This window comes from Epinephelus fuscoguttatus, linkage group LG12, assembly GCF_011397635.1.
Source record: "Epinephelus fuscoguttatus linkage group LG12, E.fuscoguttatus.final_Chr_v1".
In the NCBI taxonomy this organism is placed as follows: domain Eukaryota; kingdom Metazoa; phylum Chordata; class Actinopteri; order Perciformes; family Serranidae; genus Epinephelus; species Epinephelus fuscoguttatus.
The window spans coordinates 37,807,180-37,879,268 of NC_064763.1; the positions used below are offsets into that span (position 1 = coordinate 37,807,180).

The 72,089-nt window shown below is 40.0% G+C and overlaps 2 protein-coding genes across 5 annotated transcripts in view; one reads left to right on the plus strand and one right to left on the minus strand.

Moving 5' to 3' along the window:
• Window positions 1–32,219: 32,219 nt before the first annotated feature.
• On the minus strand, window positions 32,220–58,769 carry LOC125898523 (core histone macro-H2A.1). Of its 4 annotated transcripts, none has more exons than XM_049592353.1 (9): window positions 58,235–58,769; window positions 56,290–56,490; window positions 55,698–55,804; window positions 55,235–55,426; window positions 54,204–54,308; window positions 50,996–51,095; window positions 46,133–46,222; window positions 37,002–37,176; window positions 32,220–33,836 (listed from the first exon to the last, which is right to left on the minus strand). In XM_049592353.1, exons 2-9 carry the CDS (start codon window positions 56,459–56,461, stop codon window positions 33,671–33,673), a joined length of 1,107 nt encoding a protein of 368 aa, XP_049448310.1. In that variant the 5' UTR covers window positions 56,462–56,490; window positions 58,235–58,769; the 3' UTR covers window positions 32,220–33,670. The 4 variants fall into 4 exon arrangements, with proteins under 4 accessions (XP_049448310.1, XP_049448312.1, XP_049448309.1 ...); XM_049592355.1 differs by lacking the exon at window positions 50,996–51,095 and adding an exon at window positions 48,470–48,560 and having other exon boundaries at window positions 58,235–58,766; XM_049592352.1 differs by having other exon boundaries at window positions 54,204–54,311; window positions 58,235–58,766.
• A 4,762-nt stretch (window positions 58,770–63,531) lies between these two features.
• The window catches only part of faxdc2 (fatty acid hydroxylase domain containing 2), a 14,732-nt gene continuing 6,174 nt past the window's right edge, over window positions 63,532–72,089 (plus strand). The window contains exons 1-5 of the mRNA XM_049592357.1: window positions 63,532–63,644; window positions 65,392–65,429; window positions 68,249–68,346; window positions 70,177–70,280; window positions 71,308–71,429. Coding sequence (XP_049448314.1) covers window positions 63,620–63,644; window positions 65,392–65,429; window positions 68,249–68,346; window positions 70,177–70,280; window positions 71,308–71,429 — 387 coding nt within the window. The 5' untranslated portion in view covers window positions 63,532–63,619. The remainder of the gene's footprint in view (window positions 63,645–65,391; window positions 65,430–68,248; window positions 68,347–70,176; window positions 70,281–71,307; window positions 71,430–72,089) is intronic.

A 72,089-nucleotide genomic window follows, 5' to 3' on the forward strand; every position in this document is an offset into this window, starting at 1 on the left:
ATGCTGAGAAATCCCAGGAAAAGAGTGATAATGTGGACATAATGTTGAAATGGTCTCACACAAATCTGCAAATGTCTTCACAGATATGTCACATGTCATGTCAGGGTTAACAGAGGGTTCATGTTCAAAGAAATCTGCATAAACAGTTTTAAATGACATCCTAAATGACAAGAAGTGTATGTGAATCATCAGTTGAAGACACACCTGATAATGTATAATTGAGCAGTGGTTCCCAGCTGGTCCAGCCACAGGGTCCAGAGTCATTACTACAAGGTCCATACAGTTTAATACTGTCAGTGTCACACTTGTGTTTTGGCCATGTCATGGAGCTAGTTTGTTGTCTCTGTTAAGTAGCCGTCCGTGAGTCAGTCACTCTACAGCAGGAAACAGCACTTTGAAACTAAAGCTCTGTGCCAGAAATTTACTGTGCTTCAAAATAAAGTGTGTTTTTACAGTCTTGATACGTTTGCAAATCACATGCAGTCCATGTAGAATGGACCCATGACCCACTTTTGGACTGCGACCCACCAGTTGGGAACCACTGTAATAGAGACTCACACTGGTACTGATGAGCCCAAAATAAACAAATACAGAAACAAACCATCATTGCTCACAGTAAAACATGAACAGTCAAAGCCAGTGTTAGGAAAAACTACAACTGTAGTTTACCTAACTAGCTACTTTACAATGAAAAGTCAAACTACACCCTAACTACTCTCAAAAACTTTTAGGTTGTCAAAGTACTACTTTCAAAAAGCAGGTTAACTACATCCAAACTACATCACAGGAAAAGATCACAGTCTCAGTTTTGAATCTCATATCATTGCACAGAGATGCAAGTGAACTGACACAGAGTAAAGTGTAGGTGCTGGTGACTGTTTACTTACTTAGCAACCCAAGGATGTGTTTAAAGGAGAGCATCGGGAGCCACTGTTGAGGCTAAGGCCTCATTTACACCGCAGGCCATGCATTCACGTAGCGCTTGCGCAGCGGTCCACAAGCGTAGCGGCAGCACACGTGTATTCACACCAGAACCCAACAGACGTGTCGCGCAACGGCCGCTGCTGTCCTGTCAAAATACAACCCACACCCAAACAGTTGGTGACAGTAGTGCACTGTGTTTGCAAATCTCTGAACTCTAAAGAGGAAGAAGTGAGTTTGGACCCAAAGCCCAGGGTGGACAGGTTCGCATGCCAATGATTATTCTAGTGCTTGGAGAATTAATATTTAGCACTACAAATGGTAAATACATGAAACATGTGCCTGTCAGGTCTCGCTTGGTCAAGGGGGAGAAGTCTATGGTGGCAGAGAGAGTTCACAGGTTTTGTTGAATACTGCAACCATTTGCTCGCGACTTGAACATAAAATCGGCGTCTCTTCTATTTTTGAATTCGCGCATGAAAGCAGCGCGACTTGAGCAGCTCATGGAACGGATGCGGTGTGAATGCTGTAACCTGTTAACACGCTCGCTGAGGTAAACAGCAGCTGTTCGCGAGCACTACACGAATGCATCGCTTGCGGTGTAAATGAGGCATAAATCTGAAAAATGCAAAACTTTCAGGAAAATTAATAGTATTTGATCTCAGACACCTTGGTAGCAAATTAGAGATGATTTTAGTCAAAAAGTAGACCTGTGGCCAATAAGCCACAATATGGCATTGTGCCATATTGTATGGCAAGAAAAGCAAGATTAGAATAATATGATTATGTAGTTTGAAATAAACTACATAAACTACATGACCCAAAGAAGTTAACTACTGAACAGTCCACAGAGAGTTGAATATAGTTTAACCGCCACCCAACTACTGCAATACCCAACACTGGACAAAGATAATTATCCAGTTTTAAAGTTACAGTTAACACCAGCTGTCTATTCATCAGATGTGTATATAGAAACAAACAAAAAAACTATTTGACCTTGTTTTTTTCTCCCCCCATCTGGAAATGAGTTCATGTTAATCCTCTGCTCAGTGTTTCAGCCTTCGTCCACTCTGTCTATGATTTGGTTTTGATTTGATCTATGATTTGATCTCCAGACAGGCCTGTTTAGTCCCAACACAAGAACCTGCTCTGTCTGTCCACAGCACTTGTTTACATTACGCCTGGTAACAAATAAACAAATCATGAACACAAATGTGAGTGTCTGGATCTCATCGCGGGTGCAGTGGTGAACCACCAGGCCTTGTTACTGATCCTGATCAGTCTGAGATTATGGGTCCTGCTGTGCACCGATTTACTGTGTTTATTTTCTGCCTCTGGCTTCAGGAGTACAGACTAGGTGGTAATGCAGAAATGAGGCTGTTCTCTCCCAGAATACGTCAACGTAGGTCTTTTGAACAAGCAGCTTATTATGAACCATATTTACATTCATTGGCTGCAACCTCTGGTAACTGGAGTAATCATGGACCAAAGGAGGAAGTCAGGTGGTGCAGTGTAAGGAGCAATGAAGTCCATGTAGGGAAGAGTTTAGGGTGGATGATGGGTCAAACAAACAAGATTATCACCCAGGAGATGGCTGTTTGTGTCCAGTGTGAAACCAAAAGTCAATGTTGAGTTATTTTAACTGACATACATAAGTTATGTAATGTACTGAGCTTATGTCACATGATTTACTTAGCTTACATAATGCACGTAACATTAAGTTAGATACTTGTTTTAACCTAACCAAGTAGTTTTGTTGCTTAAACCTAACCACGACTGTTTTCACAATGTGTTTAAACTCTCCCGTTAATGTTGATATATGTCATTTTGGTGACCAGCTTTTGTGGTCGGGGTTGGAGACTTGTTGGCAAAAACTTAAAATTGACCAAGTGGTCACAAGAAAAATCTTAGTGGTCATGAGATTTTTAATTCAATAGGAAATATGTACAAATGACATATTCTAGCTACAGAAATTGTGACTTTTTAAATGTTAAATGATCTTCATGAGGCCTCCAAAAACGATCCAAATTAAATATTCTGCAAGGAACGTTACCTCTTGTAATCCATAGAAACTCGTGACATGGGATCTCTAGCGGATACTGGACAAAGTCTGCAGAGTGAGGCTCTTGGTTTGGTTTACTAGGTCAATAATATGTTGCTCCCTGTTTCCCTATCAACACTCAACATTGGTTTCTTGTAACCTTGATCGTTCTCCCACCTCCACCAAGATGAGTTTTTTTGTGCAATGATTAGGGTGGAAGTTTTCATTTGGAGGACTTGTTAACGTTGCTTAGAGATTCTGTGTAAAGGGTCTTAAACAAAGGTATGTTAACATCCTGTGTCTCCCATCCAAACATGTCTGCATCACTGACTGTAAAAATAATGGCCATAGCCACCAAGACCTCACCCATTGGTTTGTGGGGTCCTGTTTGGAAGACTCGAGTACTGCATCATGGCTGTCACCATCTTGCTTTTTTGGAGCCAGAAGTGAGCATATTTGGATGCTGGAGCTGTGGAGGAGCGAGGGATGGATCTGACTGAGAAGCCAAGGTCACGATCAGCAGACAGCCTGTCACTCAAAGTGGCCTGCCCTTAAATATGTGTAACTTTAAGGGGGCGATCACACAGAAATGAGACGCTAGAAACGCGGCCACTTCAAAGACGCATTGAAACGCTGGAAGCGCTTATTCAATGCGCGCTAGACAAAAAAACAACAGCAAGGAGCGCCTGTGGAGTGGGGGTGCGTGCGCAACACACACACTCACACCTCCTGTCATCTCCCTATGTCTCCACTTGAATCTAGTGTTTCCCTCAAAGACAGTAGAGACAGTACTAGCTTACATGAAACTATCACGAGCTATCAAATCAAATCCAACTTTGTTTATATATTATTTTGTGAACTACAAAATAAGGTCACCATCCCTCTCACATATCCCACTGTCTGCAAGTTAACTAGCTGCTACGTGTCGTCAATTACATTGTACTCACCAGACAAATTTGTTGCGCTGCTCACACAGCTCCATGCATGTTGCCTCCTGTGTTTGTTTGAGTACTGAGGTGCGTGTGTTGTATAATTCTTAAAAATCAAATATTGTCAGGATAAAGTTCTCGTCTTTGGATTGCATTGTGTTGTCTGTCGCTCGTAACTGTCGTAAACTGCAGTAACTGACCAAACTGCCGTAACTGCCACAACAAAACAGGAAGGAGGATTTGATTTGCTGCCTGGGCCAATGACGACAGTGACGAAAGGTGCTACTGGCGTCTGACGCTCAAAAAGTTGAAAATATTTTAACTTTGCAGCATCTATGCGCATCTAAAAACGCGAAATGAAGCGTCTACAAAAACGCGCGTCTAAAAAGACGCCGGAAAAACGCGCATCTATAAAAATGCTTGAACGTCGGTCAGACACGCCGTATCATAGGAAAACAATTGTTTTAGTGGCGTCGCGTTTCTAGCGTCTCATTTCTGTGTGATCCCCCCTAAGGCTTAATGAAATATAAGTGAGTGAGTTATATAAAAATTCACCCCCTGTACAGTTGTCATGAAAGAGGGAAATTAGCTATAGAGGCTAAGCTGTTTTTTGTACCAGGCTGTATTATTCTGCTGTAAGTTGGGCATTTTGACATTGTGGGGATTGACTGGCTTCTGAAGTCAGCCTCAAAGAACTGCAGTTTTTGGCATTTTTGTGTTGGCTTTATTTTTTAGCCCCAGAGGTTGCCGCTTGGACTTTATGTATGTACTGTATGCTGAATGCATCTCCATCCACATAAAACATTTTCAAGGCATCTTTTTTCAAAATGTGATTTAAATAGCTAGCAGGTTTTCTTGGTGCATTTTTAAGATTCTTTGAATGTCTCTGTCAGCACATTTCGATAAGTGGAATAGCACAAAATCAGTTGAAGAAATGTGTATTGCATTGCCTCTGTTCTTATGCACGTGTCCCAGTGTGCCTGCAAGGTACAAACAAAACCGGGAACTCCTCCATAGCCACACAAGTGTTCCAATACTGCACAGGATATCCTTAAAACATTTAAAATTACTGTAAAAAATTGTGTTTCTTTCTCCTTGGCTGGACAACATGTAGTATTTTGTATTATGTAGCCTGGGTTTGTTCTAGCCCTTCACTAAAGCCCAGTGTATTACACAAACTCTTGATTGTACTAAGTGAAATTGAGTTTTTTTTCTGCATTTGCAAACTTCATTTTGTAAGTTTACAGTTCATTGTATTCAGTGCTTTTGGAAACCTTGATACCTTCACCAGTATTCAGACTTCCATGTAGTATCTGAGACATTTTTAATTGGAATGTGAAAACTTACTAAGACACCTTTTATTTTTTTTATCCAAGAAAACAATGCCCTGCATATTTATTTTTTTATTTTATATATATTTTTTTCTAGTTATATCTTTTCAATCTTCTTGGTCCTTTGTCCTAGAAAAGAACTCGGTCTTCATGTCATACAGTAGCCATCCTTTCTATGTGACAGTGCGGCTCAGAGGTTTTGGTTACAGACTAATGATCTCCCTCAGACACAGATTTGTCTTTAGACAGAGAATCAGCGACACAGCCTGAGAGAGAGAGAAAGAAAAAAAAAAAAACCCAAAACAAATGACAGACATGTTACATGGCTGAGACGGAGAGACATTTCACCATGTCTGACCGTCATACCATCCGCTCCATTCCTGCTCTCCTCTTTTCCAATCATCCCTCAGTGTCACGTTGATAGAATGAGCCAGAACATGGACGTAAAGATGATCTGAGGTCTGTCAGGCTTGAGGGGAAAAAAACTGCTCCTTGAGGTCGAGACATCGTTGACATTGTCTCTGGTCACCTGTGGCCTCCTCGCCATGTGTTTCTGCTCATCAACATTTTAGTCTTCCATCAATTCGATTTCCCCCCCTCCCTCTTGCCGACACATTCCTCTGCACTGATTGCGTTTCATGAATGCGTGGAAAGTGGTTGCTGCTTTGAAGTGGCAATAAGTTGCTGACATGATACCATCTGCCCGACATGGCACCACCCATTCCTCCACCACTAGGACATGCTTTTCCCAATGACACATTCCTCAGCCCTGGTTATGTTTCAGATGTATTTTCATGCAGACACTGGAAGCAACTTTGAAGCTGAGAATAATAATCAAAAAAAAAAAAAAAAAAAGCCATGGTCAGTAACAGGGCTCTCAAATGGTTCCATCTAGAAACCAGCTGTGAATGATGTTTGACTTCCTGATTTCTAAGACTTTAGACAGAGGATGTAGTTTAGCTAAAAGTTGTATTATACTGTGCAACCCTCCACTACACAGTATGTCCACCTGTCAAAGAGCTTGTAACATGAAGATATTGTACACTGAGGTGAAGAGGCTTGGAACACTGCAAAAGCCCCAAAATCTGAAACCCTCTACTGGTTTCCTAGTAAAATGTTTTTTAGCCATATTAGCAGGATGGCTTTAGGGATGGCAGTGTCAGTCTCCCACTCGGTCCGCCCACCACTTTGGCCCAGACTAACCTATATTCTGACTGCTGGATTGATTGCCAGTAAATTTGGTGCAGAAATTCATTTGCCGTGTGTTTTCTTTGGTGTATAATCACCAGATAATGAGAAATGTTGTGGTTTCGTTACCTTAGAATAGGCAGCGGGTCCACGGAGACTGCCATGTTGCACCACCATGTTTCTACAGTAGCCCCGAATGGACAAACCATACACTGGGTCCAAATTCTATTCCTTGATGAGCAGTGTTGGAAAAACACTGATTTTATAATCTAAAACTGCTTTATTCCATGTTTATAGTGGTTTAAATCACCAGAGCCATTTGTTATGAAGAGGAATAGATGCCTGCGAATAGTTCAGCTCCTGGTTAAAACCTTCTGAACGTCTGGATCTTAAGTTATCAGAGAAAAAAGGTGAGGACACATAAGCAGTTGCTGGGCTAGCAGCCAGCTTCTAGAGAGCTGGACAGTGTTGGAGAAATGCGGATTTGTAACATGAAACTGTGTCACACAGTGTTTTAACTGGTTTTAATCACCTGGTGTGTTTGTTTTGGAAAGGAGGAGACCTCTGTGGGTAACTCTGCCCCTGATAGAAAACTAAACAATGCTGAAAGAATACTAACCTGGTGAATTTTCAGATGGTTGAAATCTGAAGTTTTCACCGCCAGATGCCACTAAACCCCTCTAAATCTGACACACTGTTTTTTTGTTTTTTTTTAAGTTAATTGTTTTGGTAACTTTGGGATAGAATGCCATGATATTTGCTACCAACATTAATTTTCCTCTAAAGATGAATTTGCAGTAACTTTTCATCCAGTGACATCGTCATGCTAACACGCTAAACCAAGATGGTGCATTATATCTGCTGAAAATAAACATGTTAGTATTGTTATCGTGAACATATGCGGCTCAAAGCACCAACTACACCTCTGCTCCAATCACTATTTTCTGCCGCTGTATTGATACAACCGCTAATACCAATTATACATGAGGCTAGTATTAGAGCAGCAATGTGAGCTCCCATCTGTTGGTAAATGTCTGTTATTTGCGTGTTTATTCTAATAGATGAGTGTTTGTGTTGTCGGGCTGCTAACAGGGGCGACGGCAGGCAGCTCTCTGGTTTCAGATTGATTCAGCTGCATGTTTCTGAGGATTAGAGCCAGTAGCCAGCCAGTCTAGACTGGTCTCCAGTTACAGTGGACGCACACAATGACTGGGACGCAGACAGAGGGGACACCATGGACAATATGCTTAATGGGTGGAGGGGGTGGAGGGGGTGGTGTGCATGTGTGTGCGTGTGTGTGTATGTTTTTTCATTGTGTTTCAGTATACGCTATATGTTGTATTTATTCCAGTTATTACTGAAATGATCAATCAATTGACAGTGAGTTCATCAATAGAGATTTTGATTATGACATTTATCAAGAAAAAAATCAAGCTGTACATTGAATATTGTTTTGGTTTTGAAGTGTTGGTAGAAATAAACAATTTGAAGATGTTTTTCATTATTTTGTGACATTTTTAAAGACTGAACAATTGATTGCTTAATTGAAAAAGATAGCTTTCAATAGTAGGAATTATAATTTGCACTTACAAAAATGCATTAGAAATCAGTTTAGTGACTTTTTAATTGATGTTAATTGTTATTGTCACTTGCTGTTGTCACTGTTTCCTGTACAGAAGTCCTGCATCGTAGGTTAGGTCTTCTACTCAGGTCTTGAAAAAGAGATCTCAGAGCAACTACCTGATTAAATAAATTTACTTGAAGTCTAACTCAACTGTGTGTTGATTTGTGACATCATCCTTCAGCAAATACCCTGTTTGTGTCCTTTCAATCATCAAATGAACCCATTTCCTGTTAGACCACCAAGTTTTCTTCCCAAAAGTAATCATCTTAATGGAAATTAGGGGGTGGGGAGGTGGCTCTCCTGATCCCTGCCACTCCGAAGAATTAAAAAAACTTCCATTGACTCTGATGAAATCTTTTCTGATAGACATTATTTTATTTTTCTTATTTGGTAAAGAATAGAGAGCAAGAGCAGGAAAAAGACATGTAAATTAAGACAGGAGAGAGAAGGATTCAAAGACAAGACATTAATAGAAAGACAGAAGCACACACACACCCGAAAGTTTTGCGTGCGCTCCTCCGTCAGTATCTATTAACCCGGCAGCGAAAGGCCCAGATCCCCTCTGTAAGCTCCTAATTGTGCCTCATTGTTTGCTGGACTTTGAACTCAGAGGAGGAATAGATGACACCCAGGCCTGCTGTCTGAGCTCTGCACACACTCTGTAGACTGTGTGTGTGTATGTGTGTGTGTTTGTGAGGCCTCAGGTCCTGTCTTCCTGAAGGTATAAAGGGAGAAGGCTTAAAGCGTCAGGACCCTGACACCCCAAACACATGAACAAAGACGTACATGTGTGGCCTGAGAAAGCACAAGAAAAGACGACACGACACAGACATACAGACTCAGCCTTGCGTTAAGATACACACACATACACACACACAGGTACATGCTTACATATGCATCCAGAAACACAATTTCCACCACCAGACCAAAGTCTTCCATCCCAGCTACAGACCACCGGGCTGGCTCCACCTGTCCATCTTCCTGCGTGGATTTTCTCAGACATAATCTGTCTTCAGGGGCATTTTCTTACCTCACTCTGCCACATGTCTGTCTGACTGGGGTGAAATATCTGTCACATGACACATGTCTGCCTCAAGAACAGGGGGTAATTGGGGTTATTTTTTAGGGTGCCAATGATTGTTTTTGCAACACAAATTTTAATAGAGTTTAACAGATAAAGGCATTTACCAGGCATGGAAGAATCGATGACAGACACGTTCAAGTTACATCACAGAAATTCTTTTACTTTCATTAATGTGTATGTTGCATTTAACTGCTATAGATGTTTAAGGTTATGCTGTGCATATCTAATATACAATTGGGTGGTTTAAACTACAGAAATGCACCATATTCTATGAGCTTTAATTTGTTGGGTTTTAAAAATATGAATCTGTGACAGCCCCCCCAAAAAAGTGGTAAAATAAAATGTACTATTACTTACTTCTTAAAGGGACAGTTCACCTTTAAATTGATTACAAAAACAAACAAACAAAAAATCCTCTTACCTGCAGCACTATTCTGTCAATCTATATTGTCTTGGTGTGAGTTGCTGAGTGTTGGAGATGTCTGCCTTTCCTTGAATATGATGGCTATAGATGGCACTCAGCTTGTGGTGCTCAAAGTGCATCACAAAAAAACTCATGATTCAGCTTCTCAAGATAATTCACACACCTTGTAGTGAGCAATTTCATATAGGAACTATTTTCTTTCTTCTGACACCCGCTAACTGCATCACTGCCCAGAAGGATAGTGTGCATCTACTGCTAGCTCACCTAGCGCCACTGAGCTACCTATCATTACAGCTTAACTGAGGAGGATGCCATTAATCAGGGGTGTAAGGATGGGCCCCAGTGCACGCCATTATGATGGGCCCTGTTTGAGTCGTCACATGATCAAATACAGACTTGACATTGGACAACATCAACACACATTTTACCAACCATCACTGCAAATTTATGTACAAAAAATATATATTTTTTAAAAAGAAATTATTAATTAATTAGAATTTTTAAATAGTTTATTCATAGTTTATATAGTGTATGTAACACAAACATAATTTAGTTATAGACTGATGCTGACTATTTCACAAAAGAAAAAAAAAGAAACATTTACCAAGATGGGTTTGCCGTGGGCGTTCGTAGTGCGACTGCACTGTCTATATATACGCCCCTGCCATTAATGTTTACATCGCATGCTGTCACGAGCACAAGCCTTTCATCCATGTGTTGGTGAAATATGGTGAAAATATATTCAAATCACTGAAAAATATTATATCCAGTGCTGTTTATGGGCTAAAAACATCCAAGAGTTCCTGCTGCTAAGTGACAGATGATCTCGTTAGCCAGCATGTCTACACATAATTGCATTTCCCATCAGTACGTGTGCCAGTGTCTTGTGCTGCCAGTAGACTCAGGATATTAACACTGTGCCAGATTTAACAGCTTTGGATCCACATGAAGCCCATTATAGTACTGGTTGACTCTCTCATTGGGTCCATGTGGAGATAAATCCGACGCTGCTTGCATGTGATTAATATTTTTTCCATCGTGCTCATGCCGTTTTGTGGCTTTAATGATGGTACGAGGTCATAAATAGTTGGCACAGGCTGAGATGATCACACATCACCTGCTGTTTGATAACAAACTGTTTTTTCTTGTTTCATAACAACCGTTGTTTACCCACAGAGATGTTTGACCCATGATATAATGATGAGACTTGATTATTTGCCTCTGGTGGAATATTCTCATTTTTAAGTGCACACTCTCTGATTTTAACCTTCCAGCATTAGGCATTAGTAATTAGCTGTGTGGTGGATTCCAAACCTCATCTGCAAATGTCTTTACCTGCCACACAAACCACAAAATTACTGGTTACACAGGGAGGGAAACAGTGGGACACATCATTTGTTCTTGTATCTTTCAACACCACAGTATGGTTTCCCCATAAATTATAGACTGCTGCTCCTCCTGGTTTTAAACCACACTACAAGACAGCATTAATATTAAAGGTTCCATATTGTAAGAAGAAAAAAAAACTTTCCATGTCTTTTTTAAAGCTATAGTGCGTAACTTCTGTGGGCCCACCAGCGGATAATGCGTTATTACAACAAATAAGCCGGCACTTCCATGTACACAGAGTAACACTCGCTTCACACTGTGTACACAACGCTACACAATGCTACACAACGTGGCGAACACCAGGCTGCTAACATTACATTACGTTCATAGCACCATTTCCAAGAAAATAATAAAGTACTAGGTCCAGTACATGTAACAGCAACACATACAACTCATAATATAATTATAAACCAAGTCACTTACTTATCCAACAGCAGCAAGGCAACATCCATGTCTCAGCCCAATTTCCTCCTTCACGGCTCTCCACCGAGGAAAAGCGACGCCAATACAAATCCTTGTTTGCCTTCTCTGTCGGTCACTTTCCTTCTTTGCTAATAGACCTTCAGCCGAACGTCCAGGCTTTTTCTTTGTGGTAGGATCCACTTCTGAACCGTGTCTCGGCTGCTTCTTTGTGTTCTCCGCCATGTTGCTTTCTCTTTCTACCTGCGCTCTACCTCTATGCTATGAGACTCTCTGCTCTTCCTCCCCCTGCCCTTCATTTCCTGTGCCCCAGCGCGGGAATGTCGCCGGTCGACACGCAAACTAAAAATGATATATATTGAAAAATACCACGAGATGTTAGAGGAGCCGATCGGCTTAATGAGCATTGTGTCATCTCCTCCAGTAGTGGCTTGGGTGAAATGGACATTTACGGACATGTAGAAGTTACGCACTATAGCTTTAATATAGATATATAAAGCAGTTACAGGTGCTATATAAATACTGTGAAAGTATTAAAAGGCTCAATCCACAGAGAAAATCCTCAGAAACTGTGCCTTTAAACAAGCCGTCAGGACTTAAATGAAGCTGTGATGTCACAACTATATAGAGTGCACCAGGAATTAGTCCTGAAACCTGGAGATGAGTTGATATTTTACCACTCACGGCTTGTCTTAAAGTTAACAGGTTTTTTAATGGGTTTTGGTTAGATGCCTGAAATAATGTCTGAGGTTAACACAAGCTTAAGAGACTTCCCTCTGACATAGAATACGTCAGTAAATACCCCACTCGTGAACTTTGAAGCTTCTATGTTTCTTAAAAAAAGGCATTTGCTAAGAAGTAGCTTCATGAGATTACAGAACATCATCATGCCAAGCTGCACTGAAGACAGCTTTACAGTCTTCTTATGGTGATAACAATAAGTCATGTGACTGTTGCGTAGTTTGTGTATAGCCTAACGTTAGCTTTTGACTTCTGGTGATTGCATTTAGGCTTTAATAATGAAGAAAGTGGTGCTCATTTGTGAAGATTATCTTGCCAAATGAAACGTGTAAGTACCCTCAACGTTCCTTTGCCATGGAGTTTATTTTCGGCAGTAATCCAAAATTCAATGGAAAAATCCCATAGGCTTTTTGATGAGGGAACTGGTGCGATGCTAACTTCTGTGTCGGCCTACAGAAAAATGTCATCCCAGAGCACTCTGTAGAGGTAGAAACTGCAGATGTGCAAGACCCAGTAAAACTGACCAGTCACAGCTGACTGGGCTTTTATGGGAGGGGGGCTTAAAGAGATGGGCACTAAAATGGAGCCTTCTCAAGCAGAGGGTGAATACAGGTATATTCGGGCAGACAGTATGAGAAAAATAATGTGTTTTTTAACATTAAAACATGTAAAAATGTTCTAGTAGAAACCCAAAATACAAGTATGAACCTGAAATAGAGCAAAATATGGGACCTTTAAGCTACAATTTATCTGTATTTTTTGTACTTTCCGCACCGATTTTGGGAAACTGTTTATAACTGATATATTTGATTAATTTTATATTATATATATATATATATAACCTCAGCATGTTATCTAGCTCATCGTAACCACAGCCATTTCACTAATGGATCCCTAAGATCCTGACATGGTTGCTAGGGAGACCGGTGATGCAACTGCAAAGCTTCTGCGACGTTTATCTCCATTTATCTCCATCTCCCCCCATCTGTTGCCATCGGACTCCTGGCCTCTGATGTTTCAGGAAATCAGCTGGCTGAGGTTGGTGGCGTCGGTGGGGCTGCATGGCTCAAACCGGCCTGAGCGGATTTAGGGTCACACCCAGCGTTTGAAACTTACACCAGCCTAACACCAACCAAATGCTGATAGATGTAATCTGCAAATGGTCTCCAGCTTTTTGATATTATATTATATATTATATTAATATTCTACTTGGAAGAGGTAGACCTTTTTAATATTGTCTGTCTTTTGTCATAAACACGATTTCAAGGCGTGGGAACAGGACTGAATAAATAGAAAAAAATCCCCTTCTTATGAGAATGAAATTTAATATGAAAATAAACACTGTTTATGTAACACATTTTATTCACGTTGTCATGTCAGCACATTCAGATCAAGTAATACTTTAGGCCCATGTGAGTTAGGTTATTAATTACAACATATTGAAGACTTAATATACTAAAGATTTTTTGGATAAGGAACTCTTTTTTGGAAAAGGCCCTATGGTGCTGTGTTACATTACAATGTTTCTGAGTTTTCAGATTAATTGTACATATTTTATGCATATTTAAAAAAAAAAATAGAAAACATTGATTTATTATAATAAGTATTATTTTTTGTTTTTGTTTCTGACTATCAGTCACTATGTTTGGAGTACTTGATAGCATCACATCTATACTGAAGATGTGATTAAAAGTGGAGATGCACATTACGTCTTGAGCCAGGTATGAAAACAATTTTGCACAGCAAATTATCAGACTGAGTTGGACTCGGTCTGTTCCAGTCTGTGTCAGCTGGTGTTGACAGTCACAGATAAAATCATATGAAGACTTAAGTCTTCAGATCCAGTCACTGCCAGTCATTTTCATAAAGATTTTTTTAAACAATATTTGATTTTATGTCTCTTGTGTGTCACACTCCATGAGTGTATATAGACAGACGACACATCTCCACTCCCATGAAGCCAAAATATCCTAGATACGGGCTGGTTACAAAATTTGGAACCAGAGTGAAGGGAGTTCCCGCCCGTACAACCCTAATTGTAACCCAAGCAAGCAGCGCCATATACCTCATCAAAAAAATGTATCAGAAAACAAACACTTGAACATATGGCAGCAGAATAATAACTACCTGAAATAATGAAGAAAAGAAAAGTATTTAACTCAAGTAAATTTTACTTTGAATTTTAGTTTGATCCATGTCCCATCCGCTAACATAGAGGGGGCGTGTTCATGACCTATACTGCAGCAAGCCATCAGGGGGCGATCAAGACATTTTGGCTTCACTTCTGGGGAGCTGTTATCCCGTCCATATTTATGAACAGTCCTTGGTCATGCTAGCTACTAACTAATTAATGTCACCTTTAACATTCATTGACATTAGCTTGTTGGGATCATAGACCGTAAAAATATTGGACATAGCTACCATGACATCACTCACTGGTTTGTGAACTGCCATTTTGAGCATTTTTTGGGGGGAGTCAGAACTGACCATATTTGGATGAGACTGGAGCTGTCGAGGAGTGAGGGGTGGATCTGACTTATAGTCTGGGTTGACGCCTCTCAGAGAGCCTGTCACTCTAGTTGCCCCGCCCTTAAAGGGATAGTTCGACATTTTGGCAAATTCGCCTATTGCCTATTGTAATCCCTATAGTCATATGGGTAGGTACATTACCTTTAATTATCAGTACCTGTTATTCTGAGATCGGTGGGACAGAGCTGCCTGCTGCTCAGCGCACAAAATGGAAGTGAACGGTACTGCCCCCTCTCTCCCTCAAAACTAATCAAATACACCATCAAATGACTCCAAAACGCTCTTGTGGACAACTTTTAGCTTACACATTCACCACACTATGAAATAATAATGTAATATTACAAGACAGAGTTGTTTTGAAGCCAAATGCACAGCCGGAAAGTTATTCCAGACACACAGTACTTGCTGGGTGGAGTGATTTCAAACAGCGTATGTTTAGTGCAGTTACTCCCAAACAACTCTGTCTCGTAATGTCGAACTATCCCTTTAAATATGCATAGGTTTAAACCTTGATGAAATTTAAATGGGCAAATTATTTTAAAAAAAAAAACTGTAAACTTGTTCTGACTGTTGAAATTAGTCACAGAGACCAAAACCGTTTACCGTGTACCAGGCTGTAAACATGTTTATTTCTGCTATAAAGTGAGCGTCAATGGGGACTGACTGTTTCGGAGTCAGCCTCAAGTGGCCATTTGATGAACTGCAGTTTTTAGCACTTCCATAAACTTTTGGCTGAGGTTGCTGCTTGGTTGGGATACATCTCTGATTGTTTATATGTACATACAGTACATTGTGTAAATAAATGTGTGCCAGGGTCTGGGTGGACTGCAGTGTTGATCAAACCACTAGAGCGCAGCTATGGTGTGGTGCACAGTAGCCTATTATGTTACAGTAAAACTCAGTGGGTGTGTTATGGTCTGTTCAGCATGAATGTCACTGCATGTAAACTGTGCAAGCTGCTGGCTGCCATCCATATTTGTTTTGGTCTTTGGTCTTTCAGGACTTGCGGAATCATTTGCCACCACTATACTCCCCCCTGTTTTGTGGGTTCCAACTGCTCCTCAGGTGTGTCCCAGACTCTCATAGATTATTTATAGATGTGTCAACGATGTTTTATGTATTTCTCCAAACCCCATTTAGAAGGAATTATATAATTCACCAAAGAAATTTTGAAACAGTTTGTCATTGTTGTCAGTGTTTCATGCTGTGGTCACACCCTGTTACACACCCTGCTGAATACCTGGAATGAGCAACACACAGTCGGACACAGAAAACACACACTCACTTCCCTGTGTTCAAGGTGTGCAGGCTTCCACATGTATATGCATGAATACACACACACACACACATATTGAGACACAGGTAAAGCAACATTCACACTAACACAGAGGCGAACCTGAGTCACGGCGTCAAAGCTCGCCCTGAGGTGCATCCTCATCCTACCTCCACCCTTCTCCTTCTTCTTCATTCCCCCCGTCCTCTCTTCTTGGGTGGGGGCCACCTTGGCGTCACCTGTCTCCTCACCTGTCTAAAGGTGTCAAAGCACCAAGGTGAGAGCCCTCTCAGTCCTCTGAAGAAGGTTGGGATCCCAATTAGCCGGAGGCCAACCTCCCCCCGCCCCACACAGGCGTCACACTGTTGAAGAACCATAATGACAACGAACCAAGAGGCTGCGGCGGCAAATCCTTATTTAAAACACGATAATGGAAACTTTATGTATTTTGTTGAAAGGCTGTGTGTCTTTCTCATGGCTCTCACTCTTTTCTTCAATGTCTTTTACTTTCCGTTTTGCACTTATCTCTCCTACGCTTCTCCTTCGGCCTCTTTCTTCTCTCCTCTCACTCTCTCAGGCCCTCCCTCCACGCCAAACCTCCGTGCTTTGATACCCTTCATTTAGCATGTCAGCAGCGATGACACATGTACCCATTCATCCGCCCCTGTCTACATTGTTAGATCTGTATTCCAAATCAAGCAGGAACAAGCATGGCCTTTTGCTTTCCCCATTGAAAATTTTCTGCCTAATAAAGCCTCCAGACATCCAACCGGCTGAATGTTTGGCCTTTTCAAAAGGATTCCTTCTTGGAGATCCCTCGTACAAAGCAGTCAGAGAGTCTAATTTGCGTGGTGTGTTTTCAGCAAGATCCCATCCTGTCAGGGGTGAAGGGTCTTTTATCTCTAGGGGTGTCTTGAGTGGCTCTCATGTCTGGTTCAGAGCATGCAGAGGCTCAAAGCTGAGCAACAGAGTAACGTCAGCGTGAGTGGCAGCGGGGTCGACAGCAACAGCTCGGACAAATCCTCCTCTATCTGGCCCAGAATCCTTTGGGGCTACTCGGTGAGCTGCCGTGAATCACCTTGAGCTTAATGATTTGCAGATATACAGAGAGAAGGGGGCTGGAACCTCCAGGGCCGGAGTTTATCTCCTGGACCTGACCCTTTGATCTGGCCCACAGATTAACCCCGCAGACAAAGAGATAGGACCTGTGTGTGTGTGTGTGTGTGTGTCTATAAGAAGTGACAAAGATCTTGTGCGCATATATCTCATGTGTGAATAAGTGTGTGTCTGGAGATGTTTGAGCCTTGAATAACCTCAGTCTAACCCGAGGACCCTGGCAAGACCAATAAAAGCAATTTACAACTGTCCAGTGATGCATTACCTGACCTGTTGTCCTGTTCCCATGGGGAGAAATTCCCCGCCCATCATTGTTATTGTCCTTCATTTGAACACCCAATCTGTAATACAGCAGTATTGTTTCAAAATGACACCTCCATGTCTTATTTTAGTGAATTACTAGCGGATAGTATACAGAGTTCGCCCCTAGTGTTCAGTGCAAGGAAATGCGTCTCTTTACAGATGGATAGAAACGCCACCTCAGAGATGGCAGAAAAGTTCATTTCGAGAGTCTTTTTGCCATTCAGTCTCATATAATATGCGTATGGATCAGTATAGAGACAAATATGCATGATGCCAAGAAAGAAGCAAGGTCGGCCTGTCAAGTGTGTATCCAGTTTTTCGACATATTTTGTAAAAAGACAGATGATATATATACATAGCATGCTGCCAATGTGAGGTAGCTGAACATGCCATCAAATCTTTCACTTAGAAAAGATGTATAAATAGAGCTGGATTACATCCATCAATCTGTTAGCTCCTGTGTTTCAATGCTAACTTCCTGTGGCACAACGTATATGTCTGAATGGAATCTGCAGCAAGTTTTTTTCAATGTACTCGAGACAAATTTCAGGGTAAAAAAAGGAAGGAGGAGTTTTGCAAACACATCTGAGATCACAGAGATCCTGGTAGTGATGACTGGACTTAGGGTTGATTCACATGCGTACATGGTGCAATATGGAAACGGCACATATGGCAATGGCAATACTGCATCTCAATACTTGAATGATTTTTCTCAAATTTTATATTGATCCCAGGACTGACTTATACAGCTTAAATTAATATCATAATACCAGTAGTGGCAAATATCAGTACTATTTTAAGGTATTTATACTTCACTTGAGTATTGTATGTGACTTTATACTTCTGCTCCACTTCCGAGGCAAACACTGTACTTTTTACTCTATATTTATGTGATAACTTTAGTTACCAGTTACATTACAGATTCAGGTTATCAGTACAAAATATTCTAAAAAATGAATATGGTATATTGTTATAGATTAAGCTACACAGCAGTATATAAACTCATTAAAGGTCCAGGTAAGGTTGCAAAACATCTCCCATGTTCTAGGCATGTAGGAGAGCTATGATGGCTGACGCTATTACAGTCAGTGTTTGGTTTGTCCATACTGGGCTACTGTAGAAACAACATGGCGGACATCCGTTGAAGAGGACCCACTCCGTGTATAAGCAGCTCATTCTAAGGTTACAAAGACACAACGATTCTCATATTTGGGTGACTGTAAACTGATGGAAACAGATATGAATATTACTACCATTTCTGCCTATAGATGCCCCTAAACACCACACACTGTACCTTTAAAATTAGCCTCACTTTCATCAGCTGCAATTTTTACGCCATATGTACATTAATCTATCAGTAATTATTAGCCTGAGTGTCAGACTGAAGCTCGCAGAACCTTCAGTCTGACATCGCCTCCATTGAAGGCGATTTACAAGGGGGAGGGAATTTGATTTTTCCCTAACCAATCAGTAGAGATCAACGACTCACCCAGAATCTGACGTCATTAGTATTCGTGCCTCGGGGGTACCGAAAACAAGCAAGCATTGCCCGTTTAAAATGTCTCCGTTGTCGTGCAGGCCCAGCTGCATCGCTGTTAAATCCAGTTTAGCAGCTTCCTTAAACTGGTCCTCCATTAACGCGAGTAGTGGCAAAATACCTCGACAACATCGTTAATGTGGTCTGTAGGATCTGTAGTGGTCACCATTGTTGCTATCCTCCCCAGTTACCCACCGGCGTACAGCTTGACATCAGCGTGGCGCTGATTGGCTAATCGCTAGACCCGCCCCCACCCCCGGCGTTCATTGGTCCGTCCATCGTTTGGACGAGATAAATCGCAAATTCATTGCAGTATGAATACTGCAAGCCTACTCAGTTGAGTGGGCGGGGTCTATGGTCTGGAACCAGGCTAAGTAATTATAATATAAAGACCTTTTTCACTGTGTTTTTGCCTCCGTTTGACAGAGTAGAGAGAGAAGGTACAACCTGCTGGGAAGGCCCCAAGGCTGGAATCGAACTCAGTATGTTGCAGTTATGCGGCGTGTGCTGTAACCCCTCTTTCACCGACACACTCCAACTACTTTTGTTTGTAAAGAGTAACTCAACAGCAAGGTGACAGCAGTGTTTTACTGCCATCTCTGGTTGAAAGTTTGAAGCAAGCTTCACCTATGATTAAAATGTGCGCTTTGTTGCACCTGCAGCCACATCCAGCGGTGACGTCACAGTGTCCAGGGGTGCACCTGTATGTACATCACTGCATCCAGCTGAGAAGTTAAACCACTGGAGGTCACTAAAGATTTACATGGGGTGTTATATAACTCTTTAAATAAAGACCATTCCTGGAGCACCATCATTGGACCAAAATTTCCAATTGCGTTGGGCAGACTGCCACAATGAATATAGTTACTGAGCACATTCATGCTGCCCAGAGGAGGAACTCTTTCCACTTGAAACAATCACGAAACTTTCCACAAGCGCCAGCACACAAGATATCACATGATCTGATGGGCAGATTGCTGTATAATTTGATCCATGCTTTTAAATTAAACCTTTATTATTTGAATAACCCCACAGCCTTTCCTGTAGCACCACCCTCAGGATAAACTTACCATCTTTGGTCCCAGCACTAATAAGGCTCCACAAATAGCAAAAAACGTCAGGGTGTTTGTTCCAGCCGCCGTGTTAGAATATCAGGGTGTGATTGGACTTTGGTCAGACTGTTGGTCTTGTTAAAAATACAGTTGGTTATTCAAGTCTTTGGTTGCAAAATCCTAGAGTGTTAAAAGCCAGACACAATTTCAAAAGTGGCTTGATGTTGAGAAAAAAGCATTTGTTCATTACCACATGAAGAACTTGAATAAATGAGGTTTTGGGTATGTGGATACAGTTCTGGATTACATCGAAATGAGTCGTGTAACCTGCTCAAACAAGCGCCAAAACTGAAAGGTTAAGATCGTTTTCCTCAAGAGAAAGCTCAAGCCACATTTGTTTTAACCGTGTATTAACATTTAAGCTGGTGTTAAAGTTTATGGTCTTCAGATCATTATCAAATGTTTATTTTGGAGGATCCAGCATCAACTGCTGTGGGCAGATTGATTAGTAACATCTTTTCACGTCTAGTGAAGGAAAACCTTAATAATGGTTATAAAACTACCCATAAAGATCACTGTAAGGTAAGAGCACAGGAAAAACAGAAAGATACCCGAACTAGATACACAAGGTCAGCATTCTTTGCACTTTACTAAAAACCCAAAGGCTCAGTGTCCTCAGCGGACAATACTGGTTTTGCTTTATTCCACTGTAATGAAATTCTGTTCCGGTTTGACTGCTCACCAAACTGTGGATGAAGACATTACAGCGACCACCCACCGCCGCTCATGTATCTATCACACAGGAGCAGCACACAGGCTGTGTTTGTCTGCTGGTGACAGATGAAAGACAGAATGAAAGTTCCAGCTCTGCGTTTCCATCCACAGACTGATATTAGATCGACATCAGATGACTCATTTGAATTCATAATTGAACGTGTCTGGCTTGGACTATATTGTAAATTCCCCTCCTGGAAGCCAAATAATGCAAGAGTTTTTGATACACCCTTCTTACCACAGAGAAGTGCTGCATTTCAAAACAGCTTGCCATTCGTTCCAGTCAAAAAGATTCACTCTGCCTACCAAAACAGCCTGATATATGCAGTTTCTGATGAGAAAATCACATGGGAAATTACTCTAGGACCATTCTCTCTTTTGGTGAGAAACACTAGTGGTAGCTGGATATTAAAGCTGTAATAAATAACTCATTTGAAGTTTTGGCATCAGAAATGGAAGGTAAAATAAATTATAATCAAGTACAGCAAAGATTGATGTGTTACTGTTTTTGTCAATCAGCAAAGACAGATTTTTTTTGATACTGTTGAGCATTTGCAGTAATATGTAATATGTATATTATAAACTAATTTGTCACGTCATCAAGAATATCTTTATCGCAAAAATACTCTGAAATATTGTGATATTATTTTAGGGCCACATCGCCCACCCCTACACACCAGCGTGGCGCGGCACACCATTTGAGAACCACTGGTCTATGCGATGTGTCCCAAGCTAATATCGAAGTATATTATATATATATACCGGTATTATTTGTGGCATGTTCAATGTATTAGGAAAACACAATAATACTTGACTTCAAATGAAAAGCCCCTCCCTTTGAAGTCTTCCTTGTGTCAGCTGCACGAAAATGGAGCGTTCTGCAGAGCAGCACTCTCAGCCTCGTCATTCTTTCTGCATTCGTCGACTAACGAATGACTAATCAACTATTAAAATAATCGGCGACTATTTTAGTAGTCGACTAATCTGTTTGAGTCATTTTTCATAGAGAAGTACTATAAAAGTGCCTCAAAATACTCTTATTGCAGATTCTTATGTTCAAATATTGGCAGCTTTACACACTCTCCCATGACAGTGAACTAAAAGCCTTTGGCATGAGTATGAAACAAGACATTAGATTACATAATTTTGGGGTTTGGGAGAGACAGACCAACATTTTCCAACATTTTAACACATTTTTCGATAAAATGATTAGTCGACTAATCGAAAAAATAATCGACAGATTAGTCGACAATGAAAATAATCAGTTGCAGCCCTAATTTAAAACATAGTTAAAACATAGACTCAGCCTGTATGTACTAAATATGATTTTTAAGGATAAGGATTTTTAAGGATAAAATAACAACAAAAAGAAATACAAGTTTCAACCGATTTGAATTGAAGTAAAATGAAGTTATAGTGCCACTACTGTGAAGGAATAGATATTTGCAGTTTATATTTTTGGCTTAATGGGCATAGACGCAACCTGACAAACAGGTCAACATTTCTAAGTAGCAGACTCTGCAGAACATCTCCAACCATGGTAACTGTGCTGCTGTTGTTGTCCACCAAACAGATGGCTATTTGAGCAGTATATTATAGCATATTATTATGTTATGGAATATTAGTTTGAAGTCTATCTTTGTCCCATGCACCACAGTTACAGTGGCAATGAAATTCTTGTTTTCAAGCTCGTTTCAATGATGCTACTACAAAGTGCATAAAAGCAAAAACATGCAGTAAAAATGAGAATCCAAGACATAAACCTGAAACACAACATAGAAGTGAAGAAATAGGAATAAAATATCCTGAATAAAAATGAATTGTAATATGAAATACCATACTGTGTTCTGTGCATACTGTAGTAAAGGGGTACTTGAGTGGTTTGGTGGTATTGCACGTTCACAAATTTGGGATGCTTCCAAGACAAATATTTGAGTAAATCAAAGGAGCAGAGGCTAAGACACCTTGACTTTAATCTCCAAAACATTGGATCGTACTGTAAATTTCCCATAATGCAACTCAGTAGCATCCTTTGTCGGACTTCCCCTGCCGGCTCACAAGTAAACAGAATATCATTACGTACAATAGATTATGATAAGCTGATCTTAATGTGTAGAATCAGTGGAGTTTCCCTTTAACTTAGAGCATTATGCTGCTGTGTAGATGGAGTGTTTGGAAGCGTTACAGGTTGTTTTCCTAGCATCATGTCTAATATGTACCTATATCAGTTTATGGCATCTTAATCAGATTTCCTGTTTGCTTTCTTTTTCAATGTATCCTCAGTGTTACCAATGTGTTTGTCTCAGATTTTGGGCTATGGGAACTACAATTGTGAACAGTTTTTCCCCTATGTCGTGGAATGACAAAGCACAGGAGTCCTTTACTTAAAGCCATTGTAAACTGGGGGATTCCCTTTTGTCAAACAAGATGAAGCTCTCGTGATTTTTTTTAAAACTGTCTTGCTTTACCATCATGTTGTGATCCTCTTAAAAGTAAGATATTAACTAAACCCATTACTGAATCTTAAGTCCACAGAACTCTTTCTCTGCCTGTTTCGGTCTGGGTCGCAGGGCTTCATAACATGTACTTAACAACAGGGATGTGTTCTTGTTTCATCATCCCTTAAAACCCTGACACAGCTCTGCCACTCAGAGACACAGGGACACTGACTCACAGATCAGTAGTCTAAACACATATTACAGGCTTGTCATCGCCCCTCGGCCATAAGACTGGTGGCTCTACTAAAGCCCCTCACACTGCGACAGGGCATCAAGGATCAGGACTGAATATTCTGGATCTCAGACTCTTGAGCCTCTGGGTGACACATCTTCATCCCTATCCTGTCTTTTTCCCTTTTCACGGTAGCAGCAGCTACACCTTTCTTCCTCTTCTCCGACGCCTTGCAGTGACTGACAGCTGTACTGAGGCTTCATTATGGCCGCACGAAAGCCATTTTTTAAATCATATTCACCATTTTCCTCGGTGGGGCAGGGGTGGTGGCGGGTGGATAAAGGAGGGGTTGTGGAAGAGGAGAGCAGGAAGGGAGGGAAAAGCTCCCCAGATGAAAATCCTAAATCAGTATGCCCTGCCGCTGCAGCTGAGGCCTAGGCGGGGATTGCATTTAATTTATTCTCCTAAGCCTGGGAATCAGGCCATCAAAAGGAACCAAACTATCAGGTTTCCTGCACTAAATGGCCCAACAGTGTGATGTGGCCAGCCTGGGATCCGACTTAACCCTTTCGAGGTGGCGGGTGAGCGTCAGAGGCAGTTGCCTTCCTTGTCCGGACCAATTTATCTCCTGACACTGAGGCTGCAGGCGCAGAGACACTCAGGCTCAGGAAGGACTTTGTAGACTGAAGGTGACACGGTTGGGACGGGTGGCACTCCCTCCCAGTGTTTGGTAGATTTGGATATCCCTTCTTTAGCCTTGTTTAATGGTTGTGGATCATGGGATTAAGGGACACAGGCTCATGGTAGGCCATAGGAGTACAGCCTAGCTTCCTTTCTAGTAACCTGTTGAAATGCCAGCTCAGTCTGTCTAGTAAAGGTTCACATTGGATAATAATACAGCACATTCTGTAGTGCCAACAGTCAGTACCAGCGCAGGAAGTAATGTTCTCTTAATAGTACACTATGCAGGATTTTCCTAAAAAACAATGTATGGACTCATACTGAAGTAATCCCTCTCAATTATCACTTATGACTCACTAGAAGTGTGTGGTGGTGTAATTTCCTGCAGAGACTCTGTCCTCTGTATTTTCTTATGTTCAGCGCTCAGGTGAGGTCGGGGTTCATGAAATGGTAGCAACCAGGTGCCAGACCATAACAGCAGGCATCCAAGAGACACAGTGCTGAAAAATCTGGGGTTGGCTTTTACTTTAATTGTCCTCAGCGAGCACGTTTACAAAGAGTAACTGATAATTCTGCATAGTATACCTTTAATGTAGCGAGGTGAATAATTGCGGACACTGAGGTCAGGGTGGTGGAAGGGCATAAAAATCATCCACTGAAATTACGTCCACACTGGACAATTAACCTCTTCATAGGGTGGTTAATGTAGGAAGTAGCGTGTCCTTTATGTAGCAAGTTTGAAAGTAGCTGTGCAATTAACACACACTGATTATTAACCCTTACCATCCAAGCTCTTCCCTAACCTTAAGCAAATATGCCCTAGCCTATCCTAACCATGGCTTCCTTGTTGTAAAGTCTTTCACTAACTGTAACCACACTGCAGTTGTCATAGATATTGTATAAAGTTTTTGTTTTTTTAAACTTCACCATAATGTTTCCCTACATTACTTAAACCATGTGTTTAAATTGCCTAACTTTATCCATTGTTTGCCACAATCACGATCTTTCCTCAGCCTTGACCGAACTTTTGTTGCCTTGTGCCGATATTGCAGAATTGAAAAATTTAAAACAGCTTGGTTGCAGATTTAAGTACATCTCCTAGACAATCATACCTGTGGAAGCAATAATCAAAGTTAAACTCAATAATAGTAACGGTAACAACACATTTAATGCTCACAGCATTGTTTTCCTAAATACTCAAAGACGCATTACATAAAAAGCTAGATTAGGAATATAGCAAAGAACAGAATCATACAACATTAGCTGAATGTAAAACCAGGCATTAAAAGCAGCTTTACAAAAGAATATTTTTACATGATGAGAGATTGTAGCCGTTATCGATGTGGATGGAGACGCTGTTATTTATTTAAAGTTTAACAGTCAGTGAGCCTTGTCCACTTCAGAGGAGCATATTCAGAAAACAAATACAGACATCTCTGGCGTGAATTGACCAGATTTTTTCTAACTGTGAGAGAGAGAAGAGTTTGTTCATCACTTGTTGTGAAACAAGAAAGCAGATTTTAAAGGCCTCTAACGTCGCTATTGGAAGTTAAGCATTCTGCAAAATGCAGAAGAATAAGGGATTATGGGCCAAAATACAGATGCATTTACATTTCCTGTTCAGTGAGCGATGAGGTTTTTGATTAAGGAGTGGTTGCAGTGTGTTCACTTCAAATCAGGTTGCAAGGAGAAGAGAAACAATTTTCACTGTAACCGAAGCTACTTCTGGAGATCCAAAGTAAAGTGCTGCAGCTTTAGTTTTGGTTGAGATTTATCCATGATGCTGTGTTGGCAGGCAGCTGTCTGTGGACGAGAGCAAAGTGAATTATGTGAGAGTGCGAGGAGGGTTTGCAGTTCTTCATGGTTTAAACGTCTGACACAATCTGAACTGTCTTCATTTGGTTAAACTTGGCTATGAATGACTCATTCTAGTTGAGTCAGGTCTAATTTGAGCCCAGATTCCACGGTTTCTCAAAATAACCCATGTGGGTCACATGAGGTCACGTCCAATATTTTTTTGCTCATGTGTAAATCCATCTCTTGAGTTCTTGGAAATTATCGAGTTTCTCGTTGCAACTTTGTCCTCGACCACATGAAACCCGGCTCTGACCAAAAACAACCAAAGGCTACTGCTTAGCCGTCGGCGAGAAGCACAAAACGCCAACCACGCTCACAAATATACTTCACAGAGGCTTTATTTCCTGCTTGACTTGAAAACCAGTTTAGCCGCAGAGGGGTTTAGGAGGTTTTTATTAACTTATTCTAACATAAGGAGTCGTTTGGGGCACTGGTTTCCCAAAGTGAGGTCCAGGGACCTTCAAGGGTCACCTGGGAGGTGAAGGATTACCTTTGTTCCACACAACACACTAAATCGAAGCAGGTTTTGAGATTGAGGCATGTTGACACAAAATAATGCTTGACTTTTAACTGTGTGTTGATTCACACCACTATTTCACACACAATGCAGCTCATAAAGGAAAATGAGCCACTCACAGCTGGGAAACATGAAATTAATTACACTGTGGATGGTGGTGAAACAGCACCAGGAGGATGTTGCAAAATATTTGTCTTTGTGAAGTTATAGCCAAAGTCATAATATGACTGTCTGTGCATGTGTTGCATCATTTCATGTCAATACAGAACAGTGAGATATGCTGATTTCTTCTATACTAACTGCAAAAACAGAGCACTAAGAAAAGCAATACACACTGATATTGATGAGGTCAGTTTTTCACAATAAGCCTTCTTGATTGTCTTGTTTTTAACTGTAATGTATTTGGATGGTTACTGGAGGATAGAGGCCCCAGTGGGTAAACTTTAACTGGACTTTAGCTGGAAAATCTGTTGTGTAGTGTGTTACGTTTTTTTTTGTTCTGTTTCTGTTTTTGTCATAGGTGTTTTTTTTGTCGTAGCATTGGTTTTCATGCCACCTTCATGGCAATACACCAGGGCCGTAATCACTTATTTACCCTTGAGGGGACCATTTTCAGTCCACCCTTTCTGAGACCCAACTCTCCAGGGGTTTCTGGGGGGAATTTTCCCAAGAGAAATGTTTGGAAACAGCTAAACTGAAAATTTAAACCATTTGAAACAAAACTCTTAGATCAAGATGGCGGTGGTCAAACTGTGGGGTTGTGTTAATATTTTTCATGTATAAAGAAAGAATGATTGGACCATATGGAGTTGTTGCATAGAAGATGTTCCCTTGTTGAAGGGGACATTGTGTTTGGCTTCCAGTTCTTCTGTTTATTTATTTATCTATGTTTCTTTTTGAAGTTACTTTAGGTATTGGTTATTAATTGTAACTGACAGACTATGTATTTCTAATGATTATTTGTGTTTGGAGAGAGAGATAGGAAAAATAAGATTTCTTTTCCTTCTTCTTCTCCCTGCTCCCTATTACAATTTGTTTTGATTGTGACTTTGATTGCTGCGTATGTACATGAGTGGAACAAATAAAAATGAAAAGTCTCAATATTTTGACGACTAAGTGTCATTTTAGGGAGCCACAAAGGAGAAGTGCACACATTGACTTTTTTATGACATACTATACTATACTATGACTTTTATACGTGACCTTTTCATGACATTTTTTATGACACACTAACACTAAAACTATAACACAGCATATTTGAACACTGGGCAGTATGTCTTCCCACCACCCCCGCAATATATAGTATAATTACTGCCTACACAGGTGTGTATTGCCTTGAGGTCAATGCATGGTCACTTAATGGTCACTCAATGACATTAAAACCAGTTCTCTAAAATACTGAAAGTGATAAAGAGTCAAAACAACATGTCAGCCTTTTCTTCGATCCACAGTCTACTACAACTGACCGTCTCTCATGTTCAATATCAAGCTACGTGTCAACACGTACACTGGAAAGAGTAAATGTCCGAAATCAGTAGCAGTTGCAAGCAGACTGTTGTTGTTATCAGGCTCCGGTCAGGACTCACAGCCATAAAGAACATAATATTACTTTCTTCTTATGAACACAGTGGAAAGCAGGGCAGATCTCTGATGACCAGCTCCTTACCCCTCATCTCCTCTCCTCCTTGATCTTCCCCCGCTGTTTGCTTTACTTTATTTTCTGTTTTTTCTCCCCCCTCCCCCTGTAATTTTTTCGTGCAAAGAATAAAATTTCATCTGCGCGGGCTCTGGGAAAGGCGGCCCTCGGATTGGCCCTTGCCCGTACAGATGCTTTGAATTTACAGGGCTTTTCTGCCTGCGAGGAGAAGCGGGGAGGGATGGAGGGATGGATGGTGGGGTGGAGGGGAAGAGATGGGAGGGGTTGAAGGGGGGTGAAACCTGCCTGTATTTCCTGGGGATTAGGCGTCAGATGGGCGCCCTCAGAGGAGGTCTCAGGTCCCGGCCTCCCTGGATGGCTGGGAAACTGACCCCCATCTGACTCCGTGGGTTTCTTTGTGCCCTGCCAGCGTGTAGCCTCAGGACGGGACAGAGGCCTGGACTCTGTCCCACAGCCAGGCCGACTCACCGCCGCCTGCATGGCAGACTGAACCTGTCACATTATTACCTTATACATTCATACATTGAACCCTACATTTGCACTTTTAAGGATAACTCTAATGTCGTTCAACTCAAGTCTGTTTTCAGTCATTTCTATCAATAGTAATAAAACTGTAATCACCAAGTTAATTACTGAGAACTCAGCCTGGGAACCAGACAAATCTCCAAGCTTGTGTTTTATTTGCTCTGGCAGATATGTCCGGTCCTCCTGTTCAAACAAATTTCCAATTGACCTAGCCTACTTGTGACCAATTACAACCATCTATCTAACATGGGGCGGGGTTGGTACCATGACTGACAACTTGTGGATTCTTCGCATTCAACGCAAAATATCCGATAACGTCATTTTTAGCTTGTACTACCCCTGTGCCAGGGACACGACAAGGAAAGAACTTCGTAAAGAGAAGTGCTGTTGAGGCCAAGAACCAAGATGGCTGTAGCTTCAACCTTCTGTTGAAGTACTATTTTCAGATTCTGACAGCAGATATGGCAACACTCATTCACAGACATATTGATGCTCCACCATCACAGCTCATCTCTGGACTGGTGCTCAGTTGCATGTTTGCGTAGCAACACATTTTGTTGCTTTGATTGGTTGAAGGTGTAGATCGTTGGTGATGACCCTTGGCAATCAAAAATTAACTGAGAGGTTTCAGACTCATTTGCATTTGTGAATTGCTGTGGCCATACCAGGCTACTGAGACCTGGGAACATAACATCATCATCATCATCATCATCAATCACAAAATTGGAAACAAATATTGAAAAAATAGACTGTATCAGCTGCACATGTAAAATAAATAGAGTATTGCACGAATAAGAAGTGGATTATATTTTAAATAAATAGTGGACTGCACTTATTATTTCATATGCTTTGATTTATTAGTCCAGTGGCCCACGGGTAAAAACTGTTTTTAGTCTATCTGTGCGTGACTTTAAGCTCCTGTATTTTCTGCCAGAGGGCAGGAGAGAGAACAAGAGAGCCAAGAGCTGTTGGGACTTTGTGTGCTGCCGCCATCTTTCCCCTCTCTGTAAGAAGCCCAGCAGGGTAAGAGACACGATCAGACAGAGTGTGAGTAACAGTGGGTTAGCTGAATGTATCTGTAGAAAAAATAAATTACCTACTGGTTTGCCAACACCTCAGATGCACACACTTTTGGTTTTATCTCCAATTTAAGTGGTTTAAAATATCTGAATACATTACTGGCTTCTTCACTGATTGTCAGAATTTGTTGTAGTGAATTCACCATGTTGCCATAACTTAGCACCCATTCTGATAAGTTCACTGTCATCCTAACTTTGAAAGTTAAACCTAACTTTAATTAATCACAGTTAAAGAACTGGAACTGATGAACCCTAACCTTAAAGGACCCGTCCGTGATCTTAAGCGCCACCTTAACACTGAAATCTTACGCACAGTTTTGGAGCCTGCTCTCACTCTGACGCTGGTTGACAGGTTTTTTATTTTTCGGATGTTCAAGGTCTTCTTACCTCAGTAATATGTAAACTCATTAGCAAAACGGGTTGGATGTTTTGCATGTACACAGTGCCCTCATACTGACTCTTGCCACACAGAGTTCATTGTATAATGCTCAGTCTACATGGCATCGTTAGCAGCAGTTTTCTGATAGTTGCACAAATTGTGCCATTTTTAAAAACTCTTTTCTAAAAAAAAAAAAAAAATATCCACACACCAAAACAGAATAAGTCATTTGGAAACCAGTTCCAAAAATGATATATCATCTGAGGTTTCTACCGTTTTTTTTCCCCTGTTAAAGGTTTTTTTGGGGGGAGTTTTTCCTTATCCGCTGCAAGGGTCCTAAGGACAGAGGGATGTCGTATGCTGTAAAGCCCTGTGAGGCAAATTGTGATTTGTGATATTGGGCTTTATAAATAAAATTGATTGAATGATATGTTTTGCCGATCTGGCACCGCCAATTGATAGGCAAAAGACATGCCAGCAGTACTTTTTATCATTTAGGCAAATAAAGCTACTTGATTAAAGAGGCTATAATCAATATTTTAATAGTATTAAGCAATGGTCACACTTCTACATCAAAAGGTCACTTGCAGTAGTGAACTTCGAGAGGACAAATACCTGACTCTACTGTTCCCCTTAGCTCTACAAACCCTCAACTCAACATCACTTTCATCCACAGCAGGCGGTGGATTTCACCTAAAATGCTCTGAAAAAGCTGCTGTACACTACCTGTACACTATTAAGCACCAAATGACAGACTGGTAACATCACAGAATGGCTGGTGGACACAGTTGAGTATTTTAGCAGCTTTAGAGACAGATATTTCCCTCGGGAGTTAGTAGATACTGAAAACAGAGCTCAAAAAGTGACTATTTGACTTTGATTCACCAGAGACACAACTCCTAAAAAATGTGCATGTTTCTTTGTGTCTGCTGGATGATCAAGTACTGTACGCAACACCTGAACACTCAAAATATGCCAATGTCTCGTTTACAGATTATTTTCACTGCCACCTTTGTACCAAAAAGAAATCAGTCGTTTCAGGTTTAACGTTGGGGAAAGATGGTCTTCATGTTCAAAAGAGGTCAACGCTGACTGTTATTAGGAAAAGGGACATGCCTCTTCTTCTGCAGTTCACTAACACACAGGAAACACAGAATTGTTCACCATTTTAAGAACCTTACAGCCAGGTTCACCTTTATTACACTTTGTGTACTTGATAAAGCACCTGACTTCCTGTTTCAAGCACTAGCTAACACAAGTGTCGTTTTAGAACGGTCATGTTGCTAAGTTTGGTTCACATCTGGAGACAACTAGTCAAAAGTTGTGTTTTTTTTTTTACCAAATTTGTTCCAACAATGGAGGTTTTTTTGTTTGTTTGTTTGAACCAAACCTCGCCGACTGTCACAAAGTGTTGGATTGGCGTAGAAATTTCTGTCTTTGTTGTTTCTTTGTTTACTGAGGTCTTTTATTTTCTGGTCTAATAAGAAGATACATTGGGATACCTGGAGTTTGTTATATGTTTGCTTTCTGGTGTTTCATCCCCGTGCCAGTGTAAATGGGATCAGGTGTGGGGAGGTTGCAAAGCACATTGTAGGCCAGAAAATAGTTGGTATCACAAATATCCTTAATGGGGAAGTTACAGCAGTGAGCAACAACAGCACACTCATCACAAGCATGAGTATGTTCATCTCTATCTTTAAGCCTCCCCATTGTCAACTTTAATGGATCCAAAAATTGTAAACCTTATGTCTATCAGAAATGATAGCTCGTCAGAATGTCCTCACAATGATAATCTCCCTCTACTCACACTTCGAGACCGTTTGGTTCTAAGTACAGGACAAAACAGACACATGCTTGTCAAGCTGGAGTTGGAGCTGGGGATCCCGAGGCTTTAAATGTGGCACTCGGTCAAATCTGATAAATGCAGCGTGTCATCTTCCTGACATTTGTTCTGCAACACTTCAAATTCTGCTCACTTTAATACAGTGGAAATTGATTTATTATTACATTCAAGGACAAACACACACACTTTTCTTCCCCAGGGGACAATGAAGTTTTTTTCTTATAATTAAACTTCAATCTCTCAAACACACTTTTCAAACTTTCCGAGAGTCACTGGCAGCATTCTCAGAGCTGGCGAAAACACGAAATGATCCCAATTCAAGAGGAACAAAATGATGTTTTTAAAGGTATTTTATTACCGGAGTGTGTACAGACCTTTTGAATCATCAATTGTAGCAATTCTTTAGAAAGCATTTTACTTCTTTTTTTTCCTCATACGAAAGTTAGGCTTTTGAAAAGTCCAAATGCAGCAGAGCAGTCGCGTTCCTCATATATATATATGTGTACGTCCGTCAATCCCAATTCAAATCCAACTCAAATCAAACAGCCTGTGTGGAGAGGCCTGCTGCTGCACAGAAAATGGCTGAGATAAAAAAATCCAATTCTTGATTACAGGGAGCCATCTAGTGGCGGCTGCGTGAAAGAGCAAACCAAAAGCGACAGCAGAGAGCTTCTATTTCCAGGAAAAATGAGTACATTTGTTTTATGGCTTAACAAAGACAAAACACACAAAAAACAACTCTCTCACTAGTTTTTTTTCTTCCAAACCACCTGTAGAATCAATTAAAATAGAAAATAAAAATCTATGTTACAGTCCAATATTTTACTATAACATTTCACAAATACTCCATCTATATAAACATTGATAGGAACACACAATATAAACCATTCGTGCCCTGCAAAAACCTCCAATTCTTCCATTTTATGTCATGAATTGATTTGTTTTTACTGTAAATGACAACCGTCAGGTGCTCAATTTACAGTATAAACTAATGACGCTGGTACCAGGATGATGATTATAAGATTATAATATACGGGGTGTTTACATGACAATTTCTTTTTTTCCTCAAAGGTTTGTTTTTTTTTTTAGGAAATTCAAGGTCTCTGCAGCACACAAGGAAACTAATTTTTTTTTGCCTGTGTAAAGAAAAGCAAACACAGGAATTTGCAACACACAACACAAAAACTCATTCCATAGTTCTGTTATTAATGTCTCCTGAAGACCAACGTACAACAAACTGAACTTTACCTTTTCATTATACAGTACTTTTAACAACAGAGACGTTCCAAAACGTAGATTTGATACCAAAAATAAGCTGAATTTCGTGTTTTTGAGATGAAAAGAAAGAGAATAGCTGTTTTTATTATCTTTACTGCCATTACATGCATTAACCCGTATTCATCGGACTTCTCTGGAAGCCTGGTAATTGAGGTGAAGCTATCTCTCGTAACATCTTTTACCGTATACACCGTGAAAATTAAATCTTCACGCGAGTCTTTTTCACTTGATGAATCTGTTTTGTAGGGCACTGTTTGTATTAAAAGACTGCAGAATGAACAGTGCACTTTTACATTTAAACGCCAGAGGTGACAAGTAAATAAGAAGTTAAAAACAATATAGGAAAAATACAAACATAATGCAAAAACAAGTTCCCGGCCTTTAGAAAGATTCTTCTTCTTCTCTTGATAATAAAACAAATCACTAGTAAACACCTTCCTACTTCTTTGCAGGAAAAAACAGGGTTTGGGGGAGGAGAATGGGACGAGGAGGCAAATACTCCAAACTCTTAGCTCGTCTCCAGTTTGGCCATTTCCTGCACGTAGATCCCGATACTCTCGCTGTCAAACAGCACAAAGTAGACGGTCTTGATGGTGGAAGACATGGTGGCCACAAAGTAGCTGGAGATGGCCTTCAGGATCAGCTGGGCTGCCGTCTGCTTCGGGAAACCATTCCTGCATGAAGAGAACACACATGGTCAAATGCTGGAGACTTTTTTAAATGACTTTTTAACTTGACCAACTCTGGCCCTCATTCTGTTAGAGGTCAACACAACATACTAACATAGTTATTTACCAGGGGTGGGAATCAACAGAGGCCCCACGATACGATATTATCACAATATTTAAGTCTTGACAGAATATTATTGTGATATGCTGAGTATAGCGATAACATACATTGTGATATATTGCGATTCATTCCCATTTTTCAACTGTAGATTTTGTTCCAAAAGAAAAACTGTATCATTAACTGTTTCATCTAATACAATGAAAACTTTTCAGTCTGTCCATCTTACCTCAATCATTTTTACTGCAGCAAAATGTGTCTAGTGGACTGAAAAAGCAAAAGCGATTTTATTATTCTAGTAGGCCAACAAACATTAAATTTATACTTGTAATATATATAATATATATGTTTAAAACAATAAATAAAGTTTTAAGTATCGATATGATATTGCCACACAAAAATACCACGATACTTTGCTGTATTGATTTCTTCCTCCCTCCCTATTAATTACTTAACAGTATCATACATAGTTTTGAATTTGGAAGAACAGCTAGGTTAACTTGGCCCATTTAAAATGACTTGATGTCATTTTTCCAGCAGCCTAAAGAGCATTAATGTGAGACTTGTGGATAGCACCAGAATGACTTCTTTTAACGGTACCAGTTTCCGTATCTGGAATTTGGCACTGGTACCCAACACTACCATGTTTCAGTGGTGTACTTCCTTATAATGTAATTTTTGAACAAGCTGCAAGTGTTATGTAGTAGACTAAAATAGACTTCTGCTCCTGTTTCATTCTAATTACGAACAGAGCTAATCCTCTGTCTCTGTCTGTCTGCTTGTGTGTGTGCATGTGCTTGTTTGCGTGTCTGCTCGTCTCACAGTGGTACTTAGCTATTACTACAACAATACAGAAAAGAAAAATAGACCAGACAGCGCAACTATTGCAGCTGATCGACACTGATCGATGGAGCTTCCTGACGTGGGGGTGCTAGGCCTGTCACAATAACAAATTTTGCTGGGCAATTAATTGCATCAGAAATTATTGCGTTAAGTTGTTCTAATATTGTGCTTTTAAGACCATTTTTATTATTGTTGTAATTTTGATGTTTTTAGACCATTTTTTAAACTTATATAATGATAATAAAGGCATATTGATGCAATTACACCCTTTTAAAGAGAAATAAACATTTATTTAACAAGAATATTTAGGAATGCAAAAAAGAAAATTTAAATATCTAAAATAACAATAACAACAAATACAAAAAAATAGACTGTCAGTCTCTCACTCTCAGGAGTGCAGTTAAGTTGGTCGTATTCGCTCTTTTTGTTGAGATGGTTTTAGAACAAACCCGGCACACCGGTTCGTCCAAATTACTGGGCTCCCCTCTGTCATTTGGTTTAAATCCAAAACACTCCCACACAGCGGCCGTGGCATTTGGTTTAGGAACAAGTTCCATGTCTTTCTCTTATGCTCAACTGTTTTTTTCTCTCCGCCGCCTTGTCTCCCCCTCACGAAGATCGCACTGTGTGTGTGTGTAGCCCATAGCCCCGCCTCCCCCACAGAGACAAAGACACTCAATGACAAGAGCTTTCCCTCCATTCATTACGCTAATGAACCAACTCACCTGGCTGCCAGACGATGCACGGCAGTGAACGCTCTTGTCGTCCAGTTTCTTTGGTGGAGAGAGACGAGGAAAACAAACACGCATGAATCTGGCAATTAATCACGGCCGGAAAAGTTACCGTCGCCCTTTAAATTTACCGTGCAATTAACCGACTTATTGCATATCGCGACAGGCCTAGGGGGTGCTTCCACCTCCTGGCCTTAAGCCACGGAGTTTTTTTTCCCCCGTGCTTTGTGGAACTTCTGTCTTCTTGTCTGGCACTCACACCCAGATGTGCTCTGAGGTACCAACATTTGGCACAATTGATTTTATATTAATCGGTCAGTCAGTCAGTCGATGCCCTTTAAAGTACTGAGTTCAGTACCTAACTCTATTCGAAATTTGAAGTAGACCAAATGTGAAATTTTTCATAACTTCTCAAAACTTTTGCCCACAATTTTTCAACATCTTTCAGGAGTGTGAAAACTGTACGTCACTCTAAAGCTGTTTGAGAGTGAACCTGACTTTGACTATGATTCAGTCATTCTTAGCTGTTGGGTCCATAACCAACAAGGCACTGCAAAATAAATCTGAAGGGTCATGGGATGATTAACAGGATGGAATAAGAAGACAAGATCAAGAGTTTACAGCCATGCTAGCAGCTCTGTGAGGCTGCACTTTTACGCAGCGGTGCTTTGAGCTACATGCTAACATCAACATGCTAACATGCTATAATAACATATAATAACATGGTATAATGCTTACCGTGTTCACCATATTAGTTTTGTGTGTTAGCATGCAAGTACAGCTGAGGCTTATGGGAATGTCCTTAGTTTAATAGGTTATGTCGTCATGATTGGACAAATAAAAATTTTGACTTGATGATGATGAAAAATTCATGACAATCCATTCGACAGTTATAGTGGCTATATTCTGCTTGGCAACATTTTAGTTTATTTTTTCTTTTCTCTAAATCTAAACTGATCTGAGAAGTGATCATCAGTAAACACAGAATTAAACCTGTGATGAGGGTTCACAAGTCGACGTTTCTTTGAGCAACAAAGGTTGTGATCCACCGCTCTGACCTCCGTGTGCTGCTTCCACACTGTCTTACTGTTATTCCAACACATGGCATGTTTGTGGAAATCTTTCCTGATCAAAGTGGAGGTGTTTACCACCGTTGCCTGGAAACCATGTCAACTCCCGTTTTGACTTACACAAAGGAAACGGGCAGGGACACATGAGCACGAACACTTTACTGCTGACGATGCAAGTGTGCCACTCAAGATGTTATGAAGACATGTGAGAAGGCTTTTCTTCCAGTTGAAGTATGGATCACCTGGTTTAGGTGAACTCAGGGACAGTTTGAATGTCTGGAACCAGGTTTGGAAAAAGTGTTCATAATACCAGCTCCTTTATTAGACTAAAGATGAAAAAATGTCCTCAGGTAAATGTAGGGTACACTAGTGAACTGCAGGGTTTATTTCTACCTTTGTGTTTTCTTACCTCCCACTTCCAATGGAGGGGAAAGCCACTGACTTCAGTTTCTTCTCATCCGCCAGAGCCAGGCAGTTCTTCACTGTTTTGTCCAGCAACTCCTCGCACTTGTCGGAGCCCCAGCCCGGGCTGTTACAGTGGATGACATACTTAGCAGGCAGACCGAAGCCGGCAGTCAACACAGCTGAGGGATGGAGAGGAGAGGATGGAGAGCGGTTAGTAAGGTGGGAAGGGAAGAGGAAAGGGAATAAAGAGAGACATATATGTTTCTGTTGCATAAACTTGTCCCTTGTTCAAATTTGGGCTGTGACAAATTTATTTCTTGAATTATTTTTCCACTTTACCAATTATTATTTAGTCTATAAATTGTCAGAAATTTTCGAAAAATGTGTCCAGAGTCCAAGGTGAAAACTTCAATTTTTTTGTTTGATCAAAAATAAAAAAATATAAAAGATATTCACTTTACACTGATATAAAAACAGAGAAAAACACAAAATCATCAAGCTTCAAAAAGCTAAAGCTAGTGAATGTTTTGGCTTAAAACTAACTCAAATTTAATTTTAATTTATATAAACTAATCAATCAGTTAATTGATCGCTTCAGCCCTAAATTAAATCACAGCCACATCACTATTAAAAAAGAGACAAGAAACCCGATGACTTTCATCTCTGATGCCAAAAAATGACAGGAAAAAAAATGAAATGTGGTGTCACTGCTGAACTTCCAGCAAATACTTTTCTGTTGATAAATGTTTTAAAAACAAATTAACCAAGATGAAAGAACGATGTCAGTAGCCACAGCTGCCGCCCCCATTATTTAATGAAATCAGTACTTTTTCTGAAAACACCGTGTCATATCTTGCTAAATTTGCTCAAGTTTTGTTCAGTCAGACACTGAGTGAACTTATTCACCTCTGACTGCTGCTGGATTTTCTCACGTCACATCCATTGTCTACAGTCAAAGTCAGCTACATTAACCAGTTTTGTCAGAAGTCAAAACCCTGGAGGCCTGAGATGCTAAAAGAACACTTTGCTTTGTGGAAAATGTATGCAGCAAATCTCAACGAGCTTAAAATGGTTTGGCCGGGGTATTACAGCGAGGTGGGCCGCAGAAATCACTTCTCCAGACAGCTGAAGAGGAGCAATGTAAAGGAGAAGAGGAAGAACAGGGACGAGAAGAAGAGGGGAGGAAACAGAGAAAAAAAAAAAAACAGAAGACAAGAGAATATAAGAGAAGAAGTCGAACCAGCAGCTGTAGACGGTGCAACTCAGCCAAAGCCCCTGACTCTGTGAAGTGAGAAAGCCTCCAGTCAGATTTTATTAGCCCAAAGCGAACGTGTGACTGGACTCGAGTCAAAGCTCAGGACGAGCTTATTTCCAGATGGCACACAGAGAGGATGGAGAGACTTCACACAGCAGAGCGAGAGCCAGTCGCACTGCATGTGTGATCTGGTCGCGAGGTGAAGTGTGTAGATGATGATGATGATGATGATGATTACAGTTTCATGACTGCCTGCAAAGTTCAACTTGTTTTATGGTTTGGGACGGTGTGTGTGGTGGTGTTTGAGCATTGCACATCTGGAGATCACCTGTCAATCAAACTGTGCAGACAGTGCTGCAACACTTCTGTTGACGTAGGTTGGGCTTCTGTGGTTGGCATCGTCGTACGTAATTTAGCCATGAGGCTGTAGCAACGGATGTCGACCAAAAAAAAAAAAAAAAAAAGGTTGCAAAGCATCAACTATTTTTCTTATCTCAATAAATTAGAATTAGACAAAAGACCAAAACCAACAATGCCTCTGTTCGCCTCCCTAAACACTGGACTTTCCGACCCTCTCAGCCACAGACAGTTTGGCTTTCCTACTGATTATTCTGACAGTTTCTCGATTAATCATTATGTCTCCAAAATGAAGAGTGAAAAATATCTGGACTGCCTAAAGCCCAGGCTGATGTCATCAAATTACCTGTTTTGTTCAACCAACTGTCCAAAAAGATACTGAATTTACTCTCAGGAAATCCTCACAAAGTCATATTTGATTTACAGGTCTAGTGTGTAGGATTTCGTCTGATCTGTCTGTTCTGGGCTACTGCAGAGCAACATGGTGAATTCTGTGTAAGAGGGCTTCTTATTTTCAGGTGATTAAAAACTAATAAAAATCACAGTTAATATTTTATTCCATTTAGATGCCCCTAGACCCTACACACTGGACCTTTTAATGATCATCAGAATAGTTACTGCTCTAGATTTTTATGCAGCATTGATTTCGCTGTAGCCCATTCTAGCGTAACCAGGCATTTAAACAAATAAATCATTACCATATAATTAGAGTTGTTATGATACCAGTAACAGAAATGCCTCCGATGTTGCCTAAAATGCTGGATTGGATATCAGCAAGTACGAAAGTCCATACTCTGATCTGATACCACGTAATTTATTAATAAACTTTAATTAATTACACACCCAGATAAAATTTTAGTTTTCCAAGAATTCAATTGCTAAAAGAAAGTTGTCTACACAGCAACTTGTGCAACTACTGTTTTAGAGCAGCAAAGAATATTGATTTCTGTTAAATTGCTGCTGCACTATTTAAAAATTAAAATGTATCATATTTTACTAAATGATTTCTAAACTTAAAATTTCTTAAAGGAGTTATTTATTCCAAAGATAATTTCTTATGACTGACAGTCAAATTACAAAATCAAATAAGTTCTGTGGCATTCATTCAGTTGCTCATGGTACTGGATTAATGCTCAATATCAGCCAGTACACAAGTTCAGGTACCAGTATCAGCATTGGGAAGGAACAAATGGTATTAATGGTAATCTCTACATGTAATACAGAAAACGTTATATTTCACACTTCTAAAAATGAAGTGATAAAAACACCAAGTGCTCCCTAATTTAACTTTTTTAGCTCTCACTGTCATCTAACACTTCAAACACACACTGTTCTAGTTCTACCTGTTTTTGAAATATCAAACCAAATGAATTTAACTTCACTTGGCGAATAACTCTGGTACCTGCTTCACATTGAAAGTAGGAAGCGAGGTTTCAACATCCAGATAAGCAAATGCTTTTTAACGTCCGAAAGAACTTGTGTGACGACTGTTCTGAAACAGGTCTGGTCAGGATGACCAGATCCCCAGAATCCCTGACAGGCTCTGCTGGCTCTGTGTTCAGTCACCTGGTAATCTATTTATGAGCTCCACGCAGAGACTGGGATTATGATGCTGAGCTAACTTGGCTGAATGAGAGAGGGAGCAGTGGTGAAGGTGGGGAGTGTTCGAAAAACTGAGTGTGAGTGATGAATAATGAGAGAGACAGATGGAGAAAGTGGAGACAAATGGACTGAAAGATAAAATAATCTGATGGCTCGAACAATATGGCTCTCTGAAGACTGGTGCCTGCAGTTTCAGACTCAAGTTGCCAAGAACAGATATTACATGCCAATACTAAATGTCTTTGATCATTTTCATGACAAAAATATCCAAGTATTAACTGGTTCTGTAAAAAGTCAAATGACAATGGAAATTCTGGCTAAATCTAACCTTTAAATGGGAAACTTCACCAATTTTCAACCATCTTTGTGTCATACTAATGTGAGCCGTTTGTGTAAAAGAACTGAGGTCAAACTTCCCTCCATCTAATCAGTGTTACTGCACTGACAATTTCTTGCCTATATTTTTTTTCACAGACATATTTAAGTGCCCTGTTAAGCTGTAATAGTGGGAATCTGTGAACAGGAAGTGGGCGCCATACTGTTTCCTGAATAGTGAAAACAGAGGCCAAGGAAACTGAGATCGGTAACGGTAAAACCAAGCAGCGCTGATCACATATATACCAAGATTTTGTAACTATGCTGCCCATTTCTTGCCTCAAATGTTTTCAGAAACATGTTATAGCTTACTGTTTAACCCTATGGGCCCTAAGCCTTCTTTGGGGCATTTTTACTGCCTTTACCTTTAAGCTCATATTAGTCATTATAAAGGCTACATACACATGCTATATTTTGTTTTGTTTTTTTTCAGGACAATGTGGGCTATCCAGATTTGCCATCATTTCATGTCCTCCTATGTGCCTGTATTTTATATTAATTTTTATATCAATGAAAAAAACAAATCCATGTTACTAAATTGTTACATTTTTACATGTATCTCACCGTAGCAAGTTGGAAAATGACATATTCTGCCATATATGCAGAGGGGAGACTCTCTGGAATCTGGTGATGTAAGAACCATGATGGTGGGACATTCTGTCACTTCACAGCTGTCCAAAACATGTGGTTTGTGCCAGGTGGAAATGATTGCCAGTATTTTTTCATTATTGCAAGAAATTCCATTGACTCATTCACAAGTCAAAAATGTGTTTTATCTGAAAGAAACATGCAATATTTACATCTAAGATCATAGAAAAATAGTCAACCAAATGCAATGATGTCCTCCAAGATAATATTTGTTTCTCAGTTTCAGTTATATATTGGTGGGGCATTTTGGCATTGGCGGGGGGGGCACGTGTCCCCCTCAATGTATATGGTGACTACGGCCCTGTCAGCATGCATAATTAGGCTGCAGTTGTCTGGGTGTGCAAAGGTGAAGTGCGCTTGTCTTGTCATACAAAGTTTGATGGAGTGTCAACTGGACAATATGGAGATGTTTGCATCTTGAAAGCCGGACTACAAATGTGGACAGACAGGGAGAAACACACGCAAGCCTAAGACGTGGTAAGATACGATATTCCTCACTATATGAAGTGACTGATAACAAGATCTGTATAATGGATTGTCAAGATTCAAGATCTCACAATTGGATCACTGGCTTATTACATATCTGGATGGTACACCATTAGAGGAGGTAAATAATTACAAATATTTAGGGGTGTGGCTTGACTCACAACTCTCCTATAATTTTCATATTGAATTTGTTATCAAGAAAATAAACTGCATTTTAGGTCAACTTTATCGCTCCATTAACTGTTTCACTCTGCAAACCAGAAAAAGGATTGTCTCTCAACTCATTTTACCCATACTTGACTATGCAGACGTCATTTATCAAAACACATCAGACACTCAGCTCCATCCTATCAATATCATCTATAACAGTCTGTGTAGGTTTATTTTAAGATGTCCGTACAGGACCCATCATTGCTTCATGTATGACTCATTAAACTGGTTATCACCCAAAGCTAGAAGGCATTTTCACTGGTTACTTTTGATTTATAAATGTATTCACCTCAGCTATCCCCCTTACCTTAAACAATACTTGACCCCTCACAATTTGCAGTACAACCTCCGTCATACAGATTCCATATTTTTCTCTGTTCCTAGAATACATAAAGAACTTGGTCAGTATGCCTTTCAATATAAAGCTCCCTCTGATTGGAATAAGCTACCCATTTCCCTTCGAACCATTTCTTCTGTTCATCTTTTTAAGAAATCTCTATTTTCTCATTTACAAACACACTGCTCCTGCTATTAGCTTTGCTGTGACTGGGTAATCATTATAGTTGGTGTTGTGATATATTTTTGCATTTATAATTTTTTTGCTAACATGTACATGTTCCGTATTAATAATGGATTTGTGTTTCTAGACTTGTTGCAAACAAATATTATACATATATCTGTATCTGGGGGTGGCGGGTGTTAGGCTGGGAGAGCTTTTTGTAATGTCTGGGTTTTGTCTGTGTCAATTTGTCTTTTTTTCTTAATGTCTGCACTGTATTTCTTTTTGTATCGTCAGTACTGTACAGATTGTCTTGCCATGTTACTGTCTGGTTTGTCTCTTTGTTTGGGACCCCCTTGAAAACGAGGTGATTCATCTCAAGGGGCTATCCCATAAATAAACAATTTACCAATAAAGAAATTTGTCAGGTTTTTATTTTGTAGACAATCAATCTGTATTCATAGCATGATGAGATGACAGCACAGTAATGTGTGTGGTATCACTGGAAAGCTCTGCTCCTGCACTTTCATGTGATATACGTGGCAATTTTGTGCGAGCCTGCAATCGCGGGTAATCGATCCAAGAGTAATGTGTGTGCAAAGCATGTATGAAAGCTCTGTTATACATACTTTTAGTGTAACTTTATCATTTTTTTTTCACTGTGAAAACATTGGACTACCGAGAAGTGCTTGGTCTTGTCGGAAAGCTATAGCTGTTTCACATGATATGCATGGCTTCTCGCTATGATGCACGGTCGTGGAGAAGGTGTGAGGTATGGGCCCGAACGACGCACTATGCGTCGTTCTGGCCCATAGGGTTAACTGAATTACAAGGTTGTTCGTTACCAGCCTGCCACCAGTTCCTGTTACGTCACCTACCAGCAGGTCATGTAGCACCAATTTCAAAAGTATTTGCCTCTTTCTACTGCAAAGACAGCCTAGTTTTATGAGGCCCATTTTTCCAGCAGTGAAAAACTTCTTTCAGGGAGGACTGAATTTGTTAAGGTGTGTGAAACCTGTGTGTCCGTGTCCAGAGAGCTAATCCCTGCTGCAGTGTCCTTACATCATTTGCTGAATGTAGAAGCAGAGGCCAAAAGGACCCGGCCCTGAGTGGTCTGGTTTGTGGTGTGTGTGTGTGTGTGTGTGTGTGTGTGTGTGTGTGTGTGTGTGTGTGTGTGTGTGTGAAGACAGATTTACGGGAGACAGTGACATCACTGTCATAGGAGCTGGGTAGTGCTTGAGTGGATCAATTTGTACTTTCCAACCCCTTCAGTGGTGACATTAGAAGAAAGTCATAAAATATCAGTGTTGCCTAATGCTGAATGACAACAGAGGAAGAGATAAGAGATCGTGACATCACACAACCACAACAATCCCTTGAGGGTAGACATCTGACGACTGATTTGACTTGCAGAGATATGTTAAATCTGTACACGCATTTATGTCTGATGTAGTTTTCAGTCCCAACTGTATCATTTAAAGACGTAATGTTAAACACGGTGGCACAACATGTCTGAAGTTTCTGCTGTGCTTATTTCATGTACTGAGTTGCTTTGCTAGCGTCTTTCATAAATCAAATCTACCCAAAACTAGCAGCCTAACGGGCGGTGAGATGTCGCTCTTTGTTAACTCAAGCAGTCATTTACAGGTAAATTAGGTCTGCAACTTAATGTTAGTAAAAGTGTTGTTATTAATCAGACAGGAAGCCATTAAACATGCATTTTGGATGAATGAGATGTATACACTTTGAAATAATGAAATGAATCGGGCCCGTCTGCTCAGTGCCGTTAAGTTGTGTGTACATGACACGAGGGTTTTCTTCTCCGAAGTTAACGTAAACAAACAAGGTGACAGGCTCAATTACAGCACTGCTCTGTGGTGGGAACTGTGGTTAACATTCACACTTGTTAGGTTTTCCTCACGTGCATGTGAAAGTTCACCAACTGCCACAAAGGAAAGGCATCTTTAAGAAAGACTCTTTTTTTTTTTTTTTTTTTTTAATTTCTAATCTCACCTTGTGCTCAGAGCAGCAGGAAGGAGCCTCTGATCACAAGCTCTACAGACAACACTGGTCAAGGTCATTTCACAGGTTGCTAGAAAATATAATCAACTACAATATGAAAATATATAACTGGAGCAGAGTTACAAGTACGGCACTGTCTTGTCTTTTCTCACTTAATATCAGACTCATCACTACAAATTCTAGCTGTTAGAGTACAAAGTCTTGACCACACCCGATCATGTTTTTATGAGAGTAGCTTTAATCAAATGTTTCTCATTGTTTCAGTGTTTGTTTTGTCAAGTCGATCGCTGTTCAATAACCCATATTTTAGTTGGCTTAACTGTTAAAAAAAAAATAAAAAATACTGCTGCAACCATAAATACATACATAACTTACATAAATCTTAGCTGACAATCTGCAACCAACAGCTGACAGTCGACATCTGTCAATGTTAGAAAACATGCATCACAAGCAGGGCTGAAAATTAACACCTGCCAAGCACCAAATACGGATAGATTTTCCATTTGGCGACTAAATTTGTTTGGACCAAAATAGTCATGTAATAAAGTACATATATAATAGCTATTTGACAGTGGCTAATAGCAGACAGGCGCTCTGTTTGTTGTGTATCACACTTAAATTGCTCCCCACTCCATCAAAGAACCATGTGAACCACTTGACCATGAACGCAGCAAGTGCCACATAGCCTGCATCAAATTTCACTCTGGCCTCTCCTTTAAGCTTGTATTCAACATAATACTGTATTATCTCAATGAAAAGCACTGAAACAAATATATATGTGACAGAAAAAAGCAATTTATTATTTTGGCTGGTAAAAAATATGCTTGGCCGGTGGATTTTTTCAACTACCAGTCCCCTTGGCCGCTGAGCCAAAAAGTTAATTTTCAGCCCTGCTCACAAACCTGTCCACTACCGATCATCTAAATATTGAGCACAACACATAAAGTGAATATTAGATCAATTTTGGAAAATACTTGTCAGGATTAAGACCTATTGTTTTCTCTACTAAAGTCAAAACAACATAACTACTAACATTTGCTTGTTGAATACAGGCTGCTAAAGGAGGAGGTCTGTTTGACTTTTGTAACATCAAATCTAGAGTCACGCTACCAGAGCCTGCCTTTATCGAGGTTGATTTACTGACTGAACGAAACAGTCTGAACCCAAACTGCTTTTTTCACTTGCGATAAATAAACAGATATCAGATTGTACTCGGTTACTTGTTAATTTTTTTTCAACAAAAAAATAAACAAGCCTGTCTGTGCCTATTCGCCCAAAGACAGATAGAGGCAGAGTGAGGTCTCGGAGAGTAGGGCAAAAGTACTGACACTGTTGCTCGCTTGCTCACTTATTTGAAAACTGGCCCGATCTGCAAACTGGCTGATTGTATTTACTTGCCTTACATAACTTTTTATTGGCCCTGAGCCATCACTGGGCCCTGCCTCACAGCAAAGCTCTGTCTGATTGGCCAGAGATAACAGCATGATGGCTATCAGACAAATCACATCTACAGACAGACTGTAATTTAATACTTCACTTGTCACTATATTCAAAGTGCAATCAGTTTTATGCACTGTGCTTACTACACAAGTTGGCATTGCAATGATGATAACAAAAAAAAAAAAATACACTGTGCAGCCCTAGTAGACAAATCCTGACATGATCTGCTCTGCTGACTTACCACCAGCCACCTCCAGGGGACCGTTCTTCTTCTTCAGCTCTGACAACGCTTCAGTGAACTCTTTCCCGCCCTTCTTTTCCAGAGCAGAGCCTATTAAATGAAAGAGCGGATTAGAGTGATTACATCCTCACATACTGCTAATGGACAGACAGACAGACAACAGGAAAAGGGAGAGATGATGTCATGCAGACAGGCATGTCAGGCAAGCAGGCAGACATGGAGACGGACAGAGACAGGCAGACAACGATGCTGTCAATCATTTCACCTAGGTTTCTCTCTGAATCACTGAGCTCATGCCGCACGCCGAGTCTCTGTTACTTCATCTGTAAGACTTGGGGAAAGTCTCACAAATGAAGTGCAAAGATTCAGGGCTGCTATTTTCCAAATGACTCACTCTGAGTCAGTTAAACTAATGTATTAAAGACGCGGTCCCTAATTACTTCCCTCTGTCCTCACATACTGGCTTGTTTGTAGGGGACTGAGGCTATTTTCTTTCACATTACATCTTTCTACTTTCTTTCTCATTACAGAGTGAAGAGAGTGTTTCAAAAGAAAAGAAAATCTAAAATGAAAATGTGAAAGCTCTGTTAACTTGTTTGCGTATAAATTTTAAGTGAAACAGCCCCGGAAGCAATCTAAGTTAAACTCAAAGAGGAAGATACATTTAGATGTTATTATGAGATAATTAAGAAAACAAATTCTCCCTCTCTCCTTATTTTGATGGCTAAAGGACGACGTTCCACAATGATCACACCATTTCACATTTACTCAGAGCTAAAGAGAGAAGCCACAAAGGAAACCAGAGAGGAGAGCGGTTATTCAAGTCGACCAGAGCCAAAGAAATAAATGCTCTGGCTGTAATATCATTAGAAACAGGCAAGAGAGAAGAATACAATAGGGTTAATATCAGCCTGTTAAAGAAAAGTCGGTGATACAAGCACTTCAAGTGATCCAACAGCCAATATGAGCAAATAGATCAATAATTTTTGCTTTATTGTATGGTCGTTAATGGTTAAACGTCATTTATTCAAATGACCAGTGATCAACACTCAGAGGTTTGAATTTGAGGCTTCGGGAACATCGTGTCTCAATCAAAAACTTGGTGGATGCTCTTTCTAACCAGCAGAACTGACAGCACAGTCGAGAGAAACAGGAAATGAAGCGAGTCCCAGATCGTCCACGTTTAAGTCAAGTGGAACAAAGCAGCAACAACAAGCAGCAGCAGCAACAACAGCAGCAACAGCAGCAGCAGCAGCAGCAGCAGCAGCATGGTCTCCGGGTTACACCATTATAAATATACTGTTGTGGATGAATTATAAGATGCGCTCAAGTGGTGTTCTCTGTAGATCTAGTTTCTGTACACTGCACCTGAATATCTGATGCTTAATGCAGGTAACATATTGACGTACCCTATATGTTTTTTCAGTGAGTGATTCACTGTGAAGACGGGTCATCAGTGGTTAAAGCATGACATGGGCTACCATGTTGAATTACTATATACCTGATTTTACACATTTTTCAGGCTGGCTGTAGCTCTGTGTGATGTGAAAATAAACTTGCCAAGACTTGAAAGGTGCTTGATACAATTATTTTCTGTCGGATTGTTTTTGGAAAGCTTGTCACACGATGCAGGGTTGCTAAATCATCAGGGGATCAGACTGGAGCTACACTGATGTAAACACCCAAGCAGTACTTTCTGCTTCAGTTCATGACGTTGACGTCCTGCTTTGAGAGACGGACCCCGGTTGCAGGCAGGAACTGCTATGAAAACTCTTTATTTTTGGTGCATAAAAATGCAGGAATTTCTGACATCTGAAAAAACAGAGTCCGCGCCAACCAACAACCTTTTTTTAATGCAGTGAGCTGCCAAATTCAAATTATCCTTTTCATAATGTCCACATTGAGTTTGTCTTCTGGGTTAGGTTTATTGAAAACATAGCGTGTGGCTGCAACGCTGTTTGGCAGCTGACTTTCAAATTTGGAAAGTGGAGTTTCCCACAAGCACGTTCTTGCAAACGTAAAATAGTCCCTGCTTGCACATTTCAAGCCTCTGTGAGCAAATTCAATCACTCATACAGTGATAGTTCTTTCACTCAATGTTTCTCCAAATTACATAAATACCACAGTGAAGCATTTACAGTAAGAACAGCAGGGAGCTGGGTTGTGACTTAAAGAGATTTTCTAACTAAATAACTTATAATACAGAGTAAAAACTGTGCTGCTGCTGTGATGTTTGTCCACAGACTGCAGTGCAGACTATCTGGAACATGCAGAGAGAGAGAGAGAGAGAGAGCAGACAGACACTCGTGGTCTCCGTGATGTCAGTGGTTCCTTTACCTACTTCACCACCTGTATAGAAGGAGGAGTTGGTCGGGTGAACGACAGCGTCGCTCTCCATGATGGAAATGTCAGCTCGGACAACTTGCAACTACAGATAACAATAATGACAAACAACAGGCAAACGACATGGTGGTAAAAACACAGTGTGTGTGTGACCAGGAGCAACAAGATGGGACAAAAAAGTTGAATTAAAAAAAAAAAAGGATGAAAGAGAAGAACAGGAAGAAAAGAGACAGAAGTGAGCGCGCTCCTTATTGGCTGAGGACATCACAGGAAACAAGGAGGCAACTGAGGACACGGTGGGTCACATTATGTAATTAGGAAGCAGGACTGCTGCACAGTTAGCCAGGTTTACTTTAAAAAGCCATCAGAAATACAGAAGAACTGTTTGCCGCTTACACTCATTAACACACAAGACTGCATGCTCGAGTGCTTTTTAAAACTTTAAAAATTTGTTTTTGTATTTTTTCATTTAGGTCATTAAGAAAGCAAACATTTTTAAACCAGCGATCTGACTAATTGTGTCGTCCTGAATTCTTGGCTCATAGAAATGAGCCAAGAATTTTATGATCACACTCCAGGCCACCGACCTTAACAGTCAGGCTGCAGAGAGCAACAAACAGACACTAATGTCATGTTTTTCCTTTTGTTAATTCATGCTCTAATTTGTTCCAATAACTGTCCTGAAATTACAGTGATTACTAACCATTATAAAGATCTGACAGCCATCTGAACGGACTACAACCTGGAGTGAACCTCAACACATCTACACAATGAAAAGAGCGCGCAGAATCACTGCTCTGAGGGGTTTTGATAGAAAATCCTTGAATGTCTCCACAGAAATTCATGTCTTGTTACTGGGAATTGTACTTTATGTGATTTTCTATTCATCTGCGAGAGAAACTCTGTCTGCTCTTCATTTTCAGTCAAAGAGCAGGGTGTGTTACTTGAGGTCAAAGAAGATCAAAGTCAAGATCCACACCAGGTATTCACACCACGAGCAACACCATCAATAAGTTATTTTATGTCCGAAGAGTCCAGGAGTCATCAACAGAGCACTTCTGCTGAGGAAAGTCGGCCGTAGCAGAGCTTTTGATGGTCAGCAGACATCAGAGGCTAAACGAGCAGCACACGTCCGCCTCTTGCAACCATTCATTCATTAATTTCAAATGGCTGCATCGTTCATTAGGGTTTACTGTAATCTGTAAAGAGTAACTAAACGCCCAGACCAATTTTTTCCGTAGAAAACTTGACTTCTCATTGTTCTTGCACTGAAGCAAACATACAGCTAAAAACAAGGACAACAAAGCTAGAAAATGATAAAACACAACCTAATCGCCAAGATAACTGTCAGCATTGTATGTTTCTGCAAACAGATATGTCACATTTGTTCATTCCATGAGCTGAATTTGTTTCACATGTAGCGGACATGTTGAAAGTTGACATTTCAATTTTATGTTGCGACAACAGTGGGGTTAAAGTGTGGTTAGGTTTCAGCACAAAAACCACTTGGTTAGGGTTTGGTTAACATCATGTTTTAGCTTAAAATACCACGTTTGGTTGCTACAAATATGGCTCAAAAAATTAACTGGTTTTGTTACAACAAACATGGCTGGAAATGTTCCAACATGTCTTTATCCACCATCCCCTCCTCCTCCTGATGAACACTAAGCTCATATGCATGTAATCTGAGCTACGTCACTTGAGAAATGTTGATATGATACAGTGACATTTACAAATGTAACATACCTGTTGTTCGCAGAAACATACAATGCCAACATTTGATTCTGGCGACTGGGCTGAGCATAACCAGAGAGGGAGCGCCGAAAACTGAGCAAATTAACAAAAAAACAGAAAAGGAGAAAGCACAACAGAGGCTGCCATCCGTAGCGCCATTTCACTGAGCTTTTATTTACAGTAATATGTCTTACTGAGATTTTTAGAAGGCTAATATCAAAGCAACAAAAATATGGTTTGCTTATTAGCTGCATTAAAGGTTGCTTTAAACCAGCTTCATCTAGTTAATTTCATGTATCCAAAAATATCCTGTTACAAGAGGATGCTGATCTCCATGGATCATTGAGATTACAACTAACTTTTTTTGTGCTTGCACATAGCTCAGCAGATTAATAGAAAGCAAAAAGAAAAATGCAAAGAAGATACTATTAACACTTCTTCAACTGATTTTAAATAATGATAACAAACAGTGGCACATCCGGGATTCTTTTTAAGAGGAACTAAAAAAGAATGAGTTGCGGATTTATCCAATATCTCTTCCACTTTCCAACATCAGTCCTAAATGATTGTAACATCAACTAAGTTGCCCATAGTGTGAATAAACAGGCTTGGTGGAGGAATCTCCCTCTAACCAGTCCAGCAGTCTGAACTTTATTCTCAAAGGTTTTTAATTCACTGAGAGTTTGATTTAGGAGAAGCTGTCAAGCTGTTGAACACTCAAGGATTTTCAATCTCAAACCCCACTGGAACCAGAGAGGATGGGAGCGGGGGGGCAGGGAAGCTCACCTAGATCATCTTTAAGTTCAAGCTCTGCATTGGTGGGGTTGATGACCCCCTCCACGTCAAAGCCAGCCAAGTTACTGACCTCGCTGTGGATAAGGTTGAGCTGCGGAGGGGGTGGAGGGGGCACGGATGGCGGCATGCAGAGGAGGAGGGAGAGCAAGAAGGAAGAGGGGAGGAAGCAAAGCAATTAAAACCAGATTCACACCACTAAAAGGGATACCTTGACTTTTTGATGGCTTAAAGAAGTGGACATTCAACATATCTATCTACAGCTGAAAGCACACAGTGAGGAAATGCTACATGTATTTGTGTGCAGTGACGTGCAGTTTATTGACTAAGTGTAGACTGGTAGCGTGCACATATTCAGAGTCTTATCAGGAATACACAAGAAACTGTAAATAATGTAATCATCTCACAGTGAAAAACACTGCTGTAAAGGTCATACGGCTAACTGCTACTGCTGTTTCAACATTAATAAGCATTTAACGGACCTCAAAGCAAATTCTGACAACTGAAAGAATTCAAAAGAGGGCAGAAGACCTGCAGGTGCATTGATTAGGACAAGCTAAATTATTTAAAATGTCAATGGAAAGCGCCTGAATAATCAGGACCACACGGACAACTGACCTCTGGCAAGACCGACCGCGGTCACATGCTGAAACTAACCAACAGGGAAATGATGGATACAGTAATGTAGAAGATTAAAAAACACTGTTAAGTAGCTCTCTCTCTCACAGCAGACATTTTGAATTGTTATAGTAAGAAAAGCACAGGTGTAGTAAATGACAGTGTGCGAACATGCACCATACCAAGAACCTGAAACCGAAGCACCTAAATGCAACTCAGACATTTATAATTTGATCACTTACACCTCTGCTTTTCCTACAATGACAAGTCAAACAGGCTCTATAACACATAATCTAATCTACCCACCTTTGTAGGTGTGTTTGTGGTTATTTCAGAGAGTTTGTCATATTGTCTTTTAGGTTGCAATGTTCCCACAGAATTTCAGTTTACATTCTCACTATCTACTGTTATTTGTTTGCAAAGATAATTCAAGTATATTAATATTTAGATTTTGTTTGTTAAAGGCTGGCTCTACTGCATAGTTTCACTTCCAAAGCCAAGACTAAAGGAATATCCTAAAACAACAAAGTCAAAATGTCAAGGTATCCTTCAAAATTTTAAGAATTTTCAGTGCATATGCCACATCCTGTAAGCATCTCAGAATCTAACATCCATCAGTTACACAAACACCACACTTTGCCTCCAATGATTTCAACCTTAAACGTAGTAATAAGAGGCCCAAATCACCCTAAAACAAAGCAGTGAGAATGAAAGCAGTGACAACAGAACTGTTATTCAGGCTGTGTGTGATGGAGACTTGAGCACTTGAGCCGAAAAAAGTGCAGTTACAATAATTAAGTCTATAAAACCGAGAGTACACTAGCTTTTCTTTTCGTGGGTTCATTATCGTAATCAGTGGGAGGTTAACTGCATTCATTTGATTGTCATCCACTGATTTCCATTAAACAGCTGCTGTAATCTGTGGTCAGCTACACGATCGAGCACGGAGCCATTTTACTAATGAAGAAAGTCTAATGACAGAAGATAAATAGTGCTGCTACGGAGCGATTGAATTGAATTTCAAATGAATGTAATACATCTCGGAATGTGTATTAAAATGACAATGAGCCAAGACAGGATGTGTTTAAACTCTAGCTTTTACAAATAGGCAAAAAGCATCAACTAATTCAAGATGGAGCAGCAAAATTGCCAAAGATTACTGAAATAACGACAAGCAAGGAGTCCGTTTCATTATGCTTTAAATACTAAACCTGCTACTGCATCGGGTTGGGATAATTAATCAGTATTAAATAATATATTAGCATTAGCATATGCACAGTAGACCAAAGCATGCAGTGCCATTAGCAGCAGTGAAAATCACAACTGAGCTGAAACGTTGAGCTCTGGAAGTAAATTTCCCGTATTTGTTCTTCTAGGGACTGCATTTCTTTTTTGTGCATTGATTTTAATGACTCCAAGTTGCATTCCTGTCAGTTAGTCCTATGGTACCCATGAGCTTAGAGGCAGAAAAAGGACACTGACATTACACTGCTCCAAACTACTGTCAGAGTGCTGAACACAGCACGTATATTAAATTTTTTTTAGCACAAAGACTGTGCACAGAAGCCAAAATCAAACTCATACATTGGCAATTACTAACAATTATTATTACTGTTTGAAATTAGGGAATCAGTGTCACTTCTTGCATCACTCTTGAGTCATTCATTCTCTTACAAACGACCCCCCTCCTGCCTTTTATGTTTCTTAAACTCAGATCTATTTTTATAAGCTTCTGATCTTGATGATCTTGTGATCTTGGAATGTGAACATTAAAAAAAAACGCTCAGATGTGACTTTCAGGCAAATTTACTTCCATGTTTCAGTTCAAATAAAAAAAAAAGGTTAAAAAGAAGTTTTTATGCTCAGCAGGACCAAAGCGCAGGGGGAGCTTACAGATCTGCCAGATAGTAGACAACACAGCATGGTTACTACTATTACAGTGAAAGCGTAGTGTGCTGCTCTGTTGCGTAGCATTTAAAGCTCTTATATGAAGTCTGGTGAGTTATAGCACACCTGTGAGGAAGTACAGCGTGATGGAAACTTACATTGAAAGAACAAAATATCACATACAGCTTTCTTTCTATCAGGCAGAACAGATAATCTCTGATTGAATTCACCTCTTTATCTGGTTTAGTTCAGACAGGGAAGACTGGATAACAACATATGAATATTAAAGAAGGCAGATCATACAGTTTGTAGAAGTAAGTCAGCAGGAGTACAGTTTATGATCTGATTAATCTGGCTTCAAAACAGAGATAAACTCCTCCATCACATACAACTATGTCTTATTTCTTTGACTTGTAAAAAATTAAACACTGGCCTTGGCACTGCATTTCAGAACAAGACAGTCCTTTGACAGCCACATATGTCTGAAAGCCATTAAAGTATGTATCCATGTACGTCTGACTTCATGTAGGCTTTCTAAGATTTGTCTATAACTTTTTCATGAGCCTTAGCCTGGCATGAGTTAGGCATCTGTTCAGCCCAAACCTAAATCATTCAATAGAGGCTTACCTGTAATTTAATATTTATTTAGCTTACGCCTGTGCGGGGGTTAGTACATTTCTTTGGACAGAAAACTGACCTTTTGACCCAGGAAGAGGCTCTTGGTGGAAAGCACAGTGAAGCTGTCAACTGGAGATCCCTCTGTGGTGCTGTCTGCCGACGCCGCCTTGCTCACCTCTCCCTGCTTCTGTTGAGGACACAGAGACACTTTATTTTTCTCTATATAAACACTGTTTTCTCCTGAGTAAGAGGTCAGGGTCAGCTACAGTGTTGTGCTGAAACTGTTTCACCAGAACATCTAGTCTTAGTGCTTTGCTTTTAGTTAGACTGCTCTTGGTTCTGGGTGTTACTTCAACTTTTCTTTTCCTATCAAAGATGTCATAAATGTTTTGTGATGTGCACTGTATTTTTCCCACGACTGCACAACATTTGCCCAGGTCTAGACCTCTGAGTCCGCCCACTCCACTGAGTTGACTGATTTGTCTTGCATTGTGAAATGAAACGGCAGCAATCGATCCAATGAGCACCGTGGGGGAAAGAGGGGAGAGACTATCAGTGACACTGGCGGGACTAATGCCATTGTCAAAAGCTGTATGCCAGAACTACTGAGGAGTAATAACTACAATGGCGACTGCTATAGACAAGATAGATGCTGCTATTGAGACTGCTCTAAATCACCAGGTCTTCTCAATATCACCAGACATCGTAGTTTGTTTTACTTCGCTCCACTTCACTCTTAAACCCCTGGCAAAACAAGCATGTTGGCATGGCTACGCATCAGTGTGGACTTTGAATGATAGAAGATTCAGGCAGATATGTTGGTCCCTAGCGACTGGTTAGGAAAAATTTAATCCCCCTCCCTTACAGTAATTAGTTAGGGTGGACACAATGTCAGTCTGAAGATGTTGACAGTTGACCGTTCTTTCTGATATCAGGCAAACACAACGTTCTTAGTTCCTGCTCAGGAAGGCATCTGATATATTTTAAAAAGTAAACACGTTTGTTTTATAAAATCCATCTATACAAAATCACAGGTTGATGAAACTTCCTCTGCTTTCACCTCCTACGTTTGACCACAAACACATTCAGTAACAATCCAGACTCCAATACCTTGGCCTTCCCTCCTGCCTTTTTCCCTCCCATTTTCTTAGCCGCTGTTTTCTTAACCGACTTGGGCTTCTTCTCTGGAGCAGGTGAGACGGGTATCTCCAGTTTCCCCTTTGCTCCTCTCTTCTTAGCCAGCAGCTCTGGATGGATGTTGGGCAGGACTCCACCTGCTGCGATGGTCACACCTTTCAGCAACTGAGAAACAGAAAGACAAAGTTAAAAACAAGACTTCACATGGTCCCACGCTGTCCAGACGGTTTAAAATCAAACTAAAAACATGCTGTATGCACTGAAAAAAAACAGTTGACAATGATATTATACAGTGGGCTTTTTTGTAAATGGTCTACAGAGTGAGAACACCACTGGCGTCCTTCAAATGTCAGATTATCTAACTTTATATAACAGACAAAATAAGTTTACATGAATGCAACTAAAATGTGTTTTTCAGATACATGCAGCAGCTGACCTGGTTCAACTCCTCGTCGTTGGCGATGGCCAGCAGGATGTGTCGTGGTGTGACGCGGCCCTTCTTGTTGTCTCGGGCTGCATTACCTGCCAACTCCAAGATCTCAGCTACATGGGTAAAAAAATATATCATCAATAAACACTGCAGAGCACGAGTGATTTAGAAAATTAGTTCATGCTTCTGACTGCAATCAGACTTTGTTGTCATTCTTTCTGCCAAGGTTCTGAGTAGATAACACTGAATGTAAAGATTTTTTAAATATTATATTTGTCTCAAAATGAAGCATTTAAAAAACTTAAACTGTCATTAAATGATTAAAAAAACCTTTTTAAGTATTTAGAGGATTTTTATAGTTTTTATTGTTTTGAAATTGGATTTTATTTAATGTCTACAGATAACATAAAGTAACTAATGCTCTTAGCTCAATTAACAACCTCTGTCATAGGGCTGCGCTTGTGGAAAATTGCTCAGCGGCCAACAACACAAGAGAGCAGTCAGTTGTTCTTGCAGTTCACTGCAGTATTCCCTGACAAAAATACCCCAAAAATCTAACATAACATTTTTCTCTCCTCTCAAAAAAAATAAATCTCACCAGTAAGATACTCCAGGACAGCAGCCAGGTAGACAGGCGCTCCCACCCCGATGCGATATTTGGGCAGGCCCCTCTTGATGTAGCGCAGCATGCGTCCTACAGGGAAGATGACCCCGGCCTTGGTGGACCGGGACGTCTTGGTCGACTTCTTCTTTCCTCCTCGGCTAGACATGGTGCTGAGAGCGCTACCAGTGTCGAGCTCTGCAGGGACACAACAACCATGATCCATTAATAAATCTGAGTATGACTTTGTTTATTGTACGTTAAATGTTAAACAAGCAGCAACACAGTACTTAGTATAACATCATGTGACCTCGCTCTTAAATATAGCTTGGCCACAATGACCAGATGTGAAAACATGCACTCATCTTACTGGTTGAAATTACAAACTGAGGCTGGGTGACACAGGAAATCTTTCTCAAAGGGCTGCAGACAAGTTGGGACACGTCTTCCACAGGAAGTGATAAATCAAAATAAAGATGAAATAAAAAAGCAGCAGGCTCTTGTGGTGGAGCTGGCTGGCTCTCAATGAATAATTTAGAAATAAAAAACATCAATTCTGACAGCGATTACACACAAACTGCACTTTCATGATGTCTTTCTTTGCTGAATGAAAACACTGACAGGTCACATTCTCGTCTGTATAGTATAATGTATGGAATCTGCTCTCCAAATATACAATAAATGTCATGCAATTCCTGTTCTTTTTAAATCAGTTTTTGAAGGTTTTGTTTCAAATTTGATCTAAACAAAAGCTGATCCTGAACAAGTTTTACATCTCATCAACACCCAGCTCTAAACTCTCTGACCATATGTAACACTGCATGTTATTATTATTGTGCAGTCAGAGCCAAGCCCTTAATCACAAGTCTATTAGTCACCATGTTTCAAGTCCTCCAGCAGTTAGTTCTGCACTTTAATTTTCTTAATAACCACACAAAACGCCTTGATGCATGTTTCAAAGAATACAGAAATATTATTTACCAGACTGCACTATTTATATTAATACAGTCTGCCCAAGATCCACATTAGGCTTTCTGTGTGTAGTTTAGATCACCTTCAGGCCAAAGAGCAGCTTAAATGTCACACTAGCTCTAAGACTCGGATTATCATCAGAGACATGCTGCTGTGGATCACTGCTGTGAGCGCCATTAGCATCCTGACATCATAGGAATGGTCACTTATTAGATGTAAATAATATGCATATTATGGCTTTCATTTGGGGGATCCAACTCAAATAGAAACTCACAATATTCAAAGTCAATCCCTTGGATGATTTCATGACATAATAGTTGCGATTGATTTTTTTTTTTTATTATACCAGATGCAGACTCTAATTAGCTGATACTGATAATTAATTAGCCCCACCAAAGGCCACGCTGTTTCCAAGTCCTGCTGTAATTAATGCAGGGATTTCACACGATGTATAACATGTCATATCGAACATAATGCGAACATTATATTTAAGCAACATGGTTATTGACTGGGAGACACAACATCTGCGGCATTTCTCCACTCCGGACAGGTGGAGGTGGGTTTCACCGCCACACTGGGCATTTGTTTCTGCTGCCCACTGTCAACGATTTCCGCATGTCAACAGCGCGCCGGATGTCTCGCGCATGGAAATGTGTTTTATCCACAGCAGGAGCGACTACACAAACGGCTAAAATGGAGCTGTCAGACGAGACAGTGACATTTTTCCCGTTCAGGTCAACGAGCTTCCGTGTGGAAACAACCCCGGCGGAGCGGCGGCAGCTGCCCGCTCCTCCTTCCCTCCCCTCCCCGCCTGTCAGCTCCAGCAGTCTCCGCTCTCGGCCTCCATGCCAGGAAAACACGAAATGGCAACGTTAAAGGCTCAGTTCGGCGAACACACACCGGCTCTGCCGACTGTACGCGACCGTGCTCGGCTCGATATGTCGGTGTGCAAACCCGGAGCGGTACTTACAAAACACAGCGGGGGAAAATGTCTCCGGTTCTCCGGGAACAAGCCTGGGCAGTGTCCTCAACTCCCACAATCCACAGCGGGTTGAAATATCGGAGCGAGCCAGCGCTGCCCGCGGAGCGATGCAACTACTGGAGAGAGCAAACCTGCTGAATGTGAATCTGCTGCCGAGATGATCTTTAACCCTTTACACCTTTACTTTGTCCAGGAAAACACGTGGTTTCAACTGGAAATGCTGACTGACTGCCGGGCAAGTCGATAGCTCTCACATTTAAGCTTTCCGACAGCCTCATTATAAATAGCATTTTACTGTATATATTGACTCTATGAGCAGGGGTGTCACTAATATTGGGCACCTTGTGCAAACATCCCCACCCCCACCCTGCACAGATCCTCATGTTTGATTAACTCTCCACTGCAATTACAAGAATGGGTTTTCTTATTATAATAATCATTTTAATGTCTAAGTTTTAATTTAAAAAGGCAATTAACCAGAAAATGGCAACAATGTGCCATAAGAAAACTAGCCTAAAAACCACTCAATTTGTCAACTGTGAATCAATCTATGTTTCCATCCAAAAGTGATTCGAATTATTGGGAAATGCGCATTAAAAGAAATACGAATCCTGTGTGTTTCCATTAAATGTTCGAACTTTGGTGAAAACTATGAACTTGTGCAAGTTTTCCGCAGAACCGGAAACAAAACAAGTTTCGCATTCTTCTTCTACGTTTTCTGGCGGTTGGCAACCAGCTTGTAAATGCATTACCGCCTTCCCGACCCGGAGTGTGGATATCACCATGGAGAGAGGTGCGCTATGTCAGACTTAATTCGAACATAACTGTTTCCATCCCCTGTTTTGCAAATCAACATTTTTTCGAATCAACCAAAACCCGGCTAAAGCGAGCGTATTTTAGTTTGTGCGAATCAGGGGATTTTAATTAGAATTTTGGCGTTTCCATCATAATTTTCCGATGCAATACTTCTAGATGCGCATCTAAACATGGCTAGTGCCACATATTTTGAGCTAGTGCCAACATCCTCATCACAGTGGACTTGCCTTTACATAGCACCCTTCTTGTCTAGACATGCCCGATTCACCTGTTCACACACTGGTGGCTGAGGTCTACAAGGTGCCACCTGCTACTCAGTTAAACATTCATATTCTTTCACATACAAATGGCACACCAGTACCAATCTGGGGTTCAGTATCTTGCCCAAGGACACTTCAACAATCTAAGATAAGATCTCTTTTTCTCCTAGACATAACTGAGCTCAATATAACATTTTGACCATGTTATCAAACTCTTTTTCTTCTGTTGCTGCTGTAATGTTTATTTGTCTGAACTAATCATCTCTCGAAACCTTCAAGAAGCCTACAATCACAGCAAAGAACTGTTAAAGTTATTCTTATCACAGTTTAGTATTCTTATCTTCTTATCAGAATTTTGTAACTCCAAATAACAAGCTGGTTTGTGTCTGTTGAGACAAAGAAAAGACTTCTGTGAGCAGCAACATTTTCCTCTGGGGGAGGAACTGGGAATCCAACCACTGATCTGTATTAGTGGATGTCCTTCTTCATCTGAGCCACAGCTGCCCCATAATGACAATGCTGATGCTTTAATGCTGTATTTTTTTTTACCATGTTCACCATCGTAGCATGCTAAAATCTGCTTAATATAATGAATAAATGATAAAAACAGGAGGAAAATGAGATGCAGTTAATGTGCAGCAGAGGTCAAAGGTCACAGGCTTAAGTATAGGGCCTTCCTTGGATACAATCAGCCTGCCACAATGCACAACACAGCTGTAGCCTCAACTTAATGGGCTAAATCCAAATCCAAATAAAAGTCAGATAAGACAGCTCCAGCAGAATTTGTGCAGCCCCTGTCATTAAACAGACCTTTGAATCCTGCTTAATTGATTTTAAAAGATAAAGAGAAGCCAAAACAGGTTTGATCAGCTCCAAGAGGGTAAACTTGCTGACACCCATTTAATGGGTATGGTCGTGCCTGTTAAGAAAAGAACTCACACGCCCATGATACACAGAAGCTACACAGGTAGAGCGTGTTCAGCGCAGCAGGTCTACATGTTTCTGGATAGTTACGTCATCGTGGAAATATCAGACTCTGAGTTTATTACATTTAGTAATTTTAAATTTTCGGTTTCTCCCAAATAATCAAATACATAAACTCACTAACCCATGATTAAATACTAATTTCTTCAAATCAATACTTTATGAGTTGCCCTTTCATTATTTTTTAGCACTGACATGCTTTATTGACTCGTCTGTTAACAACAGGACATTCACGTGTCCCAGCCATGACAGTGTGACGTACGAATAGTACCAGGACCCTAAAACTGAGGCAGCTAAATGGAATTCAAACATTACACGTTATATTATTTACACCAGATTTTTTCCTACTGTGAAGTGTCAAAATGTCTGCAGTGAAAAAGGCCTGCTATCAACAAATCCCATGCGAAGGCTTAACTCAAAGCATGGTTAAATAAGTTGCCTCCTCACTCCACTTTTATTTTGAACGTAAAGGAACTATAGTCCTGAAACTACACACAGGCACCCATGTAAAAAAAAAATGGGTCATGATATACTGAAATCCCAATCCAATCCATGTGGAGGGCAAGTGACAGATGTGTGCCAAAACCCTGCAGGACACTGATGCAGTGGCAACAGCCTGCCACTAGAGGTCAGAGCTGAGCTGTGCATTAAAACACCACTTTATTCAGGAGGAGTCACCTGCTGGCTCATTATACATGGTGACAGTAAATCACTGGTGACACTTATCATTGGCTGTAATTTATGAATCTTGTCTCAGTCAGTGTAGGATAAAATATCATTCAAAGTAAAGATTCTGGAACTGAAGTTAACATGGAAAATAGTCATCTATGATTTAACGTTACACGATAGGTAAATGTTTTTCTAGTCTGAGGTTTCATAGACTTTCCCAGACGAAAGAGTGGCATTGTTCAACAAAATCACTTGTTTGCTTTCTCACTGCCACCCATACAACATAAATAATAGAATAATTAGTATGAAAGAATCATGTCAGGACAAGACCGGTCAGTACAGTAAATTTCAAAATAAAATGCATGATGAAACACAGTCATGCAGAATGATAGCACCTAATCTTGTGAATGGAATTTTAATTTAGTGTGTGGTATAAATTTCATAACCTCTGCTCACCACACGCACAGTGAGCTTTCTGATTTGAAATATTTGGTGCCCCCTTCTGGGTGATATGAGAATAGATTTGAGCATCTATGTCCCCAGAACATGAGGTAACAGTCAACCATCACAGAGCTGTGCCTAAATAAAAGTGTGTGTTCAAGAATATTTAGACTATAGTGGTTACAGATACGAGAGGTGCAGCATTAATCTTTTATGTAGCTGGTATGACATGACACAGCTAGTCTTTTATAATATAGAAAATATCCAGAGGTACCATGAAATGAATTGCTTAAGCAGATTTCATTTTAAATACAGGCAATAATGAAATATTTTAATGTATAAATTCCCAATCAAGTCTCTGTGTAGGGGAGGAAATGTCCTGATTAAAGTAAGAAATGCTAACTTCTCCTGTACATCTATTAAAGGGGGTTTTCCGGGTCTGATCCACACACCTGTGGTCAAAGTCACTCTCATTTTACATAATGATCATGGAGGACTGACCCCCTGTACTGTAATCATGGGCGATAGGGGAGCCTCATGTTGCTGCTGCAGCAGACAGGCCTGAAGGTTATCTGTGTCAAGGAGTGTTGAGTGATAACTGAAGGAGATGCCATTGATGAGTGGAAGGCAGAGGACAGAGTGTGTGTTTGTGTGTATGTGTGTGTGCAGCCTGGAGTCATCATTATTACCCCTACAGTGGCCGTACTGTACTGTACAGTGTATTATTACTGAACAGCACGTTGGAGTTGTGTCTGAACATGTCTTTGGAGGCCGAGCTGCTCTGGAGACGGATCTCATTGGTGGAGCGAACTGTAGGAAGGGTGTGAGGAGGCTAAATGTTTCCCTCTTGCTTCCAGATGAAACGTGCTCTTTTGTGAACCCCTTGAGACTCAGTTTTCCATCTTTAATTCCCCCTTAAGTAGCTTTAAAGGATAAGTCTGGGGATGTTCTTCTTATTGTCAAATACCATGAAATGACCAAAACCAACAATGAATTGAGTCTCTGTGAAGCCTGATGTATCTTATTCTCTGTGCCACAGAGCCCCATTGTTCTCCAAAAACTAAAAAAAAAAAACCACATCAGTTTGCCAAAGTGTTGCACTGGGTGACAGTTTCCTTCACTGCGATGAATTTGGCCACTGTAGTTTATTTTGGTCCATCGACATCTTCCTACTGCTATAAATACTCACAAGAGAACCATATGTGTATTAATCCGCAGCTGAAAATACTTCCCAACAAATGCACTGTTTCCTCCTGTTTGAGTAACATTAGCTAAAAACTACAGTGCCCAGCTGTTTTAGGGAAATTATTTGTCTTTTTTAAAAAGTTAAAAAGCATATTTCTGACACGTTTTATACTAGGCACTTTTAGGAGCAGACTGCACAGAGCATGTGCGGGTTATAGCCTACAGAATCTGAATACCCAACACTAAAAATGTCAGCTGAATTGTCCTCTCAGCCCACTTTATTATGCTTTCTCATTGCTAATTTTACAACACGGGAATTTGCAATGTGTGACTACAGACATGTCAAAATAAATAGATGCCAAACTACAATTTCTTAAAGGCGAAGGGGACATCTTGTAATCTACTTGTTGTGTCTGACCAGTGGTCCAAAATCTAACGACAGTCTGTTTATGATGTTATAAAACAAAATAAAGTAGTAAATCTTTACGATGTTTGATGCTTTTGCTCGAAAAATTACTTTAGCGATGAATTGAAAATCAAAACAGCTGCACTAAGGCTAATAACAGTCAACTAATCGATTCATAGACCAATTGCTCCAGCTATGGGTGAAATATTTTATTGTTCAACACTCATAAAAGTACCATAACACTAGGCTACTACTATTTAAGTCTTTCAACAGTTTTTCTTCAAATATATGGGTTTCCTGTCTGAGGATGAACACCATTATATTATAAAACAGACAATAACTACAATAGAGTATGTTCTACTGTAATCGTTTCTCACTTATCCACTTAAACGTGCCCGTCAGCATGCTTTGACACCCCAGCCTCCCTGCTGAGTCTCAACCTTAACCTGAATAGTCAAGTTTTATGTGGTCAAGAGGCAGAGAGGAAAAACAGCTTCCGCATACAGGCTGAGTCAGCTGACCACGATTCAGCCAATCAGAAGTGGCTCGCTGTTGTAAATACACGGTTGTTTTGAAAGCATGTGAAGAGTCGAGGAGAGACCGCGAGGAGACATGACGGTGGACACCAGAGTCAGCGGTGAGTCGGTTATTTCTCTGACCGGTAACAAGTCGGTGGAGTCGGCTTTAGTCACTTTATAAAAGCTGGTGTTGAGTTAGGCCCACAGCTGTCTGCGTGACGGAAACAAAGCAGTGTTACCTTTTACCGGTTATTGTTGTTAGTGGAAGACTGCTCAGTTCCTTATCTGTGTGTAAAGTGCTTACAGTTACAATTTTCCACCATTTTACTGTGATATTTCGATATTTGTGACGTATATGACTGCATGCTTTTATTGTTTTGGCTCAGCATTATTTTAAGATATGTCAAGGCTGTTTTTAGATTTATTTTTAATAAATTTAGCTTAATTGAAATCAAGTAGCCTAATTAAGGCCCTTAGTTCTCTCTTATTTAGTAAAATATCTTTTGTTTTTAATATATATATTTTTAAAAAGTTTAAAACACCAACTTCGAGACATATAAATACTCTGATATGATTGATAATTAGTGTGATAATTTGTGTCTGGGTTTCCACAGTAAAATTTTAAATTAAGTTAAGTTAATTTAAGTTAAAAAAAAAAAAAAGTTGTCTGTCTAAAAAAAAAAAAAGATGAGACAACATCATGTGCCATTTGTGGACCTGTGCGCAGTCTGGTTACATAAGAATTCCTGTGTAAAAAGCACTCTGTCAAGTCAGAAATAGACAGGCAATAAATAGTAAAAGATAAAACGCACACAAAAAGGTATCAAAACTAAAATAAATACTAAAAAAAGTGAATAAAAAGTGAACTAGTGTAAACAACATTTCTCCTAGTTTACTGAAAGTCAATTCTCGGTGTACTTGCAGTAGTTCCAAGGTTCACATCACTTTTTTCTAAGTTGCATATTGAACCAAAATTGGTTTTTAATCTCGCTGTCATGTCACAAACTCATCATCGTCCTCTCTGTGTGTCAAATGCTGCACATACGTCATTATGCACTGTGAAGATCAAGTGTCAGTGAAGTGACATGACACTAAGCAAAATACATTTTGAATATAATTTGATGCCCTTTTCTGTAATCTCTATATGCTTTTTGTTCCTTTCGTCCCCTTAACTTTCCATATCTCGCTCAGCTACAAACAGAGAGATTTAGTGGATGTAGGGCAGGTTTTTATCCACAAGAATTTGACTAGAAAAATTGCTCACTGTATTATAATAGGATTACGCATAATCCTCCAGCTGTAAATTTTGCACCAGGCTACACAGCACTCAGATGATTATTGTACCATGGAAAGATAAAAGCAGTCGACTGTTGTTGGGCTGTTAAATTTAAAAAAAAAATAAATAAAAATTTAATTGGTGGAGTAGTCCAGTATATGGGGCCACGTCTGAGTTTTGTCACACTGTGGGAAAATAAGAAATGAAAGTTATTTTCTTAGACTAAGCAAAAAAACTTGATCGTCATCACAAAAGGAAAACAAAAGATCTGGTTTTTAAACACAGTATTATTTTGCAAGTCAGCTGAGATTAGGCCACCTTCCTTTCAAAATAATCAGCAGAACATTAATCTTCAATCTTCTGCCATCAGTTATTGTGGGACAGCACACCCATTCAAATTTCCCCCCAAAATCACCCATCTTGTTATCATTTTATATGATTGTATTTTATTTTAATTTATCAGATAGATAGATAGATGTGTTCACCCCTTTAAAGACTTGCTGTGTGTGGTTATGAATCTGTTCTAATTCTACCTGGAGAATAAATAAATAAATAAAGAGTTTACAGTGTATTTATTATTGTGCTTACAGACACGAGGGGCGGTGCCATGACAGGCAGCAGCAGACAGGTAAGAACAAAGCACCTTTGTGACTGAACACCGTGATGTGCTATTACATAAGTAAACAATATAGATGATCTAATTAGGGCGGGTCAGCATTAACACAATATGATGAGTCACAGCCAACGGGCACAACCCTTTAGAGGGTGGCAGGGTTTATTAACCTTGGAGAATGGGCAAATAATAATGCGATCTGTTAACTTCTGTGGTATCTCATGAAAGAAAAAGTACTGAGCACATGTGTGGATGTTTTGTTATTTATAGGTTCGGTTATTTTCCTTAATAATTATGAACATTTTTGCAGTTTTATTATAAATGTTATTAGGTGTTTGGATATCTTATTTAATTTTATCCCTTCAGTGCCATACACTGTATGATTACAGCTTCTTCCAGACCACTACTAGTTAATAAAATTTATCATCCTATATATTTCAATTGAGGGTATGAACCACAAATCATTTTATACATTTAAATAATTAAAGTGCCCGTATAGATTCCTTTACTGTCTGCATCAAAGTCTCTGACATCCTCCCAAGAAACACAGAATCCTTGCACATTGTGGAGCATGAAAATGATAAAATTCAAGATTATCCTCAGGAAACCTACATGGGTCAAGCCTCAAGTATCATGGTCTGACAAAACATACTGTATGTTAGAAGTTTGTGTTCGTGTAGAAGTTTGTGTTCCTGTTATTTAGTTTTCATCAAACATAACCATCGATCATTGTTTGCAAATATTATTTTAGCGTGAGAAAAGGTATAAAATGCTTTTTGTCACTGCTAATATATTGCAAGTTTTACATTTATTTTCAAGTCTCAAAGACTTAAAACGATTTTTAAATAATGTTTTTTCTGCCTGACTCTCCAAACCAGAGATCATGCCTTTAATAAACCTTTACACTTTCCTAAAAGTGTCTAATTTTTCTGTATTTTTACCTCTCATGTTGTCCACTCTGTATTTATCTGTGTTGCCTCTCTGTTACGCACTTTGTAGCACATGTGCTTTGCTGTTAAAACACCTGTTATATAAACTTTGCACCTCCCTTTTGTCCTGTTTGCTGTTTTGTTCTTGGGGACAGGCTCGACCTGACAAGTTACATTTCTTCCCTCGTGTGTAAATTTGTGGAGACCTGCAGGGAACAAAGAGAAGATGGCAAATAATCGGTCATGCACATAATAATAAAAAAATGTTAAGGAGAGTTATGAGAGAGTGCAGTTTACTGTAGTGGAAAAATATAGACAGTGTGTTTGGGGATGAAGACTACAGATTGCTTAGAGAACCAAATGTCCTCATAAGGATAGATGTCCAAGGATGCATCAGTGTCAGTAGCCATTTGAGTATCATTGTTCCCACTGTTGCCATGGCTGGGCAAAGGGCAGCCGGGGTAAAAGCTGGCATTTTAGAAGGTCTGGTGAATGTGACATCAATCTCTGGACTTAATTCCCGCTGAGAGAACTGATCCAGTTTTCTCTCAGCGTGGCTGGCTCAGATTTTGCTCTTACTAAATGCACCATGGATTCGTTGGACATATTTAACATGAAGTATTTGAGATAGAAGTAAAAAATCGAAATAAATTTAAATTAATTTATTGTAAGAGACACAAAATTTGTTTAAATCTGTTATGGTCACACTAAAATACATTTTCTTTACAGCACATCCAATATTAAAAGGCATACATGGGGAAAACCTTAATCTAAAATGTATTTACTGTGCAGTCAACACTGTCCTCATTCAAATTTCACATTTCAGTTTCACAGCCATTTAATATGGCTCTGTCTGTTTCTGTTCACCATGTTCCCTGTATTTATATTTTCAGGCAAACAAGTGCAGTATTTAGGTTATTGTGGGAGTAATCATGTGACATGACTCTTTCTTTGATTGAAAATACAAAATACACTGGGGCGACAGTGGCTTGGTGGATGGAGCGGGCGCCCAGTGTGCAGGGCTGTTGCCGCAGCAGCCCGGGTTCAACTCCAGCCTGTGGCCCTTTGCTGCATGTCATTCCCTCTCTCTCTCCCTTTCACACTTGACTTTCCTATCAATTACAGGCAAAACTGCCCAAAAAATATCTTAAAACAAAAAAAGAAAATACAAAATACACTCAAACTCTGCACTTCACTACTTCTGATCATTAAGACCAAAAAACAATAAAGCCTATTTTCATTGCAGTCCTACAATTAAATGCTTTAATGAACATTGATTGACTGCAGCGTTTAAACACAGCAAAACTCTGTCCGTCGTATGCTCAGTGCTTCCCAAACACATGACTAGTTAATGAGACTTGGGTTATACTGCAGCACTCGTATGAGACTTTGTAAATTAATATTTTGATATAGTTTTGCTGTCAGTTCATCAAAATGTTCGCTGTTGTCCCTGAAGGCACAGGAGAATAACAAAGTTTTTGTCATGAATTCAAGGTAACACAACATGACCTATTGATTTACAAATGGTCATTTAGTGGGTGAAGTATTCCTTTAAGATACACAAGGACTCAGAGGCACACGAGGGTTTCTCTCCTGCTGCCTGATTTATTTTTCTCTTCAGTCTCACTTTCTTTATTAACGTGTGTTATCTCTATTCAGTCCCAGGGTGCCAAATGCCTCGTCCTTATGGAAACATAAGCCTTAAAGTCTTCTTTGTCTGTGTAGATCACTGTTAACAGAATAGACCTAAGACGCCACAGTGCTGCCATCCTCACTGTTGTTTTAGAGACATTTCCACCGCGTAAGCTGTTTCTGATGTAGCTCAGCATGGCGAGATTGCACTGTCTCATCAGAGTATAACAGAGAGATTCATACATACACCATTGTTGCTTTTTCTCTGCGCAGGAGGGCCCTGGAGGACTGTGGGACTCTGTGAAGAAAGCTGCGGTTGTCATCGGATCTGGAATCTTGTTCTTGGCTGCATTTGGCAACTCGCTGACATGGTAGGATTACCTTACAGTTTATAGTGTTAGAATACAACAAACGAATAGCTTGTCCTGACATGAACTTGAGATGAACCTGAGGAGGGGCAGTGTCGCAGGGTCTTACATCAGTGCGCAATAAAAAAAGAACAGCTAAGGGAAAGAAGAGAAGTGGATGGGAATCATCATGCCAGTATTAAGCAGGACTGGACAGTCTGATTGGGTCCAAATTATACTTGGTCCAGTCGGTCAGGTGTGGTGGTGATCACCTGGTACATCATTATCTCCACAGGAAAAATATTTTAGAAAATGAGTACCCTAATTAACAGATTAATTATATCTCTAAATTTAATTAATAGATATTAAAGGAATTCTTTACCCTCCAAATGATAAAAAGTATATCAATCACTGTGTTATTTTGAATTTGTAAAGAAAACTTTATTTTCTCACATGCCTCCCTGGTGAACGAAGAATCCGAAAACAGAGAAAATACTGTTTTCTGTTTTTAAACTCTCAATCCAAGTCTCATTTAATGAATTGTGTGCTCAGTACTTCCCAAACACATGCATTCTTACAAGTTAAAACACTTCCACATTATAGGGCAGACATGCTACTGATCGGTGCCTGAAATGATTAATGTGGAAGAGTTTTTAATTACAACTTTTTCAGGGAGATGCATGTGTTTGGGTCGTACTGAGCGTATGACTGGATAACTGAGACTTTGTATACTGATGTTTAGATATAGTTTTGTTGTATTTAACCATGGAACCCTATCATTTAAATTCATCAAGGATTTTTCTCTGTTTTTGGATTCTTCGTTCACCATAGTGGCATGCAAGAAAAACAAAGTTTTCAGTGTTACATAGGGTGAGTAATTGATAGACAAATGGTCATTTGGTGGGTGAAGTTTTTCTATAAATTGCTTGGACAGTTGTTAATAACTGTCTCACCCACTTGGCTACAGAATGTTTCATTGTTGGTGCAGGAGATAAAAATAGGACTTTCCGTTACTTCTAAAAATTAGTCTTGGAAAATAATCAGTCACCAGCAATAATAAACAAGCAGTGGCAGGCGAAAGTGCAGAGTGCTGCTGCTGCTGCTGCTGCTGTTGTTCTCTCTCTGTTAGTGTCTGCAGGGGTTAATCTAATTTTGGATCGGGTCTAATTATCTTTGGGAATATTCGAAACAGGGTGCTCAGACCGGGTCTTTTTTTTTTCACAATAAATGCATGCAGGTCAAGGTAGGTTTTCCATCTGACAGTTTTGCATAGGCGGGCATGGCGTGACTTAAATTTCAGGATATGACACAAAGTTTTTGCCAGAAGGTTTTTGTCAGGATGTGGCTGTGTGTTCAGTATGAGTGCAGTTACATGAATAACAGTTGTATGTCGCTTATCCTAGTTATGATCATATTCAGGACATGGTGTTTACATGAGCTCAGAGAAATCAGGCTACTCATTTTCCCCTGATATTCCCAGTTTCTTTCTGAGTACTCCAGCTCGGTGTTTACATGCTCAAACACATAAACGTGATACTCCAAAACCCGTTAATACAGGGATTATTCATGTCCATGTTAACATAGCCTACTTATATATGATTGCAAGGGTATATAGAGGTTCTTGGTACATGGTTGCTACAGTGTTTCTGGGTAGTTAGGGCATTATTAGGTGGCTGCTAGGTGGCTGTCAGCCATTGCAAACTTATTGTTTTTAGTTCAACTGTTTCTCGGTTGGTGCACGAGCCATAAAGTGTGGGATGAGTTCTCTAGAAAAAGTGTACAAAAGAATAAACATTGGTTTTGCCATGTAAAAATCTTGTGAACTTTGACATTTGATAACATTTCCTCCTCCAGGCATCTTCAGAGATTCTGGGGAGCTTCTGGAGATTTTTGGCAGAACTTGTGGATGAAACTGCACAATACTTTTGAGGGTCATGAAACTGCTTTGTTCTACTTAGGTAAGACATAACATCTTGGGGTTTTTTTTCTTGTCAAAAAAGTGCTCTGTAAAAGAACATGTTGCAACCAACCAGACTACTGACCTTTCATGACAGAACAGTCTTTGTGAGGCCAAATCAAACACACAGCAGTATGTCTGCTACATGATAGCGGCTGAATGACCTGCTTTTTTAATCAATACATACTTTGTATTGCTATGAAAGGCTTGGAAATAGGTGGCTTTACGGATCTATATAGCCCTCTAACTATTCCTGTATTCAGTTCTAACATTTTAGAATTTTCACAGTACTTAAAGATATTTACTAATGTAGCTTTAAATTAGATTACACACAGGGTTTCATCCCCCTGGAGACACAAACAGGACTTTGTTTTCAGAGTTATGACACTGCACAAAAGAGCACCTTATCTACAGAGGAAATAGCATGTTTGTGTAGCATTGAGAACAGCTGTTCAGTTCTGCATATCATATATAACCTCAAGACATGACCTCTGGTGTCGACTTACTCACTCTGATGATGCAGCAGTCTTGTTGTTGTTGTCCATGAACTGTCCAGCTGTTTTGCACATCGGAAGGTGTTCCTCAACCTGATATGATCTATGAAGGACATTCTGTGCTGCCAGTCCAAACGAATACGCTTTACAAGACAGGGCGATTATTGTAAGCCAGGCATTCCTCCAAAGTGATTATGTAATACACATTAAGATAAAACAATAAAGCAAAGCGCAAGTAATAAAAAAAGATAATCTCACAAGGTGCAATCCTGTTTGATATCTGTGAAAATGACAGTTTTTAAAACATAATCTGTTTTATAGTCAGATCAGAAAATGCTAAAGGCCAGACGTTTCTTAAAAATATCAGTGAGTTGTTTGCAGCATTTATCATGACACATTGTTCAAATATTTTTGTTTTTTTATCTCAAGTTGTGGAAAAAGTCATGTACAGCCTTGGCTAAAATATTCAGGCCCACGTCAGGCGCTGCCATCATCGTTTCATTCTGTGACAGCAGCTTTTGTTTTTCTCAACAGGCACAATGTTGGTCCCCACTCTGGCGTTCTGGGTGACAAATGGTCTGCTGCTGCTGGTGGACACCACCGGTAAACCCGCCTTCATCACCCGCTACCGCATCCAGGTGGACAAGAATAACCCGGTATGTCCTCTAATAGATATGTTAGAGCGTCTCCTCTTGTTTTACTATTAATACCACCACTAGTACCACAACCAATAGAGCCTCCTCCACTATTATTACTGCTAGGAATATTATATTTGCGAGTACAGAGATACTAACTTCACTTGGGCCTCCACTTCTTACACCAATATCGTTACAGCATGAACAGCTAATACTGTGGATTTCACCATATTTTCCTATTAAACCTCTGATACAGTAACATTTGCATTATTGACATTTGATGTAGTGACAGATAATAAATCCATCTAATGTCAGTCTTCTTACCTTATTGGGTTAAACTGCATCAGTAAGTGGATGAATAGAATTAATATAACTTAATTCCTTCGACAAGACATAAAGATTAGTTTGATCAGTTTTTAGACGTTTTTTGTGGATAAAATTTCTAATTTCGCCAGCATCACAATATTTATCATTTCTATAGAAATGACACAGGGAGCATAAGAATAAATAAATGCATTTTAAAAAGCATGATAAATTCTAAATAGTTGAATAAATTTAAATTTTGCCAATTCAAAAAAATAAACAAATTCATGGGTAATAAGGAAATAAACAATGCATATTTCTGTACATATTTATTTCCACATTTATTTTTTATTTTTATTATATTGTTAATTATACTTT

What these genes read in the sequence shown, in the direction of transcription:
- LOC125898523 (XM_049592352.1), bottom strand. Translation starts at nt 56,461, where the DNA reads ATGTCTAGCCGAGGAGGAAAGAAGAAGTCGACCAAGACGTCCCGGTCC. An exon ending in TGAACTTAAAGATGATCTAG is followed by an intron (nt 46,223 to 50,995) that starts GTGAGCTTCCCT and finishes TTCATTTAATAG; the next exon opens with GCTCTGCTCTGGAAAAGAAG. An exon ending in CCCTCCATTGGAAGTGGGAG is followed by an intron (nt 33,837 to 37,001) that starts GTAAGAAAACAC and finishes CTCTTCATGCAG; the next exon opens with GAATGGTTTCCCGAAGCAGA.